A 72,089-nucleotide genomic window follows, 5' to 3' on the forward strand; every position below is an offset into this window, starting at 1 on the left:
GGTGAACCCCCTCATATATGTAATAAAAATATGCGAATACAGTAGTTCATTACGTAAGCTAATTTGTAAGTTACGTACATCTTTTACTAATAAAAACACTCGTAAAAAATTAAAAGTTCTAGTTGCCTTTTTAAGTAACCAAAAAATTGGAAGGCAACTAGGCCTCCTCCCCCGCTCCTTATTTTCTCAATATCATTCGATCAAAACTATGAGAAAGCCATTTAGCAAAAAAAAAAAATATGCAAATTTCATTTAATTATTCATCTGCGGAGAGCCAAAATCAATACATGCATTAATTCAAAACCTTTAGAAATTAAATGAAAAAACAAGTTTTTTTTAATTGAAGGTAAGGAGCGACATTAAAACTTAAAACGAACAGAAATTACTTCGTATATGAAAGGGGCTGCTCCCTCATCAAAGCCCATCTCTTTACGCTAAAGTTTTTAAAGTCAAAGTTTTTAAACTATACAATTCTTAGAATGGTCGTGCGCTCACGGATTAAACCCTGTATGTTTTATGGCATCATGGATAACTGATAGGTCATTTTCACTAATTAAGGATAATTTTTCACCTTACAGCGCCGTCAATATATTTGTCATCTCTGATGGTTCACCTGATAGCTACATAATTATGGCTGATTTTCGCTCTTTTTTCTGTATCATAAAAAAAAGGTCAAACAAAGCGTTACCACTTGTTGCATAAAATTTTTTTGAATTTAACAGATGGGAAGGGCTAGGTGACGTTAAGTGGAGTCCAGTAATTAATGAAAAGAATCCAAATCTATCCTATAGACAAGTTTTATGATATATTGACTGAAAAGCTTGATCAATTTCGCCCGTATAGAATTCCATTGAGAAAGAGACATATAAAATCAAGATGGAGAATCCCATAGAAATAAATATAATGCGTTTTAAAAACTACAAAAACTTGTTGGTAAGACTTTTAGAGAAAGTGAAAGAACTTATTATGAAGATTCATTTCAAAATTCTGATCCTCCCAGGAAAACTTGGAGTTTGATGAATGATAAAATTGAACAAAATTAACAGTTATCGCAACCCGAGGTATTATATGACATAAATAGTGAAGAAGTTAAGGGACCGCAAGCTGTTGCTAATATGTTTAGTGATTATTTTGTTGGCGTTTGATATTCTATTGTTTCTGTAAAAATAGATTTTTCTTCTCGCAGGATGCATAAACACTATTCCCCTCCCTCTGAAGGTACGAGTATATTTCTAACCCTAGTTAGTTTTGCTGGATTTCATAAGGCTATTAAAAATATAAAAAGTGGTAATTCAGTGGGATATGACTGGCTATCGACAAAGTTGTTAAAAAATATTGCTGGAGCGATTGTTGAACCCCTTATTAATATTTTTAATTCATGTATCAACTCAGGTATGTTTCCTAGCAGATGGAAAATTGGCCGGGTAATTTCGTTACATAAAAAGGTGATAAATATGATGTAAATAATTATCGTTCTATTACAGTTTTATCGCCTTTGTCTAAAGTGTTTGAAAATAAATAAAAAGAAACTTTTCTAATTATTTGGATAAGATAAACTATTTTACCGAATACCAGTTTGGATTTGGGGCAACCCATGTCGAATGGGGCAACCCATTTGGCGCAACACGCTTGCAGCTCTTCTATTAGAAATAAATTAGAATAATTTTTCTAATAATAAATTCTATTAGAAATTAAATTAGAAATAAATGTTTAGATGATCGTTTCCAGGTGGCTACTGTTTTCAACGATGTTAAGAAAGCATTTGATACATTAAACCATGAAATTCTTTGTGGCAAAATGGAAAATGCAAGCATAAGAGGGATAGGGCTAGACTTAGTAAAATCATACCTGTGTGTACGTAAAATTGCGGTAGATGTCGATGGAAAATTGTCTAATTTAAAAAAAAAGTTATGATATTGGTGTCCCTCAAGGTTCAGTGTAAGGTCTGCTCTTATTTTGGTTTACATTGACATTCTTCCGCAAAGTTTACTGGGGAATATTAGTCTTGCTATTCTATTTGCAGATGACACAGCTATATCTGTTAAAGGGGGGATTCATCTACATTAATTGAAAATTTGATTATAACTGTTACTTCAGTTAATCAATGGTTTTCTTCTAATAATCTAGTACCAAATTTTACTAAAACTGAATTTATGGTGTTTGGTTGTTCAAAACATGTCTCTGAACTGATATCTTTCTAGGAGCTTCAGGTTTGTGAACATAAAATTTTTAGGGTTCAGTCATATCGTTATTTAGGAGTTTTTTTTCTAGATCCAGCGTTTTGTAATCACATTGACCATTTAAGGGTTAAACTTGCTCAAAATATTGGTTCAATGTACCTTGTGAAAATTTTTTTTCCATTTTCCATACTAAAAATAATTTACCGCCCTTTAATTGCTTCGTATTCGAATTACTACTCAATTGTTTATCTTAACACCTTTTGGACGCATTTAAAACAATTACAGCTAGTACAAAATAGGGCAGTAAGAATGCTTGGAAATTTTTACATTGACCATCAAAACTTGAAAATACATCTGAAACAAAATCGATGTTCTTTTTTGTAAATTTGTCGGATCTAAAACGTATACGGGATGTAAATAATTTCCTTATGACATTTTCAAATTCAAAATTCTTATAATTATTTCTACAGTAAATCTGTTGATTTTGCCCCCTCGTTCGGCTGGTCGTTGTGCGGGATTATACTGAATTCATTTTGCAATATGCAAAAGGTCATGGTGTTCACTTTTGTACCTAATGCCATTCATTGCAAATAAATATAAGCTGAATGATAAAGCTCAGATTGATCCGTCACAAAAATCTCAATTGTATTTAAAGAAGTCATTATATTTATTATATTAATATTAATCCAAAATCATTCCCCACCAATCAATTATCTCAAATAATTGAAAAAAGGAAAAAAAAAGTTACTGGAAATTTTCAAGAAAACCTTAAAAACAAAGATACAAAAATTTTGAAAGAATTAAAAAAAGATGATTCTCTAATAATAACGAAAGCAGATAAAAGTAATACGATAGTAATCCTAGAAAAAGATGATTATGATAATAAAATAGAAACAATTCTAAAGGATATTTCAACATATAAAGAACTTAACTCAGACCCAACCGAATCTTATGTTGCAAAATTAAGAAAGGACTTAGAAGACCTTAAAAATAATCAAAATATCACACCACAGATGTACTATAAGTTCTTTCCAAGGGGATCGGTTTCCCAAGAATATATGGTTTGCCAAAAATGCATAAGACAGACATTCCTCTAAGACCTATAGTGTCAACAAGGAACTCACCAACAGAAAAAATTAAAAATGGGTAGCAAAGACGCTTAAACCTTTATTATATCTCCAAAAGTCTTATATAAAAAACTCAGTATTTTTTAAAAATAAACTTAAAAATATTGAAATATCAAGTGATTCTAGACTTTTTAGTTTTGATATAAAGTCAATGTATACATATATACCTTTCGATAAATCTGTTTTTGTTTTATCAAAAAAACTTGATGTGCATAAAAGTGAAATGGAAGAATTGTCTGCAGGGATTGAGATAGAAACTATATTAAATCTAATTAAAATAACTAGCAGGTATACTAATTATTTCAAATTTAGAGACAATTTTTACCATCAAGTTAGAGGATTAGCAATGGGAGGACCCTTAAGTCCACTGTTAGCTAATATTTATGTGGAGTATATAGAAAATTTAGCTATTGATACATATTTTTTAAAACCAAAATTTTGGGGCAGATATATGGATGATGTATTAGTTATTTGGAATTATGGGGAAGCACAAATTGAAGGTTTTCTGGAACATTTAAATAATTTGGGAGGGGAATTAGTTTTTACAATTGAAAATGAAACAGAGAAAAAATTACCGTTTCTGGATATTTGGATCCATAGAAAGAATAATAAACTAGTGTTTTCAATTTACCGTAAACCAACTAATAACAACCGCTATTTGTCTTTCACATCAAATCACCCGATCCAAGTAAAAAGGGGGGTAGTTATTTCTTTAGTGGATAGAGTGTTAAATTTAGCTTCACCAGAATACATTAGTAGTGAATTAATTTTTATTAAGGATATTCTAGTAGGAAATGGATATCCCGAAAATATGATTTCTCAAATAATAGAAAAAAGGAAAAAAAAGTTACTGGAACCTGTAAAATTAGAAGAAAATGAATCAAATCAAAAACCAAATTACATAACTTTGCCTTATATTCCAAGGTTGTCACAGAAATTAAGGAAAGAATTAAAAAAAACATAATATAAAAACAGCTTTTAAATCAGGACAAAATTTAAGCTCATGGCTAAATAACGGAAAAGATAAAGTTCCAAGAAATATACAACAGGGGGTATACAAAATTCCATGCTCTTATGGTAAATTTTATGTAGGTAGAACACAGCAGAATTTAAAAAATAGGCTACAGCAACACAAATATGCGATAGATTGCTCGCTAAGACAAAATAAAAAACCTGATACTTTTGAATCCGCTATAGCTGGTCACGTGTATAATTTTCCTCATCATAGTATTTTATTTGATCAGACAAAAATTATTGATAAGTCTGTAGGACTTTTACAAAGTTTCAGAGAAATTATAGAACTAAAAAAGATTATCTATGGGGGTATTAGTATAAATAGAGATGAGGGGGAATTTAAAATAAATTCAATTTATAATAGTTTAATTAAAGACCAGTCAAAAACTTCAATGAGTATTGATTTGCATAATTGTCCTGAAACAAGTAATAACCTTGCGAACGGAGGTCAAAGCATGGTCAATGCTGTAAGAAGTCAACGGACGGCAGCTTAAATAGCAAATGAAAAAATCCATTCAATTTATAATTCATAATTGTGTTTCATTAACCTGTAAGATTTTGATTGGATTTGGGGGTTGGGTGACCTTTTTTTCGTATTGTTACAAGTATTTATATTTTTCATTTTTGATAGATCCCCATTTATACAGCGATTGTGGCAGAGGAAAGTGCCAATAGAAACAATTATTGCAGTTTTTTTCTAAAGTTACAGTCAAGTGCGGGAGTGTTTGTTTTAAAATGTGAGTTCTTGTTTCTTTTATATTTGATTGTTTATATTTTTAGTTTGGTTTAGTTGTCGTGGTATTTTTATAATGTCTTAAAAATAGTCTTAAATTGTTGTAATTTTCTCCTTTTTTGTTTTTTTTTTTTCCGTTGAGAAAGGCTCCCGGAGGCGGGGCCGAAATATTCGGAGTATTTTTATGTTTTGTTAGTTAAAGTGTAGTTTTTATTTTATTTTGTTGTCACTGCTTTATTATAAAAAAATTAAACCCGTTTTTTCTTCAATTATTTGTTTCGTAAATGGAAAAGCAGTGTGGTCTAACAAATTATTTATGGAAAGCTTAATAATTGGTTGAAGCTGCTTCTTTTTATTCTAAAAGTCAGCACTAACAGTCTAAAAGAGCCTCCTCTTGGCTTCAAAAAACTTTGCGGTGAATACTTTGCTTTTTTCATCTCTTTTTAACTATTAATAGTTAGTTGTTTAACGATCTACTTTCAGTTGCTGATATCCCTGGCTTAATCGAAGGAGCCCATGAAGGAAAAGGGATGGGGATAGACTTTTTGAAGCACATAGAACGGTGTATGTGCCTTCTTTATATAATTGATCTGACTGAGCCTGAACCTTGGAGGCAACTAGAAATCCTTGAACATGAACTGAGAGAATATAAAGATGAACTGGTCGAACGTCCTTTCGCGGTGGTGGGGAATAAGATTGATGTTCCAGAAGCACAGGTAATTATCTTTTCTTTTTCTCATTTAAATAAGAAGGACAATTTTCAGGGGAAGCTAGAGGTAATCTAATCTTCTATACTTTGGGACACAGATGTTTACCAAAGACTAAATTTGGAAGAGACAGGGGTGGGGATGTAGTTATATATTATCCGTGTAGTTGCAAAATAGAGTGTTTCATTTAAAAATAAATATAGAAGTCAAATCACAATCCTACCGTCTTCGTGTTATTTAAAAATTTCGTTTTTTTTGCAGGTTTTGTACAACTAATTTACCAAATTACCAGTTACAATATTTAAAAATTCAATCTCATTAAAAATTATTCTAGACCATTTGTACTGCTGATAACTCATTGCAATACTAAACCGCCTGAGCCAAAAATAGCTAGGAGTTTGTCATATTCTGATGAGAGCTTCAGTCTTTACCTTCTTCCTGAAATTTTCTACTAACTTTAAATATTTTCTTGCTTCTTCTTCACGCCACGTTCGAGGACCTCTTACGTTCTGTTCAAACTTAGCTGAATTGCCAAAGAATAAACAAGGTGTAAAGCAAGATTGAAAATAAAATTATGAATAACATCAGATGCGTACCAGACGCTGCAACAACGATTTTATGAACTGCCTGAAGTAAAATCTTGATTTGGTGATGTATTCTGGCTATGGACAGCTTAAAACGGTTCTATTTCATGTGCTGCTTATCATGAAAGACAAAAATTATTTTTTATCATAAAATGATCTGACGGTGCAAATGTCTTGGTGGTAATCTAATTATAATATCAATTGACACTTATGAACTAACTTACAACTGGTCGAAAAATAATAGTCATTAATTTGTTTCTTTATTTTTTAGCCTACTGTTGGCTTAGTCTGTTTTTGGTTCTATTTTTGGGTACCATAGTCTACCCTTAGTTCTTGTTCTTAAATACTTTGTTTTGGTTGATGGGGGGGATATGTTTTGGCGAATGAATTTGAAAATTAAAAATAAAAAGCAGATCAATTATGGGAAAAATATTTGGATGTCGAGCTTGTGTCACAAATTCTGCTAAATAAATCCCATTTCTCACTAACATACAAAAATACTTTTGTGTTTTACTGAAAAGGTGCCGAAAGCGAAATTGTAAATTGAAAAAAAAATAAAAAAGAAAAGGATTAAAAAAACAAGGCTTAAGTATTCTGATTCTTTTTTCTTTTTGATTTAGTTCTCTTTTTGGGGTAATAAGAAGGTCCTTGATAACTGCTGCCAGCAAAGAAATATTCAGCTATTTTTTATGTCTGCTAAAGAGTGAAAAGCTTTGGGTCCCCTATTGCAAAATTTTCCCTCAATGAAGGCTAATTATGGAGACCACAAATAATGCAACTATCTTTTTCTTTTTTTTTTTTTTTTTGTCTTGCTTTTGTTATAAACATTATTGTTTTGTCCTAAAGAGAGAAATTAAGATACTTAAAGAGGGACGGTTTTCGGATCTGTTCATAATACCAGTTAAAAAAAAGAAACAAGAAAACAAGCTATAGAAAGTTATGCTTTTATGGTTAAAAAAAATTAGGTTTAGAAGCTAATCTGATTTTATTTTTTTGTTGTTTTTCTTATTTTTTAACCTAGTTTTTTTTTTTTAAGGAGAATAAGGAGGTCCTTGAGAACTACTGCCAGCAAAGAAATATTCAGTTATTTTCTATATCTGCCAAAGAGGGAAAATCTTTGGGTCCTTTACTGCAATATGTTCGCTCATTGAAGGACAAATATGGAGATCATGTATAAACGGTGATCATTAGTTTTTTGTTGTTTGTGTTTGTCTTGTTTTTGCAGTAAACCTTACTATTTTGTCCTATTTTATTTTAAAGAGACATATTGAGTAACTTGAAAAGGGTGGTTTTCTACTCTATTCAATATACCAGTCTAGCCGAGGTAAACAAACTGTGTCTTACGATAAGTAGATATCGCAATCCTCAGAATAATAGAGTATATCTAATGTGTTTTGTTTTTTTGTTGTTTTTTTTTTTTTTTCGAAAATGGATCAGGAAGGTTTCCTTAAATGGTCTCGACACCCCTGCTAGCGTTTGCTTCAAATTTACTTCATAAGTGCAGGGCAGACAAAAACTGTTTCAGTACATTCAGCCAAAAAAACAAAAATTATGTCATTATTATCTATGCTGTATATAAAATCCCAATTAATTGTCGTAGGTACTTTTTTGTGTTATTCTGATCAAGTATATGGAAAATAGTCATATATCTACTAATTTTTATAGGATTACAACTGTAGCTAACGACAGTCGCTGACCAGTTGCAAGTTTTTGCTGGGACTGGGGCTTACATTGGGAGCTTTTGGGTGGAGGGGGTGTTTACCCAGTAGATTTTAAAAAATATCTTTCTTGAGTAGTTTATTGTGGAGTGTTTTTCCTTAGTATGTTCATCATGAAAATAAAAAAAAATTCCCCCCCTCCCTCGCATTTTGAAAAATAAATTATGCAACACAGTAACAGTCTTTAGCCTTTTAGAGGGCTTCGGGCCCACTTTGAGAACTGTCTTCCCGCATACAACCGGAGTTTACCACAAATGCATCTTCAATAGTTGCAAAAACAGAAAATAAGACGAAAAATTCCAGTAATTGCAGTATGTTTTTATTGTTATTCCTGTCATTACGAGTACTCTTTCTTTGGACGGCCCAAATTAAGACAGTATCTGGAAGAGGGGGGGGGGCTAGGGATCGGAATAGGCTACATGAGTCCGCCATCAATAGGCTACATTATTCTTTGTGTATAATTTTTGGGAGAAAATGTGACTCAGGAAATCAAAAAGTATGTTAGAAAATAGGTCTAAGCATTGTTGACCTATGAGGACTAGAGGATACTTTAAAAGCGTTTTTGATATAATGGCAACAGAGATAAAGGAAGCTAAAAACAAATCAAGTTTTATGGGCCATTCGCCTTATAAACAGCTTCTTTGATGAATTTTTACCGCCTCCCTTTGCTCTTGCCAGTGCAAATATAGGATTATTTTATATATTCTAACAATAGTTCCGCCGGCCATAACAGTGATTTTTTTACTTAAATCTTAAACATTAGCCAGCCGGGCATTTACCATCCTACTAAGTCCTCATTAATACATTAATCTTACTGAGTCCTCTTTTATTGTGCTATTTTCCTATAGTTCAAAAAGTTTTTTCAACTGTACTAACAAATAGTTTGACCTAAACTATTTTTAACATCGTTACGAGGTCTTGTCAACTTTATCAAACTTGTAAATATAGTTTTCTTGAACAAAGCCAAGATAATTTTATATAAATAATCATTTAAAAACAGACAAAGCATAAGACAAAACAAATTATTGTTACTAAACAATAGCCTTTAGTCTACTGAATAAGGTGAACTACAATTTAAGCTCTCTAATAAACCTGATAATGTACAAAAATTTCTTTAACACTAAAGAGAGAGCCAAGCTTATTGGACAGGTTTCGCCCCTTAACACAATTGATAGTCTTTGTAAAAAAAAAAAAAAAAAAAAAAAAAAAAAAAAAAAAAAAAAAAAAAAAAAAAAAAAAAAACAAACACCTCTTTGTTCAAACTTGGTGTCTTTTGTTACTTGATTAAATAAATGAAAAACTGTTTTTTTAACTGAAAGTAAGGAGCGACATTAAGTTTGTCGCTTAAGAGCGACAAACGAACAGAAATTACTCCGTATATGAAAGAGGTTGTTCCCTCCTCAACGCCCCGCTCTTTGCGCTAACGTTTGACTCTTTCTCTCAAATCAACTTTTTAAAACGGTGAAAAAACGGTAAGATCTTTTTAAAATGGTAAGATTCTCAGGCTCGTACCTTTTGATAAGTAAGACTACATTTGATGAAACTTATATATTTTAAATCAGCATAAAAATCCGATTCTTTTGATATATCTATTAGTATCAAAATCCTATTTTTTAAAGTTTCCTTTAGTATTGAGCCGGATCACTCCTTACTACAGTTCGTTACCACGAAGTGTTTGAAAAGGCACTAGACACTGTTCATATGAGCACTGTCTCAATAATCTTTTGCCACTGGCTCACTAAAGTCCTTTTTCTGTAATATCTGAATGCACTGCTGTAAAAATCAAGATTAACTTAGTTACTAAAATTAGAAATAAATTATGACAAGAATGGCTTTGCAGAAAAAAAACTCAAGTGTTGGATTGATTTTTCTATTTAACAGTTTTAAATCTTATTTTAATTTCAAATTTTTTATAGATGTCCTTCAACAGTCTTGACCACATTTTGTGGTAACAAACAATGTAAGAAGCAACTTGGCTCAATAGTAACCAAAAATCTGAAAACAGAATTTTGATATCAGTAGCTATAACATCCCTTAAGAGCTAAGCATCGTAATGAAAATCATCTCAGAATCTGCCAAGGTTATAAAGTTGAAACTTTTAGTGAACTTTGACCTAGATTAAAAAGCACTATGTGGACCCAGGTTGTCAATATGGTTTATCTGTAATGTCTCAGTAGTGACTATGTGTATTAAGTAGAAACTTTCAGATTTTTTCTTTCGGGGAGGGGGTAACGAAATAAAGGAAAATACATTCTTTTGTATCCAGGTTTTCAAAATGGCGTATCTGTGATATCTCAGGAACGGCCAAGGGCAGTAAAATTGTAACTGAAAGGGAACGTAGGGGGAGGGGGGTACGAGCTAAATCAAAACACATTATGTGTATCTAGGCTGTCAAAAGTAGACCATCGAACTTGTGTCACCAAAGGATCAGTTCCTATGGCAATCCTTAGAGGGAAATTATGGTCATTCATGTCCTATCATACTTTTGAACTTGGAATTTTTTGGGAGTTAGAACTTTTCGGGCACAGAATTTTTACAATAGAATTTTTGGACTTAGAATTCTCAAAAGTATTGCTTAGTATTAGGGTAGGAATAAAGTCGAAATTAATATAGTTGTATATTTTTAAGCAATAAAACGACAGCAATTTGAAAGAAATTTTACAATAATGCCTTTGAAAAGTATTGCTTAGTACTTGCATAAAGTCATATGCATAAAGTCGAAAAAAATAAAGTCGCATTTCTTTTAAGCAACTATAAGACACCCCTATGAGGGAAATGATACAATAAGGCCTTTTGGAAAGTATTGCTTAGTAATGGGGACTGTGTACAGTCGAAATTAATAGTCGTATATGTTTTAAGCGATGAAGCCCTATGACGGAAATGGTACAATAAAGCCTTTTGAAAATTACTGCTTAGTATTAGGATACGCAATAAGTAAAATGGGATATGCAAATAACTAAAATTAATAAAGTCGTATTTATTTTAAGCGATAATGCATTGAGGACATTGAGGATATGAGATATGCAGATGGCTTGTGGAGTTGCAGTTTAGATACGCAGCTTGGAGGTTGGGTGGCCTGAAGTTTATCATCAAAGCACATCTCACGTAGAATACATTCAGAAGTTTAATACTGAGTAATTATGTAGCGGATTGAATACAGGGAGTAAAAAGAAATCCCAAATTTTACACCAGTGGCAGAACTACTGAAGTTTAGGTATCATGATACCTAGAGTTAGAACCGTAATAACACAATATTTGACATGGTACCTTTTATCTTAATCCTGAACACCAAGTAAGAAATCACAAACTCAACAGAATCGTAAACAGAAATAATTGGTAGGAGTAGGTGACAGCATGGCATTCGTCTCCTGAAAAGTCTTAAAATTTTTAACTGTTAGCACTAATTGATTCGTATTACCAGTTCCTGGTCCGAAGCTAGGGGCTGTTGCTTGGATCTTTTCTTGACTTTTTTTTTCTTGATTTGGAAGACGGCAATGTTTGAGAACTAAGTAACTTCAATTTTTCTTCATTTCCTTTTTTACAAGATCAGTATCTTCATCGTCCATGACTAGAATTATTATTATTTTTTTTATCCAAAAGACACGCATAGTGCTAACATGGAGTAATGACAAAAAAACAAAAGGAAAAAGAAAAGATGCATTCACTTAAATCTTACAACAAAAAAGCACTCAGTAAAATATTTTTACGATCTAGCGTATTCATAAAGCGAGACCGGCGTTGTTCAGTGACTACAAATGGTTGCGTTATGTCAAAACTAAACACAAGTTGTCAATTGCTCTTCCATAGAGGGATACCTAAGAGGAACTTTGCATAACGGAAATACAGTCGGCGAATAGCTGTTTTTTTAATTTGACTAAAAAGCTCCCAAAAGGGTGCTAATACTAGTAGATGGGGCACTGAAAACGCATTGTATTTCCTTCCTAGAATTGCCCGCTTTTATCTGGATTTACATGAAACGAGAAGTCCGCACGTCCTTCGCAGTCTAGGACCCTACTCAAGCAGTAGGGTCCTAGTATGCTTTAAACTAGAGCCAATTGGCAAACCAATGTAAGTAATACTAGACGAAGGCTTTGAAAGATGCGATCCAAGGTATATGACAAAAGTTTAACAGGAGTTATTCTAAACCCTTTAAAGTTTCCGTAATCGGTCCTTCTCACGAGCTCTTATTAAGTCACCATCAATCTTGACCCAATTAGAGTGATTGGGATCTATGAATGCAAGATTAAAAAATTCGTTCGTACGCCAACTTCAAAAGAAGTACGGCACAAACGAAATTGTCTTCAAATATAAATCTTTCTTCGGAATAAAACAGCTTGTTTATGCAGAAAGTTATATTAGCTAAGGACGAAATTTTTGTAGAATAGTTTCAAGTTTTTTTGGTTTTTATTTTTTATAGACATTCATATAGACACAATATCTTTTGCTTAGTTATCTTATATTCACGCTACTGAAGGGATGACGAATCGAATTGAGAATCATAATAGGTTTTCAAAGTATCAGAATTAATTGGAAGTCGAATTTGAATTTTCTTTATCCTTGAAACAGGTCCCCTGTCTAATTCAGTAGTTTTCTTTAAGAAAACCTATAACATTTTTTTTCAGTTAAATCTATTACATAAACTCTCTGAGATTGGATAATCAAAGTTTCAGTGATTGCACGTTGCTGAACTGCTTAATTGACTGCCTTATAAGGAAGGAGGTCGATTGAAGAATGCAGTAATTGTCACTATTGCTTGACAATGCTAATTTTTTGTCGGTTTGTTTTGATTTGGGTGTATTGCTTGTGACAGTTTCCTGGCAACATTGACGTCTTGTATTTAGCATTCTGTTAATTTGAACTTTGCTTTTCGTAAGGTATTATATTTTACTTAGCTTCTCTTTCCGTAAATAAATAAAGTTCTCTTTCCGTAATGCATCAGCAAAGTTTGGGTAACATCTTTATTTAGTTGTACAGTTACGCCATATGTGCAGAGCTGATTTTATCTTTTTGGGGAGGGCATAATTTTAAAAAATAGATGAAATACACCAAAAACACAAGATAGTTTAGGAAACACTGCAGAAATACGAATATTTTAGGCCTCCCTTGCCTTTGCTTCGCTTCCCCTTTGTGTGTCCCTGATTGACTATTAATAAGCCAAAGTTTCCTTTCTTTTTTGTTTCATTGACAAGCCAGCTATAGAAGAGCATAAATCGTTATTAAAGCAATGAATGAGCTTTTGAACCTTGGTGTATCGCTAGACTTAGTTAGACCTCTTTTGTACATGTACCGCCATATGAAAGCAAAAATACGTATACCTGGAAGCAATTTGCTTACTGATGATATACCAATTCATATCGGGGTTAAGCAGGGTTCGGTTACTTCCCCCACGGTTTATAATAATGCAACGCTTCCAGCTCAGTGCCAACTTTCTTCTTGCTGTATATATAAAGGTAGTGATTTGTCGATATTATGTTATGCAGACGACGTTTTTAATATTAGTAGAACTATCAGTGGGCTAGAAAATGTTTTTTGGAGATATGTAAAAACTACAGTGATATTGGACTTTCCCGAAATGCTGAAAAATGTGATATTTTGATTTTTAATGAAATACATACGACTAGATCAGATAAGTGAGAGTGTACAGAATTATGGTGGCAGGCTGGTCAATATATCTATAGATCTGAATGGTACAGAAGTAAAGCCTTGTGTTAAGTTGAAATATCTTGGCCCTCCTATTGGAAAAAATCTGAAGAAAACTAGGCTATTGATGCTAGAAAGTATGGAAACGAAAATCCGTCGTGCATATGGACGACGTTTCATTTGAATAGAGCCCATCTTGCGAGAATTTACAATAGTGTCGTCCGGCCACATATTCTGTATTTAGTACCGTTTTACCCTATATTTAGTGAATCTGACCATCTTAGGATGAAACGCGTTTTCTTCAAATTTGCTAAGTTTCTGTTGCGAGCTCCTCCGTGGACCCGCAACTCCTATTTGATGAAAAAATATAGCTTGCCTGACCCGTTTGCTAAGTTAGCTGAGCTGAATGTACACATATGCAATAAGCAAACCGGCCATGAATGGCAAAATGTTGTTTTTTGACGTGGAATTATTTTTGTTTGTATTTTAGAATGTAATTACGATATGTTGTTTCTTTCTTCTTTTTTTCCTTTTTTTTCAATGTACTCCGTCACTTCATTATTTTGTATGGGTTATAAATAAATACATACCTACATATTACGGACATTCTTCCCTTTGTGCATAAATTAAAAAAAATATAAGTTTTTTCAACCGAAATTAAGGAGCAACATTAAACCTTAAAGCGAACAGAAATAATTCCGTATATAAGGAAGGCTGCCCCTTCACCGGCCCTCGCTCTCTATGCTAAAGACATAAGTTTTTTAGAAGATACTTTTCATTCAAATTACTTGAACAATCTTTCTGAAGTAGAAATTAGGTGGCATCGAATTTGAGTAGAACGTAAACTTCCTCCCTCATATTATTTTTTTAAGTTTATTTGCCTTCTCGTGATTAGAATTTCAGAAGTCCCGATGCACCAGCGTTTTCTGTTTACGCTGGCTAATTAAAACTTTGAATAATGTTTTCATAAAACACCTTTCGAAATAACCCAGCGATAAAGCAGCCTGAAAACATAAATACATTAAAGACTAAATTATCTATTTCTAACGGTCAAAAATACTCTTACACTGGTTATAACGCATGGAATGTTGTCGTTTAGTGTGTGTAACTATAACTCGTTCTTCCTTTCAAAGATATTTGATTAGAAAACAAGGCCCTTTAATCTCTTCCTCTTTAATCTATACAGGTGAGGCTCAGGGAACTTTCTAAACATATGGAGAACTGAAGCGAAATTATAAATACGTGAAAGTTTACTGGTTAAAAGCTTGTTTTTATCTTTTCATCATTAAACCATTATCACTGAGCCAGTAAAGTTAATGAAAAACCAAATAGCAGTCAGTGAAGCAAAATAAAAGGTTGGAAAAGCCAACCATCAAAGTCTAAATGCGCTCCAGCCTGCCTCGAAGACTTCCACTTCATAGACCAACATCAAAGAACTCAGAATAATATTAAGACAACATAACACAATTTTCTTAAATCCCACAAAAGCATGAACACAAAGTCAAAAGATTGAGATCTGATGTGAGAGAGAGACTTTATTTTAAAAACGGCTTTTACAGCGCGTGGCGCTGAAATAGCGCTTTACGTCAGGTATTACAGTCAGATAAAACTTTTAAAATAAAAAAAGGGGAAAAACACAGACACACAGTGTCAGACAGACACTTGTTAGGTTAAAAAAAAACGATCATCAACTAAATAAACTGAGTCAATCACAGCAGGGTTCTTCTCTCTGGTAGGGTAGTGAGCTGGAAATGCTTAAGAAGAAAGTGATATGAGAGTTTACCTTGACCATAGACAATTCTTAATGCTTGCTTCTGGACTGACTCTATTAAATAAGATTGGGAAGTAGTTAAGCCAAAATGCCAAACCAGACACCAATATTCAAGAACAGCTCGAATTAAAGTTGTATAAAATCTTTAAAGATTGAATGCAGGGCAAGAAAACTTGAAGAAAAATTTAAGCGTAGAAAGTGCTAAATTAGCTTGCTTTGTGATGGTAGTAACGTGGACCTCCCACTTCAGATCGCTTGAGATACCAAGGAGTTTGCACTGCTGGACAGACATCTGTGAAATAAAAGCGAAATAGAGTGAAATAAAAGTATATAAATAGCCGGTAATTTTACCTAATTTTTTTGTTATTAGGAAAGATCAACAGGTTTTAACTGTTGTTTATATGGTATACTTTTCACCTTACGGATCAACATCACAGAACTATGAATAATATTAAGAGAACATAAGACAATTTTATAAATTCCACAAAAGCATGGACACAAAGTCAAAAGATCAAGATCTTAATAAATTGAAATAAAAGTGTTTAAATAACCGGTAATTTTTTCTAATTTTTTTATTGCCATAAGGTTTGTACTGTTGTTGATATGTTGTCATTTTATGTTACTTGTAAAGGGAAAAGCCCCGTGGCCTAAAGGACCATATTGACATCTTAACGGACATAAAGAAATGGCATTGAATTTCAGGAAAGTAGAAGGGATATAAATGGAAATTAAGTGATAACAGATCAAGCACGTCTGGATTCCCGTTAGAATAAACCTACCATAAAGGAGCGTGATGCTATAGTTACTAAACATAACCAAATAATATGCGAGATTAAAATTATGCTTAGAATCGTTACTTTGTAGAGAAGAAAGTGGTACTACTAAGTCAAAATGTCGGTCGAATTTCGTGAAATACAAAATGATCGATTTCATGGTTTCGAACAACCACAATTCCAAACAAATATAAAACTGAATGTCATGCATAAAAATAAGTGAAACAAAAAATATAATATGAAATATTCAATATAAAAATATTCTTTTATGACCTCAATATCATCGCCTTGCCATATGAAATCTATCATTTACTTGCATCTCACTCTTGAGATAAAAGTTACTGAAAAATCAAATCGCACTTAAACCAAAGGGATCATGCTCCTCAAGCAGTAAATGACAGGCGTACTAAAATTTTGTATCAACTGTAAAAACAATGAAAAACACAAACTATTAATCATTTATAGATATTTTCCTCCATTAAGGGAATATTTTCTCATTTTCTTGTCTCTAATTTAGAAACTACATTACGTGGCGGAAGCATATAAGTTATTGTCAGCAAAATTCTATTCTCTCGGTGCCTAAACAAGTGTGAACATTAGTCAACTACCATGTTAGGAAGTTGACACTTAAAAAGAAATTGTTTTAACTCACACATCCATGGTCTTTGTAAATTTGAATTTGTCAAAAATAAAATAAACGAAGCTGGGACTCGGCATAAATCAAGCTTTATTTCTCGAGACTTGTCGTTTCCGAATGAAAAACAAAATAAATCTTCCGATTCTTTTTTTAATATGAAAGCAATACTTTTTTGACACGAGATTACAAATATGTAAGTATGAATTCAGCTTCGCACTTTAAAATACAGAAGAAAAGCCTATTAGTAATACCCTTTTCCAAAAACATTGTAATGTGATATTTGTATTTGAACAAAATTAATGCTTTCTAAATTAAAACATAATTGGACCATTTTAAATAATGAATGTACATGAAAATACTCATCAAAAATTATCAGTCCAGAAGATTGGCATCAAAATTTTTCCATGAAACCTGAAAACTCAAACATTCTTTATTTTTCAATTTTGTATTCGAATTTAGAAAAAGGAGAGTTTCTTTCTTTAAAAAAAAAAGCTTCAGTAAAGAATAACACTTGTTTGTTAGATGAGCCAAAAATTGTTGAGTAATTAAGATAAAAAAGAAATTTTAACGGCCTAAGTGCAGCTTATATGTAATTAAAAGAATTTTTTTTTACCGTGTTGTGCCAATTCATGAAAACATAGATGGACACAAATGTATTTTTCAAAATCCTGAGGGTGTAATTTTGTCGTTTCTCATTTTTTTGTGAAATTATCCCCAAAACAGGCACTTTTCAATTAGTATGCCGAAACGAAATATTTTTCATAATATACAGGGATATCAATCCAGTGCTGGTTCTAGGCCTGGGCAGCGGGTCGGGGAAATTTGCCCCCACCCCCCATCTTATGACATTAAATTCCTTTTATTTTTTATATCTACTCTCTGGAGTGTGCTTTATTTCTCAGATTATAAAGTCCATAACTGATACTACGCCAATCCCCCTACTCCTTATTTGGCGCAATGAAGATTCTATGAACATTTTTGGTCTTGCAAGAATTTGCAACGACATCTAATATTGCGTAATTGTTACTGAATTAATTTTCATCTTTTTCATCGGAGTTGTACCGTCCTTTCTTCACTATCCCGCCATTACTAACGTGTTTTCTATTTGAAGACTTTGAATACAGTAAATTATAGGTAACCATTTTCACCATTGAAAGACCAGCGTTTGGGTAGCTTTTATGTTTTTCTTACGACATAAGTGAACAAGAGTCTCTTTGCTAACCCTGAGCAGGCTGAACGCTTGGAGAGTTGCCTGGGATGATTCTAGAATGGTTTGCAGTGCCTAGTTCTCAATAACTTGGCTAAAGTTTCATTTTCTCGATAATATTCGAACTTAAATATTAACCCTTCAGTGAATGTGTCATTTTTTATCCTAATTTGAAATATGAAGACATAGGTTAGCTGTCCTTAAACAAAGAACTGGTTAGATACCCAGTAGGCCACTCAGACATCAGATTGTCATTCAACAGTTAAATAAGCAAGATATCTCCTAGCACCTAAAAATAGATTGTTCTACTGTTAATTTGTCTAATTTTTCTGAAAAAGACTTAAATTAGCCCTAGTTCTATGTTATCTTTGAGCCTAGTTTTAGAAATAGGCTAGTGTATTCAAGTTGTACATGTCAAGAGAAAGGAAGAGCAAGGTCTATTCTGAGATTAGAAGCTTTTACACATAAAACATGTCTTTATGAAAGGAAACAAGGATTATGCCAAATATTACAGAATATTTAGTCCTCCTAAGTGATTTTCAAAATTACCAGAATGATTTGCATATAAGTTAGGCTATTGTCAATAATGATATATGGACTTATTTTAAAATTACAGATTATATATTGACAGTCAACAATGGTCTTTGTAAAGGCAGATTTGTTGAAACTAACTTGAACTATTCTTATGATACTATTTTTGGTAAAATTCAAGTTTAGCTACTTTATGAAATGAAACTTTCAGAGGTAAGTCCAGGGCCAGAAAAAGGTAAATGTATTGAAGTTCATATAATTGACTCACCAATAAAGTCTACATAAAACTTGGTGCCTTTTTTATGCTGTATGCAAATTCAAAATTAAGCAGTTTTTGACCTAACTGTAAATAATTTTGGCACTAAGAAAGTGTAGTATTATTTTCTTGGAAATAACCAAGAGAGCAGTGCTGAGAAAGTATAGTACTATTTTGTCAGAAACAACTGATATCTTATACTTTAATTGAAAATTTGTCTATTTTAAGTGCTTAAATTTGAATTTTTAATAAAAGCAGTAAAATTCTAGTTAAGTGACTTCTTGCTATCTTGGAAAGGGGTTAGGTTAGAAAAATAAAACTTTTAGGGATGGGTCTATAGGCTAAAGTTTGTCCCAGGAAGGTATCTCAAAGTACCTACCTCCACACCTTCTCCCTCTTGAGGGCCCTGACCTTTGATGGCCTTTAAAAATATGTATGCTATAAAGTGAAACCTTGCAAAATAGAATCTTCTGCTTGAATGAAGTACAACAAAATTGTTTTCAGCTTCACAACTGCTCAGTCCCAATTTATAAGGTTTTAAAGATTTGCAAATACATTTTCTAAATTTTGAAGAAGAAAAAAACATTGATATGGCTCAGAATTCTACTCAAATAACAGGAATTGCATTTTCAGAACTAAAGGGAGAGAAAAAGCAACTGGTAACTGAAAAGTAAGGTAAAATGTTGTTTTGTCAAAATTTCAATAGGTATAGACCTGTCACATATGGAAATTTCAGGGCCCTCTAGAGGGAGAAGGAGTGGAGATGGGTGCTTTAAAATACCTTCCTGGCATATACTTTAGTCTGTAGACCTATTCCCAAAAGTTTCATTTTCCTAACCTAACCCCTTTCTGAGATAGCAAGAAGTCACTTAACTAGAATTTTACCATAGAAGCAATTATTATATTCATAAAGAACATAAAAAGCATCAAGTGGCATGTTCAAAGTTTTAAGCCTTTTATTATACCTTTTATTACAATGTTTTAAGCCTTTTTTATTATACCTCATATTTTGGTCATTTTTAAGAGCTAAAAAAATGCTTAAATTTGAATTTACAATAGGAGTGAATATTATGTTTTCAAGAGCATAAGAAAAGGCATCAGTGGTGTGTTCACTTTATTGGTAAGTCAATTTTGTCAGAATTCAACAAATTTCAAAAACTTAGGTCTTCCCCCAGTAGCCTATGTCTTGACCATGTATTCATTAATGGAAGTTTTGTTTTCTCAACCTAACCCTTTTCCAAGATAGCAAAACTAGCATGTCAGGAATTATACTCACCTTATTCCCAAGTCAGTAGCATAATTTAAACTGTTTCATGTTTACTGCCACAATACAGTCTCTACCATCACAGTTGCATTACTAGAACCCCTGATGGACTAGATCTTGTCCCAGGCTATAGGCATACTAAGTGCTGACAATGATTTGCAGGTTTGGGAGTTTTAGTGTGCTTTTACTGCCTGTATAGTTGATCCCTAATACCAAATAAAGCCAATTCAAAGGACTTGTATAGCCAGGAATCCTTTGCATAGCTTAGAGCTAGTCCAGTCTATCTAGCACATTTGAAGGTAAGGAGACCAACTGGAACATACTGATGTTGGTGGTGAGAGGATCTGGGAAGAGCATTTCATGGGAACTGAATGCTAGGCTAAGCTGTATTTCTAGTTTTCCAATCTAATTTTATTCCTTAGGCAAATCCAGTCACATTAATTAACAAAAATTTGGAAAAAAGAGATGAACATACTTTACCCCTGCATTAACTAGTGAATTGATAATTAGCCTGTATTCAAAAGAGAATCCAAGTAAGCAGGCAGAATGTGCTTATCCTGAAGCCAGTTATGGAGTCTTCTAGCCTATATGTTGAATCAAAATATAAGCCAATTTACGAAATTGGTAAATTTTTTGCTGTTCATACTGTTCTTTTTATGGTCTCTGCAAATATAATAACTGTTTCTATTATAAATTCAAATTGAAGTCCTTTTTTGAGCCCTAGACAAAGACCAAAATATTTCTAGGTTATGTATATATAATTTGCTCAAAACATTGGTTTTATACTTACTGTTTCATTATAAATCCATTTTTTTAATGTTGTATTAGCCAAAAGCTCTGATTTTTCTCATTTAAATTAGATAAATAAATTATGCAATATTATACTCTTTCCTTCTTCCTTGACTTTGAATGTTCAATTAAGGTATATGGTTTTGACAAAATAATATACTACATTTTTTCTGTGCCAAAATTTGTCCAATATTACACTTGTTAACACAGAAAAACATGAAAACCTGAAAAAAGGTAATTAAACAATAATTTTGTAAGTAAAGAAGAAAGATAATTGCCTTTATTGTTGCAGTTAAACAATCTTGCAAACTGAAACCAACCACATATTCCCTTCATCTGAACCCTCACTTACAAATAAAGTGAACATACCATTCCATGCTTTTTTTTAAGCTTTTAATGAACATAATAATTGCTTCTATTGCAAATTTTATTTGTTTTAAAAGGTTAGGTCAGGTTGTTTGTTTTATATTTGAAACCAATGTTTTATGCCTTTTTTATACCCTACACATAGAAATGTATTGGTCATTTTCAAGAGCTCAAAAAGGACTTAAATTTGCAATAGAAGCAATCATTATGTTCATAAAGAGCTTAAAAATGGCATTGAGTGGTATGCTCACTTTATTTGTAAGTCAACAATATAATCAACAAAATTTACCAAATATGCTCCTTGGTTGGCTTCAGCCTCTACTACTGTAGAAGGTGTAGGCTCTGACCTAGAGGGTGAAGTTTTTTAGTTTCAATTAAAAAATAATGCAGTCAAAGTTCTGGCTCATAGATGTTGAGAAAGCAAAATCTAGCAATTTACTGCCTCAAGTACAGACTCTTCATCCCTGACCTTTTGCAATTTTACTTCAGAGAGCACCATAGCATCTCAATACTTAGGGTGTGGATGGTCACATCCTTAGGGTTGGTGATTTATCTGGTGGTGATTAAAGCCAAGTTCTGACAGACTAGAGTATGCTGCCCAAAAGTCACTCCTAACTATTCAACCTGGCCTTATGTGTCTTTGAATGAGAGGGATTAGAGTTTCTTTATCCATTCTCAGAGTGTCACCACCATCTAAGAGAAGAATTATAAATTTTCCCCTTATATACTTCTGTTTGGCCAAAACACTATTGTCTATTTCAACAACAAAACCCTCACCTCTTATTGGCTCCTGGTGTCCTACCCAATGATCAAGCACCTCACTGCACATTGACCTCCAGTCCACACTTGTTCTTGGGCTAATCCTCAGTTCTGGCATTGTCAAATGATGCTCCCATATGTCAGTCAAATAGAATGTAATGAACATAGTGGCTTTGTTTGGTGGAAACCTGGTGCCATTAGAAGACAGCATATATATATATATATATATATATATATATATATATATATATATATATATATATATATATATATATATATATATATATATATATATATATATATCAACCTTAAGTTATTATAAAAATAATTACCAATCTTGGCTTAATATTAACTTCATCAAGGAAGAAGGAAATAATGGCATAATTGTGCAAATTTTATTTATCCAACTTAATCATGGAAAATTAGTGCTTATGGATTATGTAACATTAAAAAAATGGATCTATAATGAAACAGTAAGTTTGAAAACTGATGTTTTAAGCCTTTTTAATACCCAAAAACTAGAAATATCTTGTTCATTTTCAAGAGCTTAAAAAGGCCTTAAATTTGAACTTGCAATAGAAGCAATTATTATTTTTGTAAAGAGCATAAAAAAGGGATTCAAGTGGTGGTATGTTCACTTTATTTGTAAGTCAATAATATGAACAAAAAAAAAATTAACTCCATGTTAACCCTCATCTGATTTCCAAGTCTTAGAAATTTGCCTAATTGACCTATTGAAATTTTTACCAAACAATATTTTACCTTGATTTTCAGTTATCAGTTTCCTTTTCTCTAGTTTTAGTTGTGAAAATGCAATTCCTGTTATTTCAGTAGAATTTTCAGCCATATCAATAGGTTTTTATGGCACTTGGTATTAACCAAGTGACATATAGCAATTGTAAATTCTGTTGGTCTGTCAGTCCTGGTTTTGCTACTTTAGGCACTTCCAGGTAAGCTAGGACAATGAAATTTGGCAGGTGTATCAGGAACCAGACCAGATTAAATTAGAAATTTCCATTTTCCTGATTCAACCATCTGAGGGGGGGATGGTTAAATTGGAAAAATTAGAAAAAAGGAGGTATTTTTAACTTACAAATGGATGATCGGATCTTAATGAAATTTGATGTTGGAAAGGATATTGTGTCTTGCAGCTTTTATTTTAAATCCCGACTGGATCAGGTGACATTAGGGGGAGTTGGGGGTGGGGAAACCTAAAATCTTGGAAAATGCTTAGAGCCAATGGATTGGGATGAAACTTGGTGGGAAAAAATTGGTGGGGTTAATTCTGAAAAATTAGAAAAATGAAGTATTTTTAACTTGCAAAGGAATAATCAGATCTTAATGAAATTTGATGTTAGGAAGGAAATTGTGTCTCAGAGTTCTTATTTTAAATCCCGACTGGATCTGGTGATGTTGGCGGGAGTTGGGGGAGAGACCTAAAATTTTGGAAAATGCTTAGAGTGGAGGGATCTGGTTGAAACTTGGTGGGAATAATAAGCACAAGTCCTAGATACATGATTGACATAACTGGAACGGATCCACTCTTGTTGGGGGAAACATTAGAACAAATGAGGTATTTTTAACTTACAAAGAATTGATTAGATCTTTATGAAATTTCATATTTAGAAGGACCTCATAACTCAGATCTCTTATTTTAAATCCCAACTAGATCCAGTGTCATTTGGGGGGGGGGCAGAAATCTTGAGAAATGCTCAAAGTGGGTTGGGAAAAACTTGGTGGGAAGAATAAGCAGAAGTCCAAGATAAGTGACTTGCATAACCAGACCATATCCACTCTCTTTGATGGAGTTGGGGGGGGGGGGAGGTAATTAAGAAAAACTAGAAAAATTAGGTATTTGTAACTTACCAATGGGTGATCAGATCTTAAAGAAATTTGATATTTAGAAGGATCTTGTGCTTTGAAACTCTTATTTTAAATCCCGACCAGATCCAGTGACATTGGGGGGAGTTGGAGGGGGAAACCAGAAATCTTGGAAAACACTTAAGAGTGGAGAGATGAGGATGAAACTCTATGGAAAGAATAAGCACAAGTTATAGAAACATGATTGACATAATTGGAATGGATCCATTCTCTTTGGGTGAGCTGCAGGTTGTTAATTTGGAAAAATTAGAAAAATTGAGGTATTTTTAACTTAAGAACAGATTAACAGATCTTAATGAAATTTGATATTTAGAAGGAACTCATGTCTCAGAGCTCTTATTTCAAATCCTGACCAGATCTGTTGAGATTGGGGGAGTTGGAGGGGGAAACAGGAAATCTTGGAGAATGCTTGTAAATGTTGTAGATTCGTGATTGATGTAACTGGAATGAATCCACTCTTTTTGGGGGAGTTAGGGGGTGGGATTCATTGCTTTGGCGAGTTTGGCGCTTCTAGATGTGCTAGGATGATGGAAAATTGGTAGGTGTGTCAGGGAGCTGCACAAATTGACTTTATAAAATTATTTTCCCTGATTCAACCATCTGGGGGGCTTAAGGGAGAGGAAAAAATAGAAAAATTGAGGTATTTTTAACTTATGAGTGGGTGATTGGATCTTAATGGATTTTGACATCTAGAAGGACCTCATGGCTCAGAGCTCTTATTTTTAATCCTGACTGTCATTAAGCATCTGGTTTTCCTTTTAAAGCAATCTATTGATCCTTAAAATTTTGCTAGAGCTCATGCAATATTAGCTCTTGGCTCCTCTGACCTTGTGACAAGTGCCATATGAGCTCTTAGCTCTTGTTTTCAAAGTTTAGGAAATGTATTTGTTGACCTTTGAAACCTCATAAATTGGGATTGAGCAGAGTTTTTAAGCTGAAAACAGTTCTGTTGTATTTCATTTAAGCAGGAGATCTATTTGGCAAGGTTTCACTTTTATAACACAAAGATTTTTAAAAGCTATCAAAGGTTATGGTCCTCTATAGGGAGAAAGAGTAAAGATAGTTACTTCAAAATACCTTCCCCAGACATCTTTTAGTCTGTAGAACTATCCCTGAAAGTTTCATTTTCCTAACTTTATCCCTCTCCAAGATAGCAAAAAGTAGCTAAACTAAAATTTTACCCTCTTATGATACTTATGGAAACTGGTTAACCTGTACACATTCCCCTGCTTTATCAGGCAAAAGCACTTGAGAAAGTAGAAAACTATGACTAGAATCTGAAATTAAGAGCCTATCAAATAGTAGAAGAGGTTTTTTCATAGATTCAGACTTTTTTCTGGAATGTTAAGAATTTTATGATGATGATGGCAACATTATCTATTTAACCATGTCTCCTGTCATCAGTGTTGTCCTTGTAGGAATTCTTGGGACCAACTCTGTTCAGCATGTAAATAAAAAAGACTACAGAAATAACCTGAAAAACTTGCTTATCTTATATGCTAATGATTCTAAACTGTTTGGTAGGCCTACTGTGGAAACTGAAAATGAGATATTTTACTTACAGCAAAACTTGTATTGTCTGGAAACATGTTATAGAGCTTGAATCCTGCAATTTAATAGTTCAAATTGCCAAGTTTTGTATCTTGGATACAACTTGGATACAATAATCCTCATTACACTTAATATATTAAAGATTAACAACTAGAAGTAGTAAGTAAAGAGAAGGACTTAGGAATTATTATTAATTAATAGAAATGTCATAGCTGCATGTGGACACTGGTTGCTAAATCTAACCTAGCCCTTGGGCTTATTAAGTACATGTTCAGTACAAGAAAACCATGTGTGGTAAAGAAACTGTATGTAGTGGTGCTGAAATATAAAATGGATGCTAGGACTATAGAGAATACACAGAGAAGGTTAACATAACTTGTCCACAGAGCTGATAAGGGGAGGATATGCTCTGGCTTGGGGAGGGGGTGCTGCTACTGAGGAGTTGTCCACTTTGATCAAACCTTTCATTTTGATTTGGCTTTTGCTTATATTTGAGTAAGTAGGGGGGGATTATAATTAATTTCCCCATGTGCCACCAATCCTAGGAACAGCTCTGCTTGTCCCCACCCTGCATTATGCTTCATATTTATAATGCCAACACCCAGCAGAAGACTACAGGCGATCCATTAAAACGATGTTGGAGAATCAGATACATAAAGCAAATCACTTCTTCTCCAATAGAAATTTGTCCTACTGGAATTCATTGGCTGATGAAATGGTGACAGCCCCTACCACCAATGCATTCGAATATGGAGTTGATCATGACTGGCAGATGCAGCCATAGAAGACAAAGTGGGATGCATGCAATTTGAGTCATTGCCATCAGTCACTTGCGCCATCACAGGACTTACCTTAGTTGCTGGACAATGTGATTTAAGGTAATTTAAGATAATGTCAGAAAACACCTCTTATCTGCTCTGTGATCTCTTTTGATGCTGAAAAAGGCACTACACATTGTGATTTATGTTGGAAAGAGCACTTTCAATATTCTATGGTCACTGGTTCAGTACAATCTTTTCTCTGTAATAGCTGAAAGCATTGCTGTACAATCCAAATTCACTTTGTACTAAAATAATTTAACTAATAAAATCATTTTTGCTCCAATTGATTTCTTTTTATAGCAAAATGGCTGATGATATGCCTACTTTTAAATTGGTCCTGGTTGGGGATGGAGGCACTGGGAAAACGACTTTTGTGAAGAGGCACTTGACAGGTGAATTTGAGAAGAAGTATGTTGCCACATTAGGTGTTGAAGTCCATCCACTAGTTTTTCACACAAATAGAGGTGCAATCAGATTCAATGTATGGGACACAGCTGGACAAGAAAAATTTGGTGGACTTAGAGATGGTTATTATATTCAGGTATGTTGTTTTTGTGTTAATACCTGTGTATGTGTCTATGCTAGATAGTTTGACATTTCTGGCCCCTTATTAATCAATACAGGGACAAAAGATGGTCCTTAAGCTTTAGAATCATAGCATAAAAAATATTGTAAATGATCTATAAATAAACGCAATAAAACTAAATAAACAATATCAGTCTTGTGGGGTTGGTATTTGATGCTGGATGTTTTGTTTTTCTGTTGAACCTTATCTTATCAATAGATGAAGAAAACAGTAGTTAAGCTATATATATATATATATATATATATATATATATATATATATATATATACTAGCTGTTGGGGTGGGGCTTTGCGCCACCCCAACACCTAGTTGGTGGGGGCGCTTCGGGCCCCCTCTCCCCCAAGCCCCCCTGCGCGCGTAAGTCGTTACGCGCCATTGTAGTTGTGTCCCTTTGTCCCACCTGTCAATATAGATAGATATATATATTTTTTTTAACTATGTAAAACTTGCGAATATACAACATTCTTGGCTGTCCCATTGTCTGTGCATATAAATAGATTGTGAGGTTTACCGACTCTTGAACATGCAACATATAATTGTCCATGGGAAAAACAATCTGTATTCAGATCTATACCTCATTATTCTAATGATTGCCCTTGAGCTTTGTTGATGGTGATTGTTAATCAAACATTCACTGTGTCCCCGTCGTCATTTATATATCCCCTGGCGTCCCCGTTGTTGTTGTTTCCCTGTGCCCAGTCGTCATTTGTGTCCCGGTCTGTAATTTCTCTTTGAGTGTCGCGGTCGTCATTTATATTCCCTGTGTCCTGGTCTGTAATTTCTCTTTGAGTGTCCTGGTTGTCATTTATATTCCCTGTGTCCTGGTACTTTGTTGATGGTGATTGCTAATCGAACATTCCTTCTGTCCCGGTTGCTTTCTCTTTGAGTGTCCTGGTCGTCATTTATAATCCCTGTGTCCTGGTCGTCATTTGTGTCCTGATGTCCCGGTCTGTAATTTCGTCAGTCGACAAACATGACGTCAGTCGACACACAAACATGACGTCACTCGACAGACACACAGGCAGCTTCTATATATATATATATATATATATATATATATATATATATATATATATATATATATATATATGAAAAAAAAAATAATGTAAAGCAAGTAAGGGTTTGAATAAAAACCTGGGCAAATTAAAATAAATACAGCAGAAGATATTACTTTTCTATGCCATATTGCTTTAGTTTGGGGCTATGTTTGGCAAACTCAGCATCAAAAAGTAAAATTGAAAGATATTCTCTTAATTTCAAAGTATTAAAAACAGATTTACTGAAAATTATTATGGATCATCCCAGTCTGTCCTTTATGGCAAGATATGATATTTTGTTTTGAAACATTCACATGCTATTTCTGCTGAATTCAATTTCATGTCTAAAAAGACAGAACAGTGATAATAATAAAGGGAAGCATTTTAAAATATGTAATTTGTGAAAAGGAGTAAAAGCCATAGAAAGATAATTTTTTAATGACATTTTTTTATTTGATTTTATCAGTCCATCCTCTACAGCTTGAACACATATAATGAAATGATCACCGTTTTGATAAGAAAATCTGAGTGTGTCACACCAGCAATGTCCCTGATGTTCTGTATCTGGAGCCAGGAAATTTCTAATAGAAAGTAAATAAATATTAGTTTATAGTTACCTCCTAATTTACACATGGTCAGTTTGATAAAATTTTATACTGTGATATAATGTATTACGAATTAATATTATCTAGATATAGCGAGTGGTCTAGAGTTTAATGAAAAATAATGCTTATGTAAACCTAGGCTATAGATGCTTCGGAATAATTTTTTTTAAAACAAACCCCTGTTTTGTAGGATTGAAATTTGCTACAGCCAAGATCATGAAGTAGGAGTACTTCATAAAGACCATGACCTATCTAAAAGAATTGAAGCATAAAAAAATCGGCTAAGAGAATTCATTTATTACCTGTTTTATTTTGATTGTATTCTGATAAATTAACAGGCTTGTTTGTGGCTTCCTGTGTTTTTCTGTAAGTTCAGTGTAAAATTGAATAAATAAAATTTGAGGACACTCAGAAGTGAAACCCCGTTTTTACATAGTGTGGAATATATAATATTATATAGAAATACAACAATTTGTCTTTGTGAATCCGCTTTTTTGAAATCCCTCCACTTTTTGAAATTTAGTCTTTTTTGTTTTTTAGTAAACATTTTGTGAGTTTTCATACAGTTTAGGGTCAGAACCTTAGAGGTCTGACACCTGGACCTTTGGTCCAAAAGGTGAAAAATTTATACAATTGAGAAAAAATCTAAGGCTGCTTGTGGGTTTTTTTCCCTCATTTCTGTTGGAAATAATTCTTTAGTTATCATTGTATCCACACCTGAACATCAGGGAATGGATGGAATCTACCTTAGTTTTATTCAGCCATCCCATTTTGCCTCAAAAATTATTTCGTTTATGGAAATTTTGATTATGTACTAAAAATATAAAAGATTATAGGAAGCTAATGGAAATTATGGATCAAATATTCAGAAATTATATTAGCCCGAATCCATTTTTTAGTTTTTGACTTTTCAATTTTTTTTGTAAACTTCCTTGATTATTAATTTCGGTCTTTTCTTAGGGACAATGTGCCATCGTAATGTTTGACGTAACTTCAAGGGTCACATATAAGAATGTCCCGAACTGGCACAGAGACTTAGTTCGAGTTTGTGAAAATATTCCAATTGTTCTGTGCGGTAACAAAGTTGACATTAAAGATAGGAAAGTTAAAGCCAAGTCTATTGTATTTCACCGAAAGAAGAACCTTCAAGTAAGTATTTTTTCTCTTCAAACTAATTGCATATTTTGTTTTGTTTGTTTATACTATTCACTACCTCTTTTTTATTGCCTAGAGCTTTGCTTTTGGAAGTGCAAAAAAAAATTTTATAGTTTTTTTATTTTTTTATGCTTAAATGTGTATATATATATATATATATATATATATATATATATATATATATATATATATGTATATATATGTCGGATATGTTTAGAGTGGAACCAAGCTATTGAAGAGTTTGCGAAAAAAAATAATTGAAGAAAAAACGGGTTTAATTTCTTATAAAGCAGTGACAACAAAATAAAATAAAAAACTACACTTTAGCTAACCAAAAAATAAAAATACTCCGAATATTTCGGCCCCACGTCCGGGAGCCTTTCTCAACGGAAAAAAAAAAAAAAAACAAAAAAGGAGAAAATTACAACAATTTAAGACTATTTTTAAGACATTATAAAAATGCCACGACAACTAAACCAACATAAAAATATAAACAATCAAATATATAAGAAACAAAAAACTCACATTTTAAAACAAACACTCCCGCAACTGACTGTAACTTTAGAAAAACTGAAGTAATTGTTTATATTGGCACTCTCCTCTGCCACAATCGATGTATAAATGGGAATTTATTAAAAATGAAAAATATAAATACTTGCAACAATACGAAAAGAGGTCACCCAACCCCAAATCCAACCAAAATCTTACAGGTTAATGAGACACAATTATGAATTATAAATTCTATTGCATTTGTATTAATTATGTTGCATATATATTAGGAACACATTTATTTTGCAAACTTACTGATATGGCAGAGTAAGGCTTTAGTCAGGCCCCATGTTGGCTTTAATGTGTATATTAATGGCCTATCATATAGTAAAGTTTTACAGCTGATCAAAAATGTATGAATATTCTGAGCTGTTGGGGTTCATGGCAGAATTTTCTTGAACAAATTTTCTTTTATAAGGAATTTATGTATGCCCATATCTTGTGTTTTCTTCTCAGATTTGGTCACAGTTTGGATTTTATCTTTATTATCCGGTTAATTCTTGTATGCTTCATATTATTTAAAACATTATGAATCCCTGTCAAAGAATTAGAAAGCAGGAAAACAATCCAATCAAATAAAAAGTAAATAGTCATTGAAAAACTGGTACAATTATGCAAAAAATTAAAAAGAAGAAGAGAAAGAAAAGAAATGGATATTAAAAAGTGCAAGGAAATTAAGATTGGATAAAATTCAAAATAACAAAGTGGATTCGACCAGATTACTATAAGAAAAAAAATGGAAGGCAAACTCCAAGAAAAGGATTTCAAAAATCAGTTTAAATTATCATTGGCTGTAATAGAATTCAAGTTAAATAGACCATACAGTGGTCAATGAAATCTGTTGAAGTTGACCTTAAAGCAACTAGGAACAGCAACTTAAGCAGGAATCTGATATAGCTCTTTCTTGTCAGATCAAATTGGTTATTAAACACACAGTTATGTGTACAGGGGAGGATGGACTTGAATGTTCAAACTTCTCTAATATCCTCCATATATTTTGGATTTTAACAATCCCGATCCCCTCTATTTTAACAAGAAGTGTCAGCACATGTCCCTTTGTATCTACAGTACCAGAGGTGAGGACTTCACTTAGTGAAGCAAAGATACCCACTTCCTCCGCAGAAATGCAATTCAAATAAGAAAATAACCTTTTTGTGTAAATTTTTTTTTTGCGTTTCTTGTTTTTTTCTTTAGTTTTTTCTGCGTGTCGTGTTTTTTCTTGATTATTGTGCTGTTTTCGAGAATATATATATATATATATATATATATATATATATATATATATATATATATATATATTGGTCGTTTAAGGATGTACGATTTTTCTAAGAAAATTAAATTCAGTTCATGTTGCAAAAAAAAAAGGAAAGGGACTTACAACAGATAAAGCTAACTATTATATTACTACTGTATAACTGCTGTTGTTAATAGTTCAAACATTAGTGCTTTTCAAATTACGCTGTAAATGTTACCTTGTCAAAAAAAAAAACTGTTGAAAAGATGGACCAGTGATAAATCCTAATGTAAAGGGTTCATTTGGCATTGTAGTTTAATTAGCTTGGACAAAAATGATTTTTTCTTGTCACTTACGTAGGATAACTCAGAGAGGGTTGACATCATTCATAGAAAAGAAGTGATTGACTAAGGATATCAGCTTTTCTTTCAACCAGTCGCCGTTGTGAGGCAACGAAGATGGCGATACCTCGGGTATATCCTCCGTATGCCTAATCCGACCTCCTAAAATGCTCCTCTACTGGCAATCAGAAGGCACCCATTCCCAAGGAAGATCAAAGAATACGCTTCATAGAACGTACGAACATGACAGAAGAGTCCTCCAGACGAGTCACATCCTAGAATGGGAGGACATGTACGCAGCAGGCCACTAGAGGAACGATTAGAGGTTACTCCCTAACATCAAGTAGGGCTGGAGGAACTAGGCTCTTCAACCAGGCCTGCCAAAAGTCTACTAATGGGTATATTTACACACTACATGGAAACCTGTAGTACAGTTTTTCTTTTCTTTTGAAATGACACTCCCCCGTGGGAATTCTTTTAATAATTAGAAAATAAGTCTTGTTTTTAATTCTGGGATAATGTCTGATGTTCCTGATTTTGAATAGTTGTCCCGTCATTAAAGGAAAATATTTTATCAAACCTCTTGGGGACTGAATATGATAAACAACAGCTACCAGTACTAAGTTAAACAGTAGAAGACAAAAAAAAGGTTGGCCACAAACTAATGAAGCATGTTGTAGTATTATATGGTTGCGCGCAAATACAAAGCATATATCTTGTAGTTTCAAAAGAAAGCAAAATCGTGATTTGGAGTAATTACAAATGCAATTAGGTACAGGTGTGGAGAATTGTATTTAACTTTTTCTTGAATTTAGTTACGCAAATTTATTTTACGACAAAAATTGTAATTAGTTTTTTGTGGAGTCTTTGTATAAAACTTCCTTAAAAACCCACATCAAAGTTGTCACCGTTGCAGAGGCAGCTGCAACTAATCATCAGCTCTGTTTCTGTTTTTGTCGGACTTTTTTAACGAGTGGAGGGATTGAAAGGTCTTCATGTCGGTCACCTCCTTCACCTTTGTGTAACCAATAGTAAAGAACAAGAGATTGATGCAGACGAAGATGATCTACCCGATGTTATAGATGAGGATATTGCTAATACCGCGTCTGATATGGATGACCCTGACAAATTGGATGAAGAAAGTGCAGCGTTCGGACTCGCCTATAAATTCCAATAAATTCCTATATTCTAATGCACTCCCATAAAATGCCTATATTTTAGCTAAAATCCTATTATTCCTATATTTTCGACTGAAGACCACTAAGAACATTGTTCATGATTTGCAATTTTCACTTCTCTTTAAGTAGATCAAGATGTCCTTTTCTTTTTGCTTTTGACTCTGTTGTAGATTGAGCAGTCTTTCGGTGTAGATCGATAATTAATTACAACTGTTGAGTTGTTTGAACTTAACTGATGTTTTGTACTGGGCTTAGTAAGCTGCTTCTGCCTGGGCTATGCTGTTGTGTTGACTTAGTAGCGTATGTTTTGTTTTTTGTCATGTTGGGCCTGTCCGAAATGAACAAAGATCAGTATATAAGCTAGCAGTATCTGCTTAATGAGACTGGAGTTCTTGCGACTTATACGTTTCCTGCCTGAACGCTATTTTAAAGGCTGATGCGAATGCGGCCCAGTTTTGGACATATCCATATTTTTTCTTTTTATGGTCTTATAATCTTCGGATGCTATTTTGTAGCTGATGCTTGGTAATTAAGTATGGGGCCTACCAAGTTTAATAGTTCATGGCTTGCTAAGACAGATTGCAGCGGTAGAAAGATCGGCAAATGGTGTAAGACTGGGAACGACCAGTAATCGTTCTTTTGCAAATTCTGCTTGAAAAATTTTGGTTGCACAGCTGGGGTCGCTCAGGGGTAAACCAACATCTGCGATCTGTAGAACACAAAGCCGCAGTTACTGCTTAATTACATCCACTATAGCTTCACCTGAATGGACAATCTCGAGTTGAATGAAACAACCAAGGATAAACTGTTAGTTGGTACAAGCATGTTTTGTGAGCGTGATGCCGCTTATAAAGCTGAGTTAATATGGGCACTTCAGACGGTACAGAGTTCCATGTCAGCTAACTCTTCAGACCATATTGTCGTAACCTTCCATGCGATGTTCCCCGGTAAGATCTCCAACGAAATGCCCCTATGTGTGAAGAAACTCATGTATCTGATCACCGATGCGCTGCATCCTTACTGTCAGCAAATGCTTGTGAAGGACATTCAGTCATATCTTGTACTAAAATATGACGAGACAACCAACAACGCTGGTATGAAAGAGTTGCAGATACGTGTTCGATATTGGTCCTCATATGGAAACGAAATTCAGAGCAGACTTTTATGCACAAGTTTTATGGGCCACGCGATAAGTGATGATCCGTGTAGGAAGATTATGTCAGCCATTGAGCAGAATCAGCTGCCACTTGAAAAACTGATTATGCTTGGAAGTGATGGACCAAACGTCATCAAAAGCGTTTGGAACAACTTGAGTGCAAAAAAAGAAAGTAACGGGAAAGGGAATGTTGAATATTGGTACTTGAAACTTCCATATAATCCATAACTCTTTCTTGAAAGGTCTTCTGGTGTTCGGAGAAGACAGTTCCGACTTTGTTATTCTTGTGCATTCATTTTTTGACGGCTAGCCTTCACGTTGTGAGGACTATTGAAAGTGCCAAAAGAAAGTAATAGTGCCAGAGAATGCTTTCATATAGCATGTCTTAAGCCGCTGGCTGACGATCGGACGTGCCCTTGCTAGAATCATGCAGCAGTTGCCGGCAATCTTAGAGTACTTCCTGAACTTCATGCCGAGAGAGAAAAAACTGAAGAAACTTCTGTCCACTCCCAAATTTCTGAAGATTGTGGCTTATATCAGAAGTGCGACGATGAAGGCCCAACTCGAGTTTGTTCTAGCCTCAGCAGAACTGTTCATAAGTTTCACCCAACTGTGCCAGAAAGAAGAGCCTCTCATTCATGTGCCGAACTCAGATCAAAAGACTAGTTGTGACGCTTTACGGACGGGTCTTTACTCCAGATTTCGTGACCGAGATTGAAAATTTCTCACCAGAAATGTTGAACCTTGCTAAAAAATTTGCAGAAAAGCATATAGTTTCAGAAAATGTGGAACGAGCTTTCCGTGAGAAAGCAACACTGAAAGACAAGGCCATTTTCTATGTCAATGTGCGAAAACATTTTATTGCGGGCATTCTCCATATTTTGAACAAATGTCCTGTGGTAAAGGATGGTTTTCTGGAGGCTTTACGCTTTTTGAGTCCGGTTAACATGAAGGATTCAAGAAGCATTGCAGACATAGCGGCTTTGGCGCGCGAGATTGCGATTGGAGCAAGCTCAGAGGTCGCCCAGGCTGAGTGGCTGCTTTTGCGAACGGAAAATGGACTCCGTGAGGACATCACTCGGATCGATCATTTTTGGAGCCATTACTTTGGACTGGTGAATGAGCGCGGGGACAGCAAGTACCCGGAACTTACCAAGCTTATCAAAGCAATGTTGACGTTCTCGCCTGGCAGTGCAGATGTTGAGTGTGGGTTCTCGCGTTCTGGTAGGATTCTCGGTGAAGACCAGGCATTAATGTCTGAACGCGTTCTGGGTGGGAGACTCATGGTATATGACACGTTGAGACTAACAGTTCTTTACAAAAGAACTGTTGAGTCTTGCATGTTCTGCACGGTCTCGGTATCAACAATATCTGCATGATAAGAAAAAAGAAGAGCTATCCGAGAAGGAGAAAAAAGCTTTTGAAGAGGACAACAAGTGGAAGTTGCAGGAGGCCCACGACAAAAAGAAAGAAATTGAAGACCTGGATAGCGAAAAGAAAAACTTAGAGTATCAGAGCAAAGAGAACAGAGAACAGTAGAAGATACTCTACTTCAAGAAGTGACCGATAGAATGAAGAAGGCTGAAAGTGAAAGAACAAGTGAAAGAGAGCAGATGGCGGAATCTGCGAGAAAGGAGCAGTCTCTTGCAAAGAGAAAAGTCTCTTCCAGGTATTTTACCTGTATCAGTCAATCGTTGGCACAGTATGTGTATCTGATAAAAAAAAAAATAATAATAATAATAGATGCAGAAACCCAGGAACGGCGAATTTACGTGACCAGATATCCCACGCCATCTACCACCGATCTGATCCCGAAGACTTTTGAATCCTATATTTGGGCTCAGGAAATCCTATATAAATAGGAGAGAGCCTATAATTTGAAACAAACCGACCTGTCCGAACCCTGAAAGTGCATGTTGTGAGTGGGCTGAAACTACATCTAACTCTGGAGGCAGCACTAGAGAGATAGTTTTTATGGCACTTGGTATTTACCAAGTGATATATAGCGATCGCAAATTCTGTTGGTCTGTCTCTCCACATAAGCTAGGATGATGAAATTTGGCAGGTATATCAGAACATGACCAGACTAAATTAGAAATAGTCGTTTCCCCGATTCGACCATCTGGTGGGGAACGGTTAATTCGGAAAAATTAGAAAAAATGAAGTATTTTTAACTTACAAACGGGTGATCGGATCTTAATGAAATTTGATATTTAGAAGGATATCGTGTCTCAAAGCTCTTATTTTAAATCCCGACTGGATCCGGTGACATGGGCGGGGGGCTAAAATCTTGGAAAACTCTTAGAGTGGAGGGATCAGGATGAAAATTGGTGGGAAATTTAAGCACAACTCTTAGATACGTAATTGACATAACTGGGGCAGATCTGCTCTCTTTGGGGGGGGGGGTTGTAATTCGGAAAAACTAGAAAAAATGAGGTATTTGTAACTTACGAAGGATCTTGTGCTTAAGAGCTCTCATTTTAAATCCCGATCAGATCTGGTGACATTGGGGAGAGTTGGAGGGGGAAACTGGAATTCTTGGAAAATATGAAAATTGAGGTATCTTTATCTCACGAATGGGTGATTGGATCTTAATGAAACTTGATATATACAGGGATCTTATGTCTTAGATACTCCATTTTCAATTCGAATCGGATCCGAGGACATAGGGGGTTGAAGGGGGGAACAGAAATCTTGGAAACTGGAAATCTTAGGAAACGCTTAGAGTGGAGTGATTGGGATGAAACTTGATGGAAAGAATAATCAGAAGTTCTAGATACGTAATTGACATATTTGGAATGGATCCGCTCTCTTTGGGGGAGTTGGGGGGATTTCCAATACTTTGGCGAGTTCGGTGCGTCTGGATGTGCTAGGACGATGAAAATTGGTAGGCCTGTCAGGGACCTGTACAAATTGACTTGATAACAGTCGTTTCCACGATTCGACCATCTGGGGGGCTGGAGGGAGAGGAAAAATTGAAAAAAAGAGATATTTTAACGTACGAATGGGTGATCGGATCTTAATGAAATTTGACATTTAGAAGGACCTCGTGTCTCAGAGCTCTTATTTTGAATTCTGACCGTATCTGGTGATATCAGGGGAGTTGGAGGAGGGAATGGGCAATCTTGGAAAACGCATAGTGTGGAGAGATCGGGATGAAACTTCGTGGGTAGAATAAACACAAGTCCTAGATACGTGATTGACATAACCGGACTGAATCCGCTCTCTTTGGGGGAGTTGGGGGGGATGTTAATTAGAAAAATTGAGGTATTTTTAACTGAAGAACGGGTTACCGGGTCTTAATGAAATTATTTAGAAGGAACTCATGTTTCAGCACTCTTATTTGAAATCCCGACCAGATCTGGTGGCGTTGGGGGGAGTTGGAGGAGGAAACCCGAAATCTTGGAAAACTCTTAAGAGTGGAGAGATCGGGATGAAACTTGGTGGGTAGAATAAGCAAATGTTGTAGATACAGTAACCGGCCTGGATCCGCTTTCTTTGGGGGAGTTAGGGGGGTCCAGTGCTTTGGCAAGCTCGGTGCTTTTGGACGTGCTAGGACGATGAAAATTGGTTTGCGTGTCAGGGACCTGCACAAATTGACTGGATAAAGTTGTTTTCCCCTATTCGACCATCTGGGGGGCTGAAGGTGAGGAAAAATTAGAAAAAAAATAGGTATTCTTAACTTACGAATGGGTAAAAATTTGACTTAAAATGGAATAGTTGTGTTGAGGTTCTTTCAGATTATTCACTGTTAATCACGCTCGGATTTGCAGTTATAATGGAAAATTTTCCGTTATAATGGAAAATTTTCCAATATATTTGCTAGTTGGGAAATATATTGGATTGTACGTCGTTGGATTTAAATGTGTTTTATGCTTGTATATATGTCGGTGAATTTTGATAATTAGAATGACCTCGTGTCTCAGAGCTCTTGTTTTAAATCCCGACCGGCATTAAGCCTCTGATTTTCCTTATAAATCAATCTTTTGATTCTTAGTATTTTGCTAGAGCTCATACCATATGAGCTCTTGGCTCTTCCGGCCTCGCCACAAGTGCCATATGAGCTCTTGTTATTTTATTTAGCTAGCTCGTGTAAGCAATGCTTTTTCAGCTAAGAAGAAGCTCTAGTCTAACTACAAGACATCTTCCAGAGATTGGGAACCTGTAGCTCAATATTAACTTTAAATCTGGTCCAAAACAGAACCATAAGCTTACGGTATTGTTACCCTAGATCTTAGTACAAAATAGGTATGGCTGGGTAGTTTGTAAAGAAGTAGAAAGGTCTTTACAGTATAAGTCAGTAGAAAAGGTGGTTCTAGTAACTAATCAGTGTTTATTTAATGAATTCCAGACACTATGGATGCATCAGTAGCTGCACCCTATCGAAGATCATATCTCGGCCTATAGTAACCGAAAATGAAAAAGATTGTGTTTTTAGAAAAACTATTCTGTACAAAACCATTTGATGCTGATTCAGCAATGTTAATTATTACCTCCATTAAACTTCAATGTTAATCTTAGCACAACAACAAATTTCCTTTATTTTTGAATAAAGCCTAAAACCTCTGGAAGATGGTATCGGATTGAAATAAAAAGGGCACAGTTGTCGAAACTAAAATAAAAATCACCATGGTCGAAGCTAACCGGAAGTATACAGTCCCCACCCCAAAAAACAAAGAAATTCGTGTTTTAGAATGGATAGTACAAGCAATCTAATGTGCAAGAACAACTGATGTAACACTCAAAAACAAAAGTATATCTATCTGACAAGTTCAAAGTTAGAACTTGAATTTTATTCAAAGCTGTTGTGCTTATGTATTTGAAAGAAAAGTTTTTTCTTTTATTTCTTACTCTGCTGTTCAACACCTTAAGGTGGCAAGAACGAAATCGTGCTGTGCCCAGGTCCTCTAATAGGTTTTAGAATCGCCTGTGCAGTCGGAGCCGTATTGTATGCACATGTATTTGATTAAAAATAAGATGGATTTGAGATGGTTTCAAGGTGGTTTCTGTATGCAAGCTTGGGAATAACAGCATATAACGTGCCCAGCGTAGATGACAGGCTGCAAAACCTTAAAATAGAGGAAGATAAACGAAAAAAAGCTGTTAAGGTAGCAAGCTTTTTTATTTAAAAATAGCTGTTTTTTGTTTTTCAGGAAAAAAACAACAACAGAACAGAACGTAGGAACAGGTCACCTGTTTTTGACAGACTTGTTTCTTCTTCTCTTTTTTTGTCGTTTCTGTTTTTCTGAAAACAGAAACAGTGTTGATTCTTAGCTGCAACCGAGTAAAAAGGGTCTTAGACGCAGAATTTGTGTAAATCTGAGAAGGGAGGGAAAAACCAAGAAGGGTTCTTGCTAAAACGTTTATAATTGGATTTGTTATATGTTAGTCCCTGGGTGTGTTTTTTTTTTTACATCCCAAAGTCAAAAACTTAGGTTGTCATAGGTCTTTGCAGAACAATTTTTTTTCAGAATTTCCAGTTCTACACGAATTTTTGACAAAAATTCACTGATAAGTGTTGTGATTATTGGGAAGAGTATAAAAATGACAACATTGGGAGAGGCTAGAGCCCCACTCTGCTTCCTGTATGTATGCCAAGTTAAGCTTCTTCTGATTTCACTTTTCTTTTGGAAGTTCAATGTTTTCAGTAAAGTGTATAATCTATTACATTTTATGTAAAAGTTTGGGGGGTTTGCATCTGACTTCTTGTCTTGGATAATTTTGATGCATATCGCCAGTAATATACACTACGGTATAATAATTATTTTTACCAAATTGGAGGATAATTTTCTCCTCCTATTTGCTTTGTTTTATCTTTGGTTCTTTCATTTTAACTTAAATTTCCTTTTTTGTTATAGTATTATGACATCTCTGCGAAGTCGAATTACAATTTTGAGAAGCCTTTTCTTTGGCTTGCTAGGAAACTAATTGGTGATCCTAATTTGGAATTTGTTGCCATGCCTGCTCTTCAACCCCCTGAGGTCCAGATGGATCCCAATTGGCAACGACAGATTGAAGGAGAACTTGCGGTAAGTTTAACTGTGATTCCTAGTAGTACAATTTATCTTGAAACAAATATAAAATCTATCAGCTGTAAGCTCACTTTGCAACAGTGCGGAGGGGGCCAAAAAAAAACAATTAATATAGTAGAAGAAATAATAAAGGAATTTTTTTAGTAATTGCTTTTAAGAATTAGGAGGAAAAGTATATCATTGATTGGACATTTTGTGTCCTGAAGCCAATTTTTCTTTCAATAATGAGTAAAGCTAGATGTCATACTAACAGAAAACTAAATTATATTACAAGAATCCCTTTCGATCTATTTCAAAGGTATATTTAGCTAACAGCTCTATCAGTGACTTTGACAAATGACAAATAAACCTAATTCCCATATAATTAGAATTTTGTTTATTCCTTGAAGCTTATTACACAGCTTATTCGTTATATAACTGAGAAAGTATTCAAGGCAGTCATTGTAGTACTCATAAATAGAAACTTGTGTATGAATGTCATACTAAACAGTTACTAGAATGGAATTATTCTGTAGCATTCTCTTAGAATAAAGTATTGAAGGGACATTTCAACGTTATGGTGACGCATTCTGTGGATGTGCCAGTGAAAATATTGCAAATGTAAGATGTGTGAAAGAAAATAAGTTCCGATTAGGGATAAGTCCAGAATATTAGGACCAGGAATATTATTTTACTGAGAGTCATTATATAGTGATAAAATGGTAAACAATGAAAAGTTTTGAAATGCTAGCTATGCATCTCACTGAGACTATATGTCTTGGCTTTACTCTAATTACCATTGGCTCTCAGATCTTTCATCACTCCCGCCAAGTTGATCAAATTTAAAGGCTAATGGACTCCAGTATCAACTTGGTTTAAGTAATGAAATAGTTCAGAGTCATGGCTAATGTCAAGACAGATAGTCTTGATAATGTCAATATAATGTCACAGATAATGTCAAGACAGATAGACAGTTAATGTAAAGTCAAGACAGATAGTCTTGATAATGTCAAGACAGATAGACAGTTAATTTAAAGTCAAGACAGATAGTCTGACAGAGGCAAAGCTAGCATAGCTTATTGAGAATCGTATAAAAATGATTATTTTCGCTTGTTTAAGATAGCAGACTTCACATATTTAATTATTTCCTTCTCAACTGGTATTTCTGTAATTGAAGAATAATGGTTCAGAAAGATAACAATGGTCTGTATTTGAGACAAAGTGGTTTACTCAAGACATGTCTTGCTCGTTGTCATATATTAATCTTGGAATTAAGAAATCAGGAAGAGTAACATTCAGGAAGATTCAGTATCAAAGTAAAGAGTAAAATTCAGGAAGAGAAATCAGGAAGAGTCAAGACAGATAGACAGTTGATTTAAAGTCAAGACAGATAGTCTGACAGAGGCAAAGCTAGCATAGCTTATTGAGAATCGTATAAAAATGATTATTTTCGCTTGTTTATGATAGCAGACTTCACATATTTAATTATTTCCTTCTCAACTGGTATTTCTGTAATTGAAGAATAATGGTTCAGAAAGATAACAATGGTCTGTATTTGAGACAAAGTGGTTTACTCAAGACATGTCTTGCTCGTTGTCATATATTAATCTTGGAATTAAGAAATCAGGAAGAGTAAAATTGTCAGTATTTCAAAAGAGAAACATTTGTTTATTAACGAAGGGGGGTAGATTTTTACAGAAGTTCTGTCACATATAGTATAGATCTATAGTATATAGTATCTAGATAGTATAGATATAGACCTGATGGACACTCAGCTGCTACCATGAATATGAACAAAAGTGATTCACAATCTGATAAGCTGTGCCAGCGAGAATGGGGATGCGTGTAAAGAGGAAATTAATATTTCGTCTCTGAGAAAACCAAAAACCTAACACCACCACATATTGTTGCCAATCAAAATCATGAAATAAAAGCAATGAGAATATTTAATTATTTTTGTATTTTTTATGCTCATGTAATTACAAAGACCAATTGTTTTCTGTCTTACGAAAAAGAAAAAGCCTTGTGGAATGAGGATCATTTCTTTCCTGTATAGTGACCTAGGCTTAGCCTTTTTACTACCAATAAGAATTAGCTCTTAAACAAAAAATCCACTTACTTGAGTACTTTCGGATTTTCTTTTCAGGGCTGGGGGGTCAGCTTAGGAAGAAAAATTTAGTGAGATCATTTATTTTGCTAGAAAGAGTAAACTTTTGCGGGTGTTCCTTAAGTTTTGTATATTCCTGTCTTTTGGCAAGGGTTGAATCCATATTGATTATTTTTTTTGTTCAATCCCAAGATAAGGCGTATCTAATATTCTCATTTTAGAAATTTACATACTTTTTCGCAAAGGGAGTCCCTTTACCAAGCATCAAAGCTATAGGCTGTGCTTTTTTGTTTTTACTATTATTAGGAGGAGGAATGTGATGCGTAGCTATGAAGTTCAGTTGGTTGCTCCCCTAGGATTGCACCTAATTAAAATATATTGGGAAAAGTAGTATTTTTACACTGAAAAAACATTCTTGAGAAATGACGCAATCATAAGTTTTATTGAATTAAACGTTTGGGTAAATTTACTATAAGCCATGGTTGATGTTAGTTTTATGATCGAAAAACAATAGAAGACATTTGTCAAATCAGGCAAAAAAGAATGCCATGCTTCAGGCTAGTTTAGGAGGGCTGACTTTGAAATGTTGGCTTGTAGCTCTTCCAACATGTTAAATATTGGAAATATACAAGAAAGCAGGGTATTTGCCTCGATGCCTCATTGGACTTAAGGAGACATGTTAAGAAAACAATTCTTACTTCATTATATTTAGAATAGTCATAGTTAACAGATTTTGCATGAAGCTAGCCTTTATCTTCATTTCTTTCATTGTTTTACACTTTTTCTACCAAATTTCAAAAAAAAGAAGCATGGGTTCAATAAGCACTTTCAGTTTTCAAGCTCGTGCTGAAACAAATGTCATCTACATTTTTTTTTTTGTTATGTTTTTTTACAGACGCCTCTAGAAGTCGCAGTAGTGAGTTTAACTAAAACGGCCAGAAACTTGATGTTTAACAAAAGCGGCCAGAATCGGTGTCGTCCGTAAACAGATCCTGTAGATGGCATTAGTTTCAGTACTGTTTAAAACTTGAAAAAATGCTCATTAAACGCATGTTTTTTTTTGAGAAATTTGGTAAAAGTCAAAACTAACAAAGAAGTGAAGATAAAGGTTAGATTCATGCAAAATGCGTTAACTATGGTTATTCTGCATAATATTAAGGAAGAATTGTTTTCTTAACATGGTTCCTTATGTCCAGTGAGGTGTCAAGGTGTCCAGAATTAGTGAGGAGGGAGTTTCTGAAAACTAATTTTGCACGCTTGGTCGGCTCATAGAGCAGCCAGAGGGTTTTCTTATGGGGAGGGATAGGAATCGAAAAAAAAGTTCTTTTTAAGCTAGTGCTTTCTTCTTTTGTTTTGCAGGTCTAAGGTTATATTTTCCTGAAATTTTAATAAGATTAGTTTAAATCACTCATTATTTCGTTTGTTTTTCAGGAAGCTCAGAATGTTGCTCTTCCGGAAGATGATGAAGATTTATAAGCATGTGTGCTCGGCTATTGTTGGACAATTGACTGCTGAATATTTTTATTTTGCAAAATAACTTGACTTGAAAAATGGCGAATGCTGTCTGACTCCTAGGTTTTCTTGTTTAGTGTTCAGAATGTTCCATGTGATATAATAAAGAAACATGTCCTTATTTCCATAACTTTTTTTCCTGAAATATATAAAATTATTTGTAATAAATCACAAGTATACTCAGTTTATTGAGATTCAGTTTTGTTTTCAATGGAGAAAAGAATGGTCATATTGAATTTTCGAATGACTGGGATGTTCTAGAATTGATCCAGGTTTTTAGCAAGTCATTATTTCGATCTAAAGAGGCTGTTCCAAATTGATTTTGGGCCGTGCCCCACCTAGGAGTTCCTAACTCCTGATGCTTCCATCCTGATATTTAAGTTTTGATATTCAAAATTTCACTTGTATTAGGTTGAGGGAAGATAAAAAGGCCATTGACCTGGCATCTTTTTGAGTCGTCTTCTAGGCATATTAATGCTTATGAAAAATATTGTCTGAATGCAATACATTTTATGCAATGTGTAACATCATTGCAATACTATCGTGTATCCTTTTTGCTCTTTAAATGCGTGTGAATGTGACACTATTCCTTGGATTTTTTTTTCAAAATTAAGGCCAAATGGTGGCGTTCTGCCCATAACCCAACAAAATATTCCCATATCCCACCTTGGGGCCTGCGCCTCACGTCGGGATTAATGGATATAAAGTATAGAAACCTATACTGTCCCAAAGCCTGGAGCACGTACGGTAGTTATGTCCAGAAATTAACTGAATATATTTATTATTTGAATCAGAATTTTTCTTCTAAGCTATATAGCTAAAACTAATGTTCGAATTTCAACAAAATTCATCTAGGTTGTTAAAACTACTAATTGCAGTCGAAGAGTGGTGACACAAAATTTTTCCAGGGATGGGTTGGGTGTCAAACACTGCCCGAAGTTTTGTTTTTATGTGAATTGAAAGGAGAGTACTATAGATATCCTGCTTTTGACGATTTTTTTTTAGTATTTTTGTTCCTGGGTGCATCGCCCCATCATGCCGGTACCCACTTTGTAATGGCGAACTGCAGTGCCAATACTGGAAAAGTGCATGGTATGATCAGGAATGCGTAAATAAACTGTATGCTCAAATCATGTAACCCAGTCATCATTGAATTTAAAACTTTGTTTAAAGTGGTGGCCGGCGTTTACCCCCCCTCCCCTAGAAAATACCCTACGTAGATAACTTCGAAGACCACACTGCCTTTCCATGACGAAAGTAAAACAGTTCAAAATAGGGATGAAACTTTTTATTTACAGTGAACAGATACAAAATTTAACTGGATATTTCGAACACACATACAGTGTTCATCATCAGCAGTAAAACCGCTGATGATGTTCATCTGATCATGATGTTCATCATCAGCAGTTTTACTGCTGATGATGAACACTGTATATGTGTTCGAAATATCCAGTTAAATTTTGTATCTGTTCACTGTAAATAAAAAGGTTTCATCCCTATTTTGAACTGTTTTACTTTTGAAAATACCCTCGTGGAAAATAAGGCTTTCCAAATTTGAGTTTGTTTTTATTTCCGCATGGGGAAGGAATTTTGGTACTTGTGTATTATGTGCCCCCCACACAAGTTTACGCTGTGTAAAAATCGAGAACAAAACCTGTTTTTTCGATAGTTACTTTAGAAACAAATTTGGGCTATAGATTTGCACACTAGGGGGAGTGGGTGGATAAAGCATAGCGGATCTGCATGCAAAATGTGTTATGGACAAATAATCGGTATATTATGAACTAAGAATTTTTTTCTTACTTCAATTGTCCAAATACTTTACCCTCCCCCCTTTTGCAAGTATTTAGCCCAAATTTTATATTTTCCATAAATTCTGTCACTTGTCGTTGTCTTGTTTCGCGCTAAGCTGAAAGAAACCTACGAAGTAACTGATTTGTTCTCGATTTTAATACAGTGTGAGTGAGTGAGTGAGTGAGTGTTGCATAATACACATCCAATTCCAAAATTCCTTCCCCGTACGGAAGTTAAAAAAACAAAACTCGAATTCGGAAAGCCTTATTTTCCACGGGGGGTATTTACCGGGGAGGGATTAACACCCAGAACTGCTTCAAGCAATGTACTCAACCAATCCGTTCTTTCAGTTGTCTTTTCGTTGCATTCTCTTTAAATTCTTTTGGATATCTTGCCTCACACAGAAAACATCATGTATATATATATATATATATATATATATATATATATATATATATATATATATATATATATATATATATATATATTTGAATTATTACATACAATATTAGAATTATTGTTCTACTTACATAAACTTTACTATACATATTGAGAGCCTATGTGGAAAAACAGAATGATGAGGATATTCTATAGCGGCAAAATAGTCTCCCCGTCTATTGAGGATGTTTCTTGGCCTAGAAAAACTGAATATTCCGACCTTTTTTTATTGTCAGTCATTCTTTTTCTAGCAGAAAAAAATATTTGTTGTTCAATATTTTCCAAATATCGTAATTTATACTTTTGGATACTTTCATCTCCCTGGTGATGGGGAGGGGGATATGCCGCAGCCTCTCTGTGATGCACAATATATGGTCATTTCTGTGGTTTTACCAATTAATGAAATCTAAGAAATATCTAGATCGCGCCTTTTTTAAAATATTCGCCTGTTACTCTATCCAACGAAATTCTAATGGAAATCGTTTCTTTTAAATCAATCCATATGAACTCTCATCGGCTCATTTGAGGTCGTTTCGCTTTTCATTTGCTTATGGAAAGTGTTTTATTGTTGACATGGCCGCCAATATCTATTTTTAGGTCGGAGATACCTTCCTTTCTTTTAACCCTATTGATTTACATAAGTAATCATTGATAAAGAAAAAGGTATGTAAGAGAGAACTTCAAAGAAGAAGGCGAAAACCAGCTGTGACAATTTTCAGGTTGAGAGGGATAAGTAGGTTTATAAGCAATAGAACGTTTTTTCCCAAGCATAGCAGGTCTAACCTACTTATAAAGCAAAAATGACTCCACGTTACGACAGTAGATAAAGATGCAAAAAAGAAAGACTTACCAATTTCAAGCCCATTAAAAAAAGTGAAATGTGGCCTTTCTTTTTTACATATTCTTACGTTGTGTATTTGTTAATTTTATTCTTTAAAAATACTAGTGGTTTGGTTCAAAAGTTTTTTTTTGCTATCCATGCAAAAAGATATAGGTAACCATTGTGTTTCTGCAAGCCAACGAAAAATTGTTGGGAAGTTTCTAATAAATACTTGTGGAATCATTGTCAGGGAATTTAAACGGAATTCTCAAAAACCGATAATACAGCAAAAATGATGACAAGTTTTACACTATAAACACTGATAGAGAATTAATGACTGCTAATCCTTCTTGAAGCTAGTATTTTTTGTGAGTTTCCTACTAATAACTTTAAAGACAAATTAAATCCAATCATTTTAATCCATTTATCACTTTCACTGCATTTGTCAGATTAGAGTTTGCGTCATATATATATATCATCAGTATGTATTTATCGAATAAATACGCAAATTTTCAAAGGGTAACATTTTAGTCGAGCATGAAACTCCAGACAAACGCTCTTTTCTTGCCGCGTACATTTATTTTCTTGCGTACATTTATTTTCGTACTATTTATTTATTTATTTTTCTTGCCGCGTATATTTATGTCTGTCAACTTCGGGACTGGCCTCATGACAAATTTTGGAGGTCGTTTGGGGATAAAGCCTTGGGGAAAGATGTTTCTGTATCCATGCTCAGTTTCAGCCTTCTTTGCTCCAGCGAAACCAAGTCATATTTTGCTTATAATTTGTGTTATGGAATTTCCAGATCACGGTAAATAGTAACAAGCCCCCTTTTTTTCAATACGAATATATTGTTACAAAGTTAAACCGAAGTGTCAAACAAGGGTAGCATACTCTAAAGGTGGGTTAAAAAAAGGTAAAGTAAATTATAAAAGGATGGACGAGAGAGAGAGGATAGACGATGGAAAACGAAATTTGTCGGTAATCCTAACATTTGTAAACTAGAGTTGTCGTGAGTGTCTCCGACCTAAAATTAGAAGTGGTGATTATTTCTACTAGTTTCGTTTTATTTACAATTAGTTGTCCAAGGGCAGAGGAATTAAAAGCAGGTTTACAATTCTTAAAAAAAAAAAAAATACTAAGGTGGTGTTCTTATTTTAATTCACGTTCATTAGCAGAATTTAGCCTGATCTCTTCCCCAATTTATAGGTTCTGAGAATGGTTAGCTAACATTGGTGGTGACAATTTATGAAAATTTAGGGGGGAGGGGCAAAGTATTTTTTCATAGTTCAGGGGGGAGCAGTTTGCCTTTTTTTAACGAAAATGCTGCAACAAGGCGTTTTTCTGCGAATATTAACTCCCAAAACATATTTTTCAAATGTAGGGGGGGTGGAGCTAATGACCTTATCTGAAGTTGATGTTGGTAAAATATTTTTTTCCATAGCTAATTGCTTGTTACTGTTCGATATCGGAAAAAAGCTTTAATGCCTATATTGTAAGATCAAGGTTGCCCAATCTATGGGACGGAGTTTAATCAGGAAGGCTATAAATGAAACCATACAGTAATTTTTGAATTAATATGAATAAACTATAATACATTGTTTTAAGTTGAATATTTCATAATTGGAAATAAATGTTTAAAATTGAATTCGGAACTATAGTTTTAAGTGATGATTTGGGTATACTCCTCTTTTTCTCATAGTTTAATGATCAAGACTTCTGATACTAACCTTAGCTCACATCATAACGAGCAAAAATATGTATAAAGTAACCGGAGGAAACAAATAGTTTATGTGAGGCTTTCTGTTCTTTACTTCCTTACAGAAGAGAAAATTGATAAAAGCTAAAAAGATTGTTTCATTTTGAAGGCCATAAGTGAAATTGAGAGCAGGAATATTAAGTTAATATTTGTTTGCTATGCAAAAGTATTGATAGAGGAACTGAAAAAAGCTTTTTTTAGGAAGGCACATGACGATCCTCATGTCTCCTAATTTGAGTCTTGTATCTTGTTTTATTAAACGCTATCTAGGTTTAAAATTTCAAAGAAATGTCAGATTATACAAGCCGAATAGAAAAATTGTATTTCCCAAATAGTTGTAGTTCTTAAACGTTGGAAGAGATGGGTGCAAGCCAGAGTCTTAATATTCCAGGAGGTGGTACTGAGGGTTACCATATTTTAAGGGTAGGTTGGTTAATAAGGTAACATTATATATGTGTTGGATCTTCTTTATTTATCGGAAAGTAGTTAAGGTAGGTGGGAAAAACTTCAAGGAATGTTTCCAGAGTCCAAAATAGGCTATGTGACCCCTCCCTCTAATTCAGTAATGGATAAACTAGACTGTATACCATGAAACTGGACTTTGTCTTAAATTGAATCTTGGAGTAATCTAAGGAATTCTTCTTGTGAAGCTCCAGAGTTGATGATTTAATTGGTCTTCTATGTTATAGAGTGACCACACATAGCCTAGTTGGATGATGAGTTATTTCCCAGTCAAGTTTAAACTCTCTCAAGAATCACTCAGCATCCTGCCTTTGTTTGAAATTGTCAACAGGTTCAGTTATATCTAGCCCTTGTCTTTGGAGAGTTTGTTCCTACTGTAGACAACTCTTGAGGAAAAGAGTCAAGTGACTAGTCTGGCTGCAATAGCTAGTTTGAAGGAACAAATGTAGTATAGATGTATGAGCAGTTCACCACATAAGGAGAAATGCTAAGAAAACAATTCTGACTTCATAATATACACAAGAATATATTTTCCAGCAGGAGATCCTTTATAGGCTATTCATTTTTTTCCAGTTTTTCTAAAAATTCATGAATTTCACAGAGCCTATATATTAACAGATTGTATATCCCCATCCCCTAATGTGCTAATATATACCCAGAATTGCATTCTAAATCTAAATATAGCCTTGATTTGCCTCACAAATGAACTTCACCCCCACCCCTAAATATATCCATATCAATCAATCAATTTATTGATACTAAAAGAAAAAAACTATTACAAAAGTAAAGCAGTTAATATGCCCAAGAAGCTTTGCTTGTAATGGAACACAGAGAACAAGAATAAAGCACTATTATAAAAAAATAAAAAAAATAGAAGATTTAGAAGGAGATTTAACATATAGCTGAAAATGATTTTAAAAGAAGAGAAGAGACATACAAATTAGAGAAGGATTAATAAAGAGAGAGAAAAATTATTAAATTGGAAAGACCCAACAAAATAATGCCTTTGCTGAAAGAAAAAGAGGGACATCCAAAGGGATGGAGTTCCATAATAGAATTGATTGATATACTGGAGACCTCTGGGCTGCTGTAGAAGATCATTTTGGTAAAATAAATCATCAAGAAGAATTACATAAAGAAGAAAAGTACCTACCTGAGCCTGTCTGTGAGAAAAACTGCTGTAGGGGCAGTGGGAGAGTACCTACAAAAGCAGAATGTGCAAAATAAAGAGTACTTTTACCTATAATATGATCAAGCAGAGCTATTCCAGTATCATTATAAAGATCAGAGGAAGGGTAATGCCAAGGGAGAAGAAAAGTAGCCTTCACTGCCCTATTTTGGGCTCTTTGAAGTGAGCAGAGAAGAGATTTATTAGTATTACCCTAGACAGAGGAGCAATAAGAAAGGTAAGGATAAATAAAAGCATAATAAAGAGAAACCATAATATCAGGAGGAAGAAATGAGTTAATCTGGTGCAACATTGAAGACTGGCAGAGGATTAAGGAATGGGTGCAAGTTATATGCGGTTTAAAAGAAAGAAAACAGTCAAGATACACACCAAGAAATTTCACCATAGTAGCTTGTGGTATAATATTGTTCCCAAAAGTCAGGGTGATTGGCTCTTGTATGTCTCTCATATGGTAAGGGGTCCTGAAGTTGACAATGGCACTCTTTCAGCTGTTAAGAGCCATACCATTTGACCAGCACCAATCATTTACTTTATCAAGAAGACCTTGAGCTATAGAAGTGGCAGATGGCAGGTCCACTGCAGCAATGAAAAAGTTACTGTCATTGGCAAAAAGAACAGGGTGAACATGGGATAGACCATCAACAAGATCATTAATGTAAATTAGAAACAAAGTGGTCCAAGCACAGAGCCTTGTGGGACACCTTTCAATACAGGCAAAGTAGAGGAAGAAGTACAGTTAACCAAAACATACTGAGATCTCTCTGAGAGGTAGGACCTAAACCATTCTAGTGGGACTCCATGCACTCCAAATAAAGATAGTTTAGACAGAAGAACATTGTGGTCAACCATATCAAAGGCCTTTGAAAAGTCAAGAAATAGACCCAAAACACACAAGCCCTTGTCCAGATTAACACACACAAACTCAGTTGCATCAGAAAGTGGATGCAAGGTAGAGAATGAGGGACAAAAACCATACTGATGGTTAGTGATGAGAGAATTTCCAGCAGTCGAATTAGTACTAAATACAAATGAAGAGAGTTGACAATACACTACTTTTTCAACAACCTTTGAGATGATGGGAAGAAGAGAAATAGGTCTGTAATTTGAAATTAGAGAAGAATCACCTTTTTTATGCAAAGGTACAACAGTAGCAACTTTAAATAAATGAGGGAAAATACCAGAAGAAAGAGAGAGGTTAGTTATGTGTGAGATGGGATGAGAAGCAAACTGACTGATTTTTTAAGGACATTATTACTCAAAACAAAACTATCAACTGAACAACTGCTTGGAAGTTGAGAAATAATTACCTTAATTACCTTAATTTGCACTTCGGAGCAAATTAAGATCTGTAGATCTGTTGAATGCTCCTGAGTTGAGTCGGTGATGTCTCATAGCAGGTATGAGCAGGACGGAATGTCCCACTCATACTTCCAGTCTTTCGTGGCCCACTCTTTATCCAGTGCCTTCTTGAATGCTTCGGGGGTGGGGGCTGAGACTGTTGCTTCACACAGTTCATTCCAGGGGCTGACGACTCTGTTGGTGAAGAAACTTTTTCTGGCCCTGGTTCTGACTGACTGCTTGAACAGCTTCTTTGAGTGTCCTCTGGTGCACTGTGGGGGGCCTGGGTGGATGGGCAGGATCTTGGCATATGATGAGTTCAGCAATTTGTGGGTCATCATCATGTCGCTACGGTTGCGCCTGTACACGAGGGTAGGGAGGTTGAGAGCCCGTAAACGATCTTGATAAGGTTTGTCTCCAAGGTTTGTGATGGCCTTGGTTGCTCTCCTCTGGACTCCCTCAATTAGCCTGACATCTCCTTTGTATGTTGGGAAGGCAGCGCACATGCCAAAATCCAAAACGGGTCTGACTAGTGCCTTGTAAAGTTTCAGGAAAACTAGTGGGGATCTGCTGGTAACTGTTCTTTTGATCAGACCTAAGTTTGTGTTGGCCTGGGACACGCTCTTGATGGTGTTGGCATGGAACTTGAGAAGGCTGTCAACGATGACCCCAAGGTCGCGTTCCTCTGTGCTGGTCTTGATGGGGGGATCGGAGTTGGAGGCATGTTCATGCATATGGTATTGGGCGCATGGGTTTGAGGGTCCAAAGTGTAGCGTGCTGCACTTGCTTATATTGAACGATAAGAGCCATTTGTCTGCCCACAGCTGGATTTTCTGGACGTCTGTTTGCAGGGATTTTACATTCACTGCTCCAAATAGCTTTGAGTCGTCAGCATAGAGAGACAATTTGTTTTCCACCTCGCTGAATATATCATTGATGTAGATGTTGAACAGTGTGGGACCAAGAACAGTTCCCTGCGGTACTCCACTGATGACATCACAGGGCTCGGAAAAGACCTTTTCACCTCCAGCACCAAATAGCCTGACTCTCTGGGTTCGTCCTGACAGGAAGTCCATAAGCCAATCAACCAGGTTGGGGTGTAACTGGGCAGCAGTAAGCTTTTCTCTTAGCCTTTTGTGTGGGACTTTATCAAAGGCCTTAGCAAAGTCTAGTAAAACTAGGTCCACTGGCAATCCTTTGTCAAGCAAATCTGTAATGATGTCATATGTTTCCAGTAAATTTGTTTCAACTGACTTTCCTGGTTGAAACCCATGCTGATTAGGGGATAGGATATTGTTGACTTTCAGATGTTCTAGTATTGTATCATTGACCACTCTTTCAAGGATTTTTGCGACTACTGATGTGAGACTTATAGGTCTGTAGTTTTCTGCTTTAAGTCTGCTGCCTTTTTTGAATATTGGGGTCACAAAAGCAGTTTTCCAATCAGATGGGACAGATTTGGCATTAATAGACTTTTGGAATAGGTCAGACAGTGGTCCTGCGATGATGGTTGCCAGTTCCTTCAGCAGTCTTGGGTGTAAGTGATCTGGTCCAGCCGATTTATTCGTGTCAAGATTTTGAAGCCGTTTGAGGATGTTGGAGGGGTCGATGCTGACTTGCTCCATCGTTGTGGGGGCTTCATAGCCCGGGCAGTTTGGCAGGGGGCCTTCCGGTTCACAGGTGAAAACTGAAGCAAAGTGCCTATTTAGTTCGTTTGCTACATCAGTTATGTTGGTTACGGTAGTGCTACAGGGTTTCACCAGTCTGGGGATATTTCGACGGGAGTGGTTCTTGCTAGAGACATAATTCCAGAATTTTTTAGGATTTGTCTTACTTTCTTTGGCAAGATTGGACTCCAGATTTTCGTAGAGTTTTCTGGTGAGGTTTCTCAGCTTGTTTCGTGCCTTGGTGAATTTTGTGTGTTGCTGCAGGTCTCCTGACTGCCTGAACTTTTTCCATGACCTCTTTTTCCTGTTTATTTCTCTTTTGATGTCTTTTGTCATGTAGGGGAGGGATCTAGGTTTTGGTTTGAAACTGGTCTTTGTGTGGGCATCCTGGGCTTTCAGCAAAACACCCTTGAATTTGGTCCATTGTTCGTCAACTGTGCCACTTAGTACATTCGGCCAGTCTGTAGTGGATAATTCATTTCGAATAGCAATGTAGTCGACAAACACTTTTTTGACTAGCTTGTTCTTAAGTACCTTCACTTTCAGCATGAGCTCTATAGTTAGGTGATCGCTTTTACCAAGGGGTGGCGAGTAATCAATACTTTGAACTAAGCTTTTGTCATTCAAGATAACCAGGTCAAGTATTGTTGGGCGCTGAAACAATCTGTATCTAGTTGGTTGGTCAACTATCTGGTGTAGGGACAATTCACTGAGGCAATTTAGGAAAGGCTGTTGCTTGTCTTGTTTGGTTGGAGTGGCACCATATCCAAAACCGTTTATCCAGTTTATAGATGGAAGGTTGAAATCGCCGGTAATAAGCAGATGTCCTTTGAGGTTCGAATTTAGTGTGCATATTATTTCTGCTATTGCTTGTTCGGTTACAACTTGGGATGGGGCTGAGGGACTTCTGTAGATGCATCCGATTCTGACTGTCTCTGACACATGGCTCCCTGGCACACATAGATCAAAGCAAACTGCCTCAACAAAGGGGCAAAGGAGAGGAACATCAATTATCTTTGTATTGTATCCTGCTTTAGCGATGGCTAGTGTTCCTCTTTTGCAACCCTGGGACGACAGATTTGAGAGAACTTGGTAACCCGGGATTTTCACATGGGAATCGTGAAGTTTGTTACTACTGTTTTTAGGGCAGACTTCAGTCAGTAAGATCACATCGAACTTTTTTGAGTCAATTAGGGTTTTTAGTTCATCAATTTTGTTGGGCAACTGGTCAACATTAGTAACACATACACTAAAGTCAGAACTTACGGTTGCTGATTCTGGTTGGCTTCTGTCCAGTATGGTTCGTCTGTTGTTATTTTCACCAGAGTCACTTTCTTCCTCAACAGAAACAAAGCTCAAGTCTTCTTCTTCTTCCTGGGAAGCCTCCGCAGTTTCAAACGAGTCTGATGAATTGTCACTAATAGTGTCACTAAGGGTTACATCAACATTTTTATTTTTACCAGGAAAAGCAGAACTAATTACACTATACACTAATGGTGGGGTGAAAATTGGAATCACACCACCATTGCTTCCGGGTTTTTTTGGACGATTTTGTTGCCCCTGATAACCAGATCGGGTTCACCGTTGGAGACACGATCACGCAGTTCTGCCAATAGTAATTTTCTACTGTCCCTGTCAGCTTTAACTTTGTCGTGGCGGAACTGTACAGCATCTTTGTTATTTCTTCTTTCGTAAGACGTGTTCACGATTTTCCTGGGCAACGAAGGGTTGTTAACCGTGAAGACAGTTGGTACCGTGGTTTTGGGCGGATCTTTAGCAGACACTGAAGAAGGTCGCTTATTCAGCCTCCTTACATTTGTGACAGTAACAAGCATGCCGTATTCTTTCTGTAGGAATTCCTCGATGAAGGTTTTGTCGGCTGTGTTTTGCGCTTCAACTGACAGAGAAGGGTTGATTGGGACCCCGAATGCGATAAGATTGTTTTTGCGCCTTTGTCTTTCTCTGTCAGTTTGTAGCGCTTCGGCTACCTTCTTATCTATTTCACTGGCTAGTGTCTTTGAGATAGCTTGCAGGCCGTCGTCTAACTGCTTTTTTACTTCAGTCCGCATGTCATCCGTTGTGCACAGTTTATCCATTTCTCTTTCAATGTCCCCAACTCGTTTTGTAAGACCAGACAGCATGTCTTCCATGTCGCTTTTGATATCCTCCTTGAGTTGCTTGGTTGAGTTTGCAACTATGGTACTGACAATGCTGGCAACGTCCTCCTTGCTTATGCCTCGCTTTTGGCGTGGGTCAAGTTCACATAGAGGACAGAGCCAGTGGAACTCGTTTCCCTCGCTAAGGTTATTGATAAGCTTATATTTAGTCATTGGCATCTCGATACACTGAGTACACAACCACTTCGAACAATTGTCACAGTTCAAGGCGGTGGATTCCGGCGTAAGTGCTACCTTACAGGAGGCACAAATGTCCTCTCCGCTTTTCCGTGGCGAGATCATTTTAATACTAGAAATCTCAGTAGTACTACATGGGGAAAGGAAAAAAGACTTCTCTGTCAAAGGAAAACAGCTTACTCTACTCAGGGGTGGAAATGGGATGAAACAAACTGACTGATTTTTTTAAGGACATTATTACTCAAACCAAAACTATCAACTGAACAACTGCTTGGAAGTTGAGAAATAATACTAGAAATCTCAGTAGTACTACATGGGGAAAGGAAAAAAAACTTCTTTGTCAAAGGAAAACAACTACTCTACTCGGGGTGGAATGAGAACTGAGGGAAGTGAGGTGAAATACAAATTGAAGGCACTCGCTAAGGATTTTTTGTCCACAACAGATCCATCAGCTTTCCTATAAAGAGATGGGGAAGATTGTTGAGTTTCTTTGCAGGGGAGAGCTTCATTAATTGCAGTCCAAACCTTGTGCAAATTCCTCTTACACTTATTAATTTGACATGAAAAATACAGCTTTTTTGCTAAGCAAACTGAAGAAGTGAGCACATTTTTGTAATGTTTATACTTAAGAAGATCTTCCTGTGTCTTACTTTTACATGCAGCCTTGAACAAAGATGCCTTTATATGGGTTGTATTGATCAGACCTCTAGACATCCATGGGCATTTAGGTGTAAAATTCCTTGGCCTCTTTCTAAGAGGAAATGCTTATCCAACAGAGTTCCCATACAACACAAGAATAATATAGTTGCACAATCAGCATCATTAGCTTCAAGAACACTAGACCAATTATTACTCTGAAGACTATGTATTAAATTAGAAATTTCTTTATCTGTAAAAGTTCTAAAAGAAGACTTGCCTTTCTCATCCACAGTAATCTCTGTTTTAGGCACAGATAGTGATAGATAAATAGGGAAGTGGTCAGAAAGATCAGTGAAAACAAGACCCGAAGAGAACTTCAAATTAGGAGAATGAGAAGTGAAAATATTATCGATTAAAGTGGCAGAATTTCTTGAAGGGTCAACACAAGAAGGAAAAAAATTGAAGGAAGTAGCCCAGAAGAAGAAAATACATAAAAAAGATGGTCACATTCATCATTTGATCCAACATTTAACATATTACAGTTAAAATCTCCCAAAACACATATCCGTTTTTTAGAGAAAGTCCCCACACCAGAAAGCTGATCAAGCAAATCACAGAACAGATGTGTTGGAAAAGGAGGGGGCTTATAAAACAAACAAATAGTATCACATGCAAACTGGCTTTTCAGATCAATAACAAGAGAATAAACTGTCCTACTATTAGACACCACCAATGTAAACAACAATTCAAGGTCAGATCTTCTACAAAATTCATTACTATATTTTATGAACAAAGAAATACCCCCAGAACACTTTGTTACCATTCTAGGGACATGAATAGCAATATAACCATGCATATCATAAGCTGTAAAATTATCACTGTCAGATAACCATATTTCCATCAAGCCTATGACATCAAAAGGGCAAGAATTATCAGACCACAGATACAATTTAAGACTGTCCCACTTATCTCTTATCCCACGCACATGCAAACAAAATACATTAAAGCAACTGTTTGAAGAGAGTGAGGGCATAATATTATCACAATAATCAATGGTGGTGTGATAATTACAGCTAGAACTAACCAAAGATTCAAGGAGAGGGTCAAAAGTGTGTGCCTCTTGTTTATCAGCACTACTTGGTTGATCAAATATAACTGAATTAAGAATAGAAGAATTCAAAAGGAAAGAGAAATCACCCATATTTATCTCACATAACAGAGACATACAATACCTTCACAAATGACACAATATCCATAGTACATTTCAAGGTGATGGAATCATAAACAAAGATAAAGAAAAATCAGTGGGATGGCAAATATTACCCAAAGTAAAGGGTCAAATAATGTGGCACCAGTCAGAGATGGATGAGCTGCGAGTGTGCAGGCGTGACAAACAATGACAGAAATCAGGCTACATAAAGGCAATAGGATCTCAAACAAACATAAAGAGACATTAGTAGGATGGCTCATGCTATTTGAAGAATTGGCTAAATTTACAATATGGGACCAGTAAAATTTATGTGAGCTGTAAGTGTGCTGACATGATAAAAGTGTGAAAGAAAATAGCATACATGAAGGTGATAGGAACACAAACAAATATAAATAAATATCAATGGTATGACACACAATGTTCAAAGTATTAGACCAAAATAGATATGGGCAATCAAAATTATGTGATCTGCATGTGAACACACAAAACAAAAATATGGTAGAATTAAGGCAAAATGAAGGTAATAAACAAACATAAATAAAGAAATAATAGTGGGATGGCATATATTTATCAAAGTATTGGCCAAGAGTATAATGTGGAGCCAGTCAAGATTATAAGAGCTGCAATTATGCTGACATGACAAAAATATGATAGAAATTGGCCTACATGAAGGTGAGAGGGTCGAAAACAAAAATAAAAAAAATTCAGTAGGATGGCATTAATTAATCATAATATTGGCCCAAAATATAATATGGGACCAGTCAAAATTCCATGAGCTGCAAGTGTGCAGACATAACAAGAACATTCTAGAAGCCATGCAACATGATGGTGATAGGATCACAAACAAACATAAAAAAAAAAACAGTGGAAAGGCACATATTGATAGTTTTGGCACTGAGAAAATGTAGCATTATTTTGTCAAAAACGACCAAGAAAACAGCACTGAGAAAACATAGCATTATTTTGTCAAAAGTGACCAATGGCTGATACTTTAATGGAAAATTTTCATTTTTAAGAGCTCAAAAAGTGCTTAAATTTGTATTTGTGATAGAAGCAATTATTATATTTGTAAAGAGCATGAAGTATGATACATTTACCCATTAGGGGCATGGGGGTGTATACTCTGTTAATATATAGGTTCTAAGAAATTCATGAATTTCTTAGAAAAACAAGGAAAGAAGTAAAGATAAAAGTTCTCCTGCTGCAAAATATATTAACTAGGCATTTACCAATTCACATAATTTGGTAAGGAAAAAGTAAATACATTAATTGATGCTTTTTTTTATGCTTGTTCAAAATTTGTAATTGCTTCCTAGGTAAATTCCATTTTAGCTTTTAAAGAGGCTGAAAACAGCATGTAGCAGCCCAAATTTTAAAGTCTATTTCTAGAAAAATTGTCTAGTGAGAAAAAATTACCATTTGTAGCTGAATCAGAAATGGTTATTATTATTTTTTATTAATCTTAACAGTACAATATTAATTTGAAAATAATTTAGCAGGAATTTTAACAAGAGACTGATACCCCTCAAAAAAGGCATCACAATAAAATAAAAATCACACCATTATTGAAAACCTTGAATAGTCAATTACAGTCCACATCTTGAACAACAAGGAAAATAACAACTTTGGATAGGCAGCATTGCTGCACTCTTATTCTCTTTTCTTGTTCTGTTTCTATTTTTATTTGTTATAAACAGAGCACTGAAACACTATTGAGAGTTATTTAGGACCTTGTTTAAAAGCTATATTTTATTTCAAATTAGTTTTTAACTATTTTTTTGATTAGTGTCGTAGTCCAAAAGATTATTGAAAAGTCAATTAGTTACCTTTTGGGGGCCCATCAAGGGCTCAAAATGGAATTGGCTCCAGAAGCAATTATTAAATTTGGGAAGAGCCTAAAGGTATCAAATTATGAATTTACTTTCTTCCTAGCTAAAGTATGTGAATATATACCATTTGTGTTCTTTGTCCATATAATTAGACCTAGTTATTACCCTGAAAACGCACCCCATACCTGCTGATGGTAGGAGTGTTGCATTTTAGGGGAGGTAGGGACACTCCCTCTCAATGTTTTCAACCAGTTTGTAAAATACTGGGACAAAGGACTGCTATTTATTGGATCATTTTTTTTTGTAGGTAGCCTATATAAGGGGTATCAGTACTCTTTTCTTCAAATTGATTTTACAATTTGTCAAAATGATGGAAAATTCATTGCATATATACAATTTCAGGGCGTGTATTTGCCTATTTGGGTGTGGGGTGGGAGGGTGCTTTTAAAGTTCATTTCCCAACAAAAATAAATGTTATATTGGGATTTAGGAGGGAATTCAGATTTTGAGTTTCTATTTTTTATATACATTGTTAGTGGTTTAATCAGAAAATTTGCTGTACAATTCCAATAATCAAACAGTTTGTGGTAACAAACTGTAGTAAGGAGTGACCCGGCTCAATAGTAACCAAAACTCAAAGAAATTGAATTTTGATATCAATAGCTACATCAAAAGAATCGCATTTTAATGCTGATTTTAAATATATAAGTTTCATCAAGTTTAGTCTTACCCATCAAAAGTTACGAGCCTGAGAAAATTTGCCATATTTAAGAAAATAGGGGAAAACACCCCCTAAAAGTCGTAGAATCTTAACGAAAATGACACCATCAGATTCAGCGTATCAGAGAACCCTACTGTAGAAGTTTCAAGCTCCTATCTACAAAAATGTGGAATTTTATATTTTTTGCCCAGAAGACAAATCATGGGTGTGTGTTTATTTTTTTTTTTCTTTTCCCAGGGGTCATCGTATCGACCAAGTGGTCTTAGAATGTCGTAAGAGCGCTCATTCTAACGGAAATAAAAAGTTCTAGTGCCCTTTTTAAGTGACAAAAAAAATTGGAGGGCGTCTATGCCCCCTCCCACGCTCATTTTTTCACAAAGTCAGCGGATCAAAATTTCGAGATAGCCATTTTGTTCAACATAGTCGAAAACCATAATAACTATGTCTTTGGGGATGACTTACTCCCCCATAATCCCTGGGGGAGGGGCTGCAAGTTACAGACTTTGACCAGTGTTTACATATAGTAATGGTTATTGGGAAGTGTACAGACGTTTTCAGGGGGATTTTATTCTGTTTGGGGGTGGGGCTGAGGGGAGGGGGCTATGTTGGAGGATCTTTCCTTGCAGGAATCTGTGATGGGGGAAGAAAAATTCAATGAAAAGGGCGCAGGATTTTCTAGCATTACTATAAGAAAACAATGAAAAATAAACATGAAAACGTTTTTTCAAATGAAAGGAAGGAGTAGCATTGAAACTTAAAACGAACAGAGATTATTATGCATATGAGGGGTTCTAAAAATACTTTAGCATAAAGAGCGAGGTATTTAGGAGGAGATAAATAACTCACTCTTTACACTAAAGTATTTTTAGTAATTTCAACTATTTATTCTACGGCCTTTCTGATTCAGGGGTCATTCTTAAAGAATTAGGACAAAACTTACGATTTAGTGTAAAGAGCGAGGTATTAACGAGGGTACAAACCCCCTCGTATACATAATAAAAATATAAGATTATGAAAGTTTGTTACGTAAGTTAATTCTTAAGTTACGTATATTTTTTTACGAATAAAAACGTTCGTTAAAACTTAAAAGTTCTAGTTGCCTTTTTAAGTAGCCGGAAAATTGGAGGGCAACTAGGCCTCCTTCTCCACCCCTTATTTCTCAAAATCGTCTGATCAAAACTAAGAGAAAGCCATTTAGCCAAAAAAAGAATTAATATACAAATTTCATTTTAATAATTTATGTGCGGAGAGCCAAAACCAAACATGCATTAATTCAAAAACGTTCAGAAATTAAATAAAAAAAAACTATTTTTTTTTAGCTGAAAGTAAGGAGCGACATTAAAACTTAAAACAAACAGAAATTCCTCCATATATGAAATGGGTTGTCCCCTCCGCAATCCCTCGCTCTTTACGCTAAAGTTTGACTCTTTGCCACAATTCTACTTTTTAAAACAATTAGAAGCTTTAGCGTAAAGAGCGAGGGATTGCGGAGGGGACAACCCATGTCATATACGGAGTAATTTCTGTTTGTTTAAGTTTTAATGTCGCTCCTTACTTTCAGCTAAAAAAATTAGTTTTTTTTATTGAATTACTTAAAAATTCATAATATTAGTCCTGGGTAATTTTGGACGAATCTCTTGATTAAAATGTACATTTCCAAATAGGCTCATAATCTTGGACATGATGCATAAAGGTTTAAATAGTTAGTATTGGCTGGTAGTCTAGAGTAGGTTAGTCATGATTGGCTGATTATAATCTAGAAAATATCATTTTTCAATGTATAAAAGAAAGGTACCCTTGAAGTGCAGCATATTTAAATTCAATTATTCTGCTATGTAATGATTATGGGTTAAGTCTGTTAAATATGGAGTCTGTCTGTGATTTAGATATTTTGTTCAAAAAGAGTAGTTAATCAAGTGGTCCTTCCTAAATGAAATTCACTTCTGCTTTTTTTTTTAAAATTTCCTTAATCATACAGAAATGCAGAATTGTACAGTATTTGTAGAAAGAAACTTGAACTGATTCAAGATAAATAAGAAGCAACCAATTCAGTAGCTCTGTTTATCTCACAGAGTCAATCAAAAGGAAAGGGGCTGAATAGTCTCAACTGAAAAGCCCTCGTTTGCTGAAATAGAAAAAGAAGAATACATAACTCGGACAGAAAAGAAGATGCTAATAAATTTTAAATGGTGATTATATCCCCTTTTTTCCAAATTCCAGTCTAAAATGCACTGAAGGATCTGATGAAGCACTGCAGGTCTAAACAATATGGAAAGGGCTCTTTTCCTATACTGCAGATTATGCAAGATGATCAGAAAAATCATTGATCACTGATTATTTGATTTTATTCTGCTCTCAACACAGCAGAAATAAGAACAAATCAATTTACTAAATTGCTTCTAGTCTAACATTCTAACAATGAGAAGCTCCAATAGATCAGAATTAAAAAAAAAGTATAGAGCTTTTCAGTCTGATATTTCAATGCCCAAAGGCAAAAACGTCTATCCCAATATGTCTAGAGTTGCAGCTAAGTTGCAACGAGGTGCTTCACTGCTTCAAGACCTTCTATGAATGATTTTTAGACATCAGTTGAAATAGTCAAAAAGAAAAAGGTATATTTTACAAGTTTTCAAAATGATAATTGAAGAAAATTTCTTTTTGAGATAATGCTTAAAATAATAAAAAAAAATTATTTTGGAATGGTTTGTTCATAGATCTTCCTATCTTATGAGGCCAAATTGAAAATAGCTAGCTTAGGCGCCATTTGCAACTAATTAATATGAAATAAAGACATTTTCTTATTTTCAAAAATAGTGTTATGCCTTAAAAGGCTTAAAATTATAAACTCTATTTATCACCTGAGTGTTACACCCTTGTGTTGCAGTCTTGGTTTCTCATTAGATTCTAAGTAGCAACAAAATGTCTTGGAATATTAAACAGTTTTTGCTAATGAACTGTAAGTAAGGAGTTATCCAAATAGTTATCCAAATTGTAACCAAAACTAAAAAAAAAATTTTTGATAACATTTAATAACTGAAAAAAATTGGCATTTTATGCTGATTCCAAAATACTTTGAATTCATTAAGTTTAACAGTACCCATTAAAAGCTACATAGCCTAAGAAAACCGCAGGATTTTCGAAGAATAGGATAAATACCCTCAAAGTCAAGAAGTCTTAACAAAACTCACAACATCAGATTAAGCATATTAGATAACCTTACTGTAGAAGTTTCAAGCTCCTATCTACAAAATGTTGAATTTTGTATTTTTTGTAAGAAGAAAGATCAGGGTTGCATGTTTATTCGTTGTTTTTTCCCCACGGGCAGTCATATCAAACCAATGGTCCTAGAAGATTGGGAGAGGGCTCACGCAAGCTGGAATTAAAAGCTCTAGTGTCATTTTTAAGTAGCCAAAAACATTGGAGGGCAACTAGCTCTCCTCTTCCCCACACCCCTTGTTCCCCAAAGACATCTAATCAAAATTTGAGATAGCCATTTGATTCAACATAGTTTAAAGGTCCAGTAAATATACCTCTGGGGATGACATGGACCCCTCCCCCCAGAGCCACTGAGGAAAGGGCTGTAAATCATGCAATTTCCCCATTGTTCACATATAGTGTTTTTTTTTATTAGGAAATATAGAGAAATTTTATGGTGGGGGGATTCTCTACTGGAGACTTTGTGGGGGGAGGGGCTCTGCTATGGTTTGAAAACTGATGAAAAATTAATTAAAAAGACAAACTAGTTTTCAACCAAAAGTAAGGAGCAACATTAAACTTAAAACGAATAGAAAATATTCCATACATGAGGGGGACTGCCCCATCCTTTTTCCCTTGCTTGTTATGTTAAAGTTTTTAGCGTTTTAAAATTCTTCTTATTTCAGTTCCATGGCGCTTGTATTTCAGTAGTTGTTCTTAAAGAATTTTGATAAAAGTCAAACTTTAGTGCAAAGAAGGAGGAATTGAAGAGGGCGTAGCCCCCCTCATATACAGAATGATTTCAGTTTTTTTAAGTTTAAGTATTGTTCCTGTCAGTTGAAAAAAACCCGTTTTTTTATTTAATAACTTCCTAAGAGCCCTTTGTTCTTTTTTTTTATTTATCTATGACTCATATGCAAATGATTTGTTTTTTTTTATAGGTAATTGAAGGTTCACCTGGCTATTATGCGGGCTTAGAAGCATTTTTCGACTTTATTGTAGCAATTGAAAACACAAGGCTTGTAAGTATGCATTAATCCATAAGTGCTTACTTTACTTTTTTGTAGTCATGAACACTAAATTTCTCATTCGTCACCAGTGGTACCAGTTGGGGGCAGGGGTTATTTGCATCCTTAGATTTTGAGAAATGCCTTTTCTTGACGTTTTCGTTGGAAAACACCCTTTATTAGTATTATTTATTTAAACAAAATTGTCTCCTACCTTCTAGATTTTGAAAAATACATTTTGCCCCTTCTTTCATAAATTTTCATGGATTGGTTCCAATGTTTGTCTGTAGTGGGAACTAGAGGGAAATACATAATATTTGGGTAAAAAAAGATGCATACACATGGGAAGATTCCAAAAGGAATGTTCACATTCCTGAATAAGAAAACTGTGTCCTATGAATTCGTTTTTTTCTTATTTTGGCCTCCCTTGGTCTATTCCTCTTATATGTCCCCTCTAAGATTTAATTCATCAAATGATCTAACCCATAGCTGAAATTAAATTATTAGATAGAAATACACCCAAAGAACTTTCCGAATGACATTTGCCTCTCAGAAGATTTAGAAAAAGGTATATCAAGGGCCATAAAATAAATGTTTTGGATGTGCTTTTTTCTTCCCCAGTGTTTTTTCAAGATCTCTTCTATCCCCCAATTAAACACTCAGAAACAGACAATACTAAAGACTGGGTTTCAAGTAGGAGCCCTATTAAATGTTGATTAGACCTGCTTTTTTTCTTCTTACTTCTCATTATTTTATTCCATTTTTTAATATTTGTTGTTTTTTCGGGGTCTTGACAAGTTTACATGGAACTAATTTGTGTTTACAAGGCTAGGCTATATTGCTGTCATTTAACTTTATAATTTGACTGTTATTTGTAGAATTATGATTGAGTTTATTACATTAGCTTATTACATTAGCTCAAATACCCGCACTTCCCACAACACTTCATTAGAATTACTTAATCTCATAAGGAGAACCCTTTGGTAGCTGATTGGAGGATGTTTTATTTTTAATAAAAAAAAGTGTTCTAAAGTGTCTGAAGTTGTCAAGAATTGTGCATGTTCCTTTTTTTCTGTGCCCTTTTTGTTTTTCCTTTCATTTTTTTTATACTCCCCTTTAGTGCATTTGTGTTGTATGCAGAGGGTAACAATAAATTATTATTATTATTATTATTATTAGACGCTTACAGTATTTGCTTTCAAGTAGAATTTCTAAAAGCTAAGATCTAAAACTAAAGCTATTGTCCAAAAACAGATCACTTTTGGTAGGAGTTAGAAAAAAAAGGAGAGAGGAAAAAAATCTTAGCTGCCATATCGGAAGGGACAGCATAATTATCCCAGAACATAGAAAAATGACCTTTTAATACTTTACCTGAAATATTGGTGCAATTTTCATAATTGAAGGTGGGGGCTAAGATGTCTGTGCAAATGGCTATCTTCTCATTACAAAAGCGTCACATCAAAGCAAATAGTATATATTCACTAAGTGTATATTATTATGACTCATCACGTAAACTTTCATCTTTCTTGTTGTTGATAAATTTGTCAGAACAGAAGAAGTAGGAGTGATGTTAGTGATGTGGGATCTTTGACAAGTGTCACCTGCATGACTGCGGTTACACCAACAGTTTATGCTATATATACCATAGCACAATACCCACGGGCTTTGGAAACTCTAATAGTGCACAGTCTTCTTATCGTTGTTGACGACTATTATACAATTACTTTATCCATGTGTAATTTAGCTACTTTATATATAGTATATGCTTTTGTATCTGGTTGATGGTTTTAATCAACTTGATTAGCTATTCAGAATCGTTTTTATGCAAAACGAACACACAGGATTATAATATCATCTGCTAAACCCATAGGTCTCAAGGATTTATTAGTTACAGAGAGGGAACAGAAAAATCACGATAAAACCATTCATGTATAATCATACAGATCTGGGATTAAAGTATCAAAACCATTGACATAGCCGATTCAAAATTAGATCATCAAAAAACTGCTGCGATGTGCTTGTTTTCTATGCAAGTCATTCTATCGTTCGATTTTAGTCGCTTCTCTTGGTGAAACAGCAGCAACTTTTATGTGACTCGAACGATTTCACGTAAGATTTTGATACTAAATTACGAAAGAATAGATTATAACTTTGCCTTGATGGGCCTTTTGGGACCAACTGGAGGTAATTAATATATTTTATGGATCCTGGATAGAATGCTGCAGGCCATCACAAATTACTTTTGTTGTTAGTATTTGGTTTATGATGAACAACTGCTGAATCATAAATACAACACTTAAACCATGAAAAATCCTTACCAATATGATGCAGTTTACCAACCGAAACATCATGATCCACACAATTGAATGGTTTCTCAATATACAGGAATCGGTCTCCCTTGTTCCCTTTAAGCTCTTGAGCTTGATCTCTTGAGTGATCTTTATCAATAATTAAATAAAGAAAAGCAAGTTTTTTTCAACTGAAAGTAAGGAGCAAAATTAAAACTTTAGCATAAAGAGCGTGGCGTTGAGCAGGAAACACTCCCTTCGTATACGTAATAATTTATATTCGTTTTAAGTTTTAATGTTGCTCCTTACTTTCACTTGATTTTTTTTTTTAATTTAAGTTTTGTTTGGTTCAATATTTTAAGAGTCTCTCCTGCCATCTACGTCAATCACAGCGACGCTGTTGGCATGGCAGTTTTGGTTTATGTTGTAAAAATTAAACATTCCAGTTTCATATCTACGAGAAAAATTTGACGAAGAAAAAAAAACAAAATAAAAACTCACCCATAAAGCTGTAGTTCCAAGAGCCCTGTGATGGAGTCATAAAGAAGCCAAGAAACTGGTGTGACAAAAGCATCTAAACTCTTTCATAACGCGACGGGTTATTACCCTTTTTTGCGACGGGCTCATAGCCTTTAGAGTTATTACCCTTATCTGTGTTTTGTTTTCCCCAATCATAGCCACTTGGAGTCAGCTTATGTGCTTGAAGGGAGCTCTTGAGCCCTTGCTCCCTTCAAGCATATAAGCTGACTCCATGTGGATATGATTGGGGAAGAAAGAACATAGAAAAGGGTAATAACCCTAAAGGCTATTTAAAGTCACATTATGAAAAAGTTCACTTGCTTTGGTCAGACCAGTTCCTTGGCTTCTTGATGACTCCACTCCATCAAAGGACTCTTGGAACTATAACTTTATGGGTGAGTTTTTTTCTGAACAAAAAGACCTTATTCATGAGAACTGGGTGTCAATGAGATCCACCGTGCCGCATTTCAGTCTTATATTTATAAAGAAAAAGTTAGAGTATATCATATTGTCTTGCAGACCATGGGGTGGTTGCCCTTGTCGCCATCCCGAAAGGCCATCTTGAGTAAAAATAGGCGAACAATTTGAAAACTTTTGGAAACCATGAACAAATAGCAAGAAATTACGATTTTTTGGCTTGTGTGTCCCTTGTTCTTCCCATGAACTTGCTTTATGAAGCTCTTTGATGGTCATGTCCATGTAAAATACTCATTAAAAAAGGTGAGTCACAGCCTGAGAAACTGTATTTTGTCCAATTAGCAACATGCACGGGAATAGTTATTAAAAAAAGTTTATTCCTTTTTTTCAGGATCAGGACAATGAAAATCTCAAGAATATTTTGAAATCAAACATTGGGAAGGAAGTGAATTTAGTAATATACAGCAGCAAAACTCAGAGTGTGAGAGAAGTGAAAATAACGCCATCTACCGCCTGGGGTGGGCAAGGGCTTCTTGGAGTTAGTATCAGGTTTTGCTCTTTCGAAGGAGCGAATGAAAATGTCTGGCATATACTTGTAAGTAAAACTGCTATTAGGCTGATGTACAACTTCTTTTGTACCTTCAGCACCCGTATAAGCTTCTTTTCTTAGATGGTTGGTATATAAGTGATTACCATGTATGATTCTTTTGAAAAAGGAATATTTTTTTTATCCTCTCCCTTGGAAGACGGCAGTCACTTATAGGCTTCGTTGATAAAGGAGGGTGGAGGGGGCTGGAGAATCTTTTCTAGAAGAGGGGATCCGTAAGAAATCATTTTTCTAAGGTAATATTCTTTCGAATGAGTCTCATATCCCTCCTCACTCCCTTTCATTCCCTGTTTGCAGGTACGGGTGACTGCTAATTAACGCTAATTAATTATAAGCTAATTAACTAAATGCTATTAACTATTAAATATACAAATTAAATAAATGCTTATTAACTAACTAATGCTAATTAGTTGCAGTTTTGTGTCTAATCCAAGAATTAAGTATGTGGTGTCTCACTGAATAAGCTGAGGAAATATTCTTTCGGATGAGTCTCAGATCCCTCATCACTCCTTTTCATTCCCTGTTTGCAGGCAGGGGTGACTGATTGGGATGCTAATTAATTACAGTTTTGTGTCTAATTCAAGAATTAAGTATGTTATGTCCCATTGAATAGCTGAGGAATAATACTACCAATTATATATTTCCCTTCCATTTTTATATTAAAAGATAAAATATGTGATATTAAGGAGCTAAAATTTCTCTGTTCGAACAGTGCTGTGTTACCCTGATAATCGCTATGTAATTCAGAACGCGTCTTCTGTAGATGAATATGAGGTCTACAGATGCCAAGATGTAACCATTATAATTCTTGCAATTGATCACTTTGACTTATGGTCTTCAATCAGTAGTTAATTTTAAGATGTATTACTAGTGTAAATAGTAACTCTATTTTTTAGAATGTTGATCATCAATTCGAGTTTTACCACTTCTAAATCTTAATGTAGAGGACAGCTGGTGAGATTATCAACTTATATAGAAATCGTCAGTTTATGATAGAAGCTTGTTGGTCTGCTGAATTCTTGTTGCACTGGGCTACACTCGAAAACAATGTACTGTATATTTTCATTGGTTACAATTCAATTTCTCCATAAGGGAGAAATGTGGATCCCCTATTTTAAAACATCAGCATTAAGTAGGGTAGCTCCAACTTTCAGGATATAATACAGGATATTAAGGTTTTGAAATGTAAACGAAGGATTCACAAATTCATAATAAATCGTCTTTACTTGAGACCTAATTGGATCTAATTCCAGCTCCTCACCTCTCTTAGAAGGGGGGGGGGGTTGACTACCTCTTTAGTCAAGGTTTTATCCATCACAGTACACTTAGTCCCTTTAAGGCTGGGGATATAAAAACAAATAGCGCAATTCCTTATAGTAGGAATTTATATTCCTATATAGAGTATAAGTAGCAAAACTCCCGTGGTAAGTGAGGAAATTTATTTTTCTTGGAAGATGGATTTAAGCGAGGAAATCTGATAAGAGAAAATATTATTTGGAGAAGCTTCGAAATTTTTAAAAGCATTTAATGTAAGGTACATGGCATATATTTTTGCACAGAGTACAAATGAATTCCTGAGAAATATATGCCAGGAAAGTTTATTCCTAGGAAATGAATTTCTGGAAAGAGCAATTATGTATTAAAGTCTAGAATAAGGATGTAAGGAGGAGCACAACTTGTTGATTTTGATAGAGAAATCCATTTAAACTTTTAAATGATTGAGAGTTTATTAGTAGCATAAATTTTAAGAATGGTCTGGAAATCTGGGTAATAAGATTCAGTATGTCAGCATAGATTATTCTGCTTTCAACTGCTATTCTACTAGTATGACGCATAACTGGTACCATTTCTCGTAGTGGGGACTCTGCAACTTAGAATATTTTGATGTAACATTTAAAACGCAGGATTTTCTTAACAACACAGAAATATGTAGAAGTGTACAACCCAGTGTACGTTATGGTGGGTTTGACTCTCACCAATAGCAATCTTATCTAGAAATTTTATTTTATTTTGAGCAATCTGAGGGAGGAATTAACACAGAAATTGTACCACAGTTGCTGAAAAATCGTCATAGCGCCAATCTAATAAACTTTTCGACACTTTACCTCCATCCCATTTCCATTTAAAGTCATTTCTGTGGCTACCTCTCACAAATATCCGAAGATTTTAGGTAGTTTTTTTGTATAATTTTATAATACCATTAGATTATAAAAAGAAGTAACCCAACAAAATTATATATAGTAGAATTACAGTAGCGAAAATTTTTACCTGTCCAGACTCCAACTCAGAATAAAGAGAGAGAGAGAGGAGAGGGTTTGGGGGGGAGATGAAGGGAACAGTTTTTTTCTTATCATTAAATATACGTCTTAACAGTCTAAAATACTGTTGTGCTTAGGTGTCGGGACTTAGAATTTTTGGATTTGAGAGTTTGAACTCCAAGGAACTTGTAGTTTTATATGTGCCCAAATTCTCAGATGCCTGCACGTTCTACTGATTTTTATTCGTTCCTAAACCAATAGTCTTTCTGGCCCTACCACTAGGTTGTTAGTGCTTTATTCATGACTTGTTATGCATATGTAGGAAGTAAGTCCGAATTCTCCTGCTTCTGCTGCTGGCCTTCATTCATTCAGCGATTATATCATTGGTGCCGACTCAGTTCTACATGAAACAGAAGACTTGTTTTCTTTGATAGAAAGCCATGAAAATCGCCCTTTGAAGTTGTATGTGTATAATGATGATGCAGATTCTTGCAGAGAAGTAGTGATTGTGCCAAATTCAAAATGGGGTGATGAAGGAAGGTAAGTAATCTTGTCATCGCTATTACTATTAATGATTGTAGCTGACATATTTTTGAAAATAAGCTACCAATGGAGTATGAATCCTATTATAAGGTCTATAATTTCTTAGACAACTCTGCCTTTCTATTTACAAATTAAACAAATGAAAATACAGAAAAATGGGTATTATATTTAAAAGAAATAAAATACACAAAACAGAAAAAAAACAAATAAACTTTTAATAATAAAAAAAAGACCCAAATATTTCGACTTCAACGGCCGAAAAAATAAATATCCAATATGTCAAATGTTCTTCACTTCAAGTAGTACGAAAAACAAGCAAAATCACGGTAAGAAAAGCACTGTTCATTTTTGATTTGTAAAGGAAATGTAAAAATGTAAATTTTTTTACAAAATTATATAAAAAATTGAATATTTCAATTTTTTTTTATTAAATTATATAAATTGAATTATATAATTATGGAATATTTCATTTTCCAGAGTTTATTTCATTTGAACCTTTATTTGTAAGGTTGAAACTTGTTTGGGGCTGATTTTGTAAAATGTCATTGTTTAAAGTATTCAAAGTTTTGACCTTTCTTTTAAATAACTTAATATAAATTGGATTCAATCTATATTCCTCTTCATCTCTATTAATACTAATTCCCCAGAGGTAATTTTTTTTGTTTCTATTATTTGTCGAAGGCTTCGTAAGATTCCAACAGAAGTATCAATTATTCTTGTTTGATCAAACCGTATGCTATGATGTGGAAAGTCAGATAATCTGCTACTGCTCATTCAAACGTTTCTGGTTTTTATCATATTATAAAGAAATATCTTTTGCATTTTTAACTCGCTGCAATCTATTTTCTAAATTTCGATGTGTTCTGCCCACATAAGATTTTCTACAAGAACAAAGCGTTCTGCATATGCCGCTTTATACTTTTATTGGAATTGTATCTTTCCACTATTTAGTAAAGATCCTATAGCTAGTTGGGATTTAAAAGCAGGTTTTACGTTAGGTTTTTTTAATTCGTTTTTTATTCAATTCATCCTAGAAGACGATAATTAGAAGTATGATATTTTAATCCGTTGTACTATTTGAAGTGACAAACAGTTGACATATTGGATAATATTGATATGTGAGTTTTTTGGTGTTCACCTGTTTTTTTCCTTTTTGCTTTTTATTTTCTTTATATTTTCTATTGAATCTAATTTTTTTTTCTTTGAAAAAGTCTTCCAGACGTGAAATCGAAATATTTGGACCTTTTTTTTTTAT

General features: G+C 34.7%; 3 protein-coding genes across 4 annotated transcripts in view; all 3 read left to right on the top strand.

The window, feature by feature from the left end:
- Nucleotides 1-7,592, top strand: part of LOC136028066 (GTPase Obg-like) — a gene marked incomplete in the record, with an annotated part of 43,678 nt that extends 36,086 nt beyond the window's left edge. For both annotated transcript variants that reach the window (XM_065705669.1, XM_065705670.1), the window contains 2 exon segments: nt 5,538-5,770; nt 7,382-7,592. In XM_065705669.1, coding sequence (XP_065561741.1) covers nt 5,538-5,770; nt 7,382-7,522 — 374 coding nt within the window.
- Nucleotides 7,593-17,914: 10,322 nt separating this feature from the next.
- On the top strand, nt 17,915-43,964 carry LOC136028067 (GTP-binding nuclear protein Ran). Its single transcript, XM_065705671.1, has 5 exons — nt 17,915-18,018; nt 26,610-26,850; nt 29,498-29,686; nt 40,009-40,179; nt 43,700-43,964. Exons 2-5 carry the CDS (start codon nt 26,614-26,616, stop codon nt 43,742-43,744), a joined length of 642 nt encoding a protein of 213 aa, XP_065561743.1. The 5' UTR covers nt 17,915-18,018; nt 26,610-26,613; the 3' UTR covers nt 43,745-43,964.
- A 4,923-nt stretch (nt 43,965-48,887) lies between these two features.
- LOC136028068 (Golgi reassembly-stacking protein 2-like) overlaps nt 48,888-72,089 on the top strand; it is a 34,838-nt gene continuing 11,636 nt past the window's right edge. Inside the window, exons 1-4 of the mRNA XM_065705672.1 lie at nt 48,888-49,014; nt 64,137-64,217; nt 67,818-68,021; nt 70,614-70,831. Of these exons, the coding sequence (XP_065561744.1) occupies nt 48,952-49,014; nt 64,137-64,217; nt 67,818-68,021; nt 70,614-70,831 (566 nt within the window). The 5' untranslated portion in view covers nt 48,888-48,951. The remainder of the gene's footprint in view (nt 49,015-64,136; nt 64,218-67,817; nt 68,022-70,613; nt 70,832-72,089) is intronic.

Source organism: Artemia franciscana, chromosome 6 (assembly GCF_032884065.1).
Source record: "Artemia franciscana chromosome 6, ASM3288406v1, whole genome shotgun sequence".
NCBI classification, from domain to species: Eukaryota; Metazoa; Arthropoda; class Branchiopoda; order Anostraca; family Artemiidae; genus Artemia; species Artemia franciscana.

Bases quoted from the DNA above. Each gene is read 5' to 3' on its own strand.
- LOC136028067 (XM_065705671.1), top strand. From the start codon at position 26,614: ATGGCTGATGATATGCCTACTTTTAAATTGGTCCTGGTTGGGGATGGA. The intron at 26,851-29,497 runs GTATGTTGTTTT...GTCTTTTCTTAG, and splicing joins GAGATGGTTATTATATTCAG to GGACAATGTGCCATCGTAAT. The intron at 29,687-40,008 runs GTAAGTATTTTT...TTTTTGTTATAG, and splicing joins ACCGAAAGAAGAACCTTCAA to TATTATGACATCTCTGCGAA.